This window comes from Myiozetetes cayanensis, unplaced genomic scaffold, assembly GCF_022539395.1.
Source record: "Myiozetetes cayanensis isolate MyiCay16 unplaced genomic scaffold, myiCay2020 scf5-8, whole genome shotgun sequence".
Classification (NCBI taxonomy): domain Eukaryota; kingdom Metazoa; phylum Chordata; class Aves; order Passeriformes; family Tyrannidae; genus Myiozetetes; species Myiozetetes cayanensis.
Window position 1 is genome coordinate 4,749,746 of NW_026087742.1, and position 69,360 is coordinate 4,819,105.

At 42.3% G+C, this 69,360-nt stretch overlaps 4 protein-coding genes and 1 long non-coding RNA gene across 6 annotated transcripts; 4 read left to right on the forward strand and 1 right to left on the reverse strand.

Moving 5' to 3' along the window:
• The first annotated feature begins 293 nt into the window (after positions 1-293).
• LOC126649321 (Golgi pH regulator) lies at positions 294-17,423 on the forward strand. Its single transcript, XM_050333360.1, has 14 exons — positions 294-356; positions 3,516-3,575; positions 3,816-3,919; positions 5,408-5,514; positions 6,320-6,421; positions 9,153-9,273; positions 9,522-9,602; positions 12,736-12,845; positions 14,282-14,370; positions 14,764-14,856; positions 15,127-15,222; positions 15,795-15,884; positions 16,538-16,603; positions 16,767-17,423. Exons 1-14 carry the CDS (start codon positions 315-317, stop codon positions 16,971-16,973), a joined length of 1,368 nt encoding a protein of 455 aa, XP_050189317.1. The 5' UTR covers positions 294-314; the 3' UTR covers positions 16,974-17,423.
• Positions 17,424-17,914: 491 nt separating this feature from the next.
• PDZK1 (PDZ domain containing 1) lies at positions 17,915-28,469 on the reverse strand. The gene is made up of 9 exons (XM_050333359.1): positions 27,477-28,469; positions 24,908-25,119; positions 24,359-24,596; positions 23,297-23,433; positions 21,868-22,063; positions 21,411-21,607; positions 20,718-20,912; positions 19,675-19,974; positions 17,915-18,693 (listed from the first exon to the last, which is right to left on the reverse strand). Exons 2-9 carry the CDS (start codon positions 25,115-25,117, stop codon positions 18,616-18,618), a joined length of 1,551 nt encoding a protein of 516 aa, XP_050189316.1. The 5' UTR covers positions 25,118-25,119; positions 27,477-28,469; the 3' UTR covers positions 17,915-18,615.
• Positions 28,470-38,391: 9,922 nt separating this feature from the next.
• On the forward strand, positions 38,392-41,633 carry CD160 (CD160 molecule). Its single transcript, XM_050333357.1, has 5 exons — positions 38,392-38,442; positions 38,559-38,657; positions 39,341-39,685; positions 40,812-40,919; positions 41,566-41,633. Exons 2-5 carry the CDS (start codon positions 38,567-38,569, stop codon positions 41,577-41,579), a joined length of 558 nt encoding a protein of 185 aa, XP_050189314.1. The 5' UTR covers positions 38,392-38,442; positions 38,559-38,566; the 3' UTR covers positions 41,580-41,633.
• A 3,165-nt stretch (positions 41,634-44,798) lies between these two features.
• Positions 44,799-47,202, forward strand: LOC126649609 (uncharacterized). The gene is made up of 3 exons (XR_007631086.1): positions 44,799-45,193; positions 46,273-46,398; positions 47,163-47,202. It is a non-coding gene; the product is annotated as an uncharacterized LOC126649609 (long non-coding RNA).
• A 1,504-nt stretch (positions 47,203-48,706) lies between these two features.
• Positions 48,707-58,397, forward strand: LOC126649607 (cell surface glycoprotein CD200 receptor 1-A-like). 2 transcript variants are annotated; one of them, XM_050333917.1, is made up of 7 exons: positions 48,707-48,781; positions 50,516-50,597; positions 51,344-51,652; positions 52,544-52,792; positions 54,052-54,147; positions 55,715-55,761; positions 57,003-58,397. In XM_050333917.1, exons 2-7 carry the CDS (start codon positions 50,537-50,539, stop codon positions 57,099-57,101), a joined length of 861 nt encoding a protein of 286 aa, XP_050189874.1. In that variant the 5' UTR covers positions 48,707-48,781; positions 50,516-50,536; the 3' UTR covers positions 57,102-58,397. The 2 variants fall into 2 exon arrangements, with proteins under 2 accessions (XP_050189874.1, XP_050189875.1); XM_050333918.1 differs by lacking the exon at positions 55,715-55,761 and having other exon boundaries at positions 57,003-57,106.
• The last annotated feature ends 10,963 nt before the right edge of the window (positions 58,398-69,360 follow it).

Genomic DNA, 69,360 nt, shown 5'->3' on the forward strand with positions numbered 1-69,360 from the left:
TGTCCCTCCTCTGGACTCGCTCCAACAGCTCCACCTCCATCCCCGGGACACCTCCTTCCGTGCCCCGGGCTGGCAGGGGGTGGCACTGGCAGCGCTGAGTCCTGGGAAGGAGCAGGGAAGGAGCAGGGCTCAGGCTCCTCCATCCCTCTCTCCAGGATCGCTCCCGTTTCCTCTCCGGCCGTGTCCCCTCACTCCGGGGGGGGGGCGGAGCTTTCCGAGCCCGGCCCCGCCCCTTTGCCCTGGCCCCGCCCCCGGGCAGGGCCCTCGCACGCCTGCGCACGGCGCGCGCTGCCGGGAGCGGGGCGGGCGCCGCCATGAGCTTCCTCATCGACTCCAGCATCATGTTCACCTCGCAGGTAACGCCCGCCGGCCCCGCCGCTGCTCCGCGGGGCGGCCGCCCCGGCCGGCGGAAGGGCGAGGGGACGGGAGGGCTCCGCCTCGCCCCGGGGCTCCCGCGTCGCCCGCCGCCCCTCCGGCAGCGCGACGGCGCGAGGGGCGGCGCCTGCGGGTGCGCATGCGCAGCGCCCGGCGCGCGAGAGCCCGCTGTTGCTCGCAGCGGGTGTCGCGATGTCGCTGTGTCGCGATATGGACCCCTGCGCTCCTGCGGCCGCCAGGTCAGGGCTTCGGTGCATAAAAATAGAAGTTCAGCCGATAAAGGTTGTTGTAATGGAGCTTTTTTTGCTTGAGCGGAGTTTTTTCTGCGATACCGCTCCACTTCTTGAGCCTGAGTGTAGCTTTGATGCTGTTAGCGATGCACCCAGTGCAGACATTTTCTTGTTTTTTGTTGTTTGGTTTTTTTTTTTTTAATTTGAATTCCGAGTTCTGACTTAACTAATTAGCTTTTCTTTCATTTCCTCTGGTGGCTTTTCATTTCCTCATCACTACATACCCTTCATATCAATACACACTTCTTTCTGTGTGTTTAAATTTTCTTAATTGGATCAGGCAGGGGAGTTCCTCTTGCTGTTCTCTCTTTAGGGCTTGCTTTGTTTCTGGTGTTCCTTCAGAAGGTTGGATGTAGGCAGTTGGGCCAGGTGATTGTTGTAGGTCCCTTCCAATTGAAAGTCTATTCCATCCCATCCCATTCCATTCTTCTGTTCCAGGTTTACCCCTGAGGAATCTGTTTGTTTACAGGTTTGGAAGACTTTTCCTTATCTGCTTCCAGGCATTTAAAGCTGTTCTGTCCTAAGTGCCTCCTTCTCCGTTGATCCATCTGTGATTCAACACTTCATTCATTTTTCTCTTTCTGCTGCCATCTTTCCATGAATCCTTGTTTTACCCCAGCTGAACTCACATAGGAACCCTATAAAGCTTTTCATCCTGCCTTTATCATTATGAAGTGGGTTATGGTCTTGGCACCCTTAAAACTGTCCTGTTGTTTTGTGTGAGGATGTAATACCTTCTTTTTCCTGAGCCTCCTCTGGTAGGAATTTGTCTCGCCAGTGTTTGGTAAGGTGAGTTTAAGTGGATCACAGAGGGATCTGATGAGCTTCTGAGCTGGTTGGTGTGAAATTTTTGTTCTGTGGTGAGGAGGGATGAGCTGAGCAAAGAGAACCTTTCCCATCTCAGCAGCAGCTGGTTGGCTTCTACAGGCTTTAATGCACAACCTTAATTCCTGACAGTTTTCAGGACAGGTTTTGGTTGTTTCTTAGAAGTGCAATGTCCTCCTTCTTGGTAATGCTTTGATTTTTACTCATAACTTGCTTTTCCACAGCTTTGATACTGTTAACAATTCACCCAGAACAAAAACTTTCCCCCTAATTTTTTTTTCCATTTGAATTCTGAGATCTAACTTATCTAACAGCTTTTCTTTAATTTCTGATGGCAGCTTCTCATCTTCTCATCATCTTCAATAGTATCAAGTCAGGTGTTTAAATCACTGTTAAATTGTTAAATGCTGAGTTTATATGTCACTTGCATCTGATTAGATTGTGAACAGTTACAATAATGTCTTTCTGTGCTTTTGTACAGTCCCTAACACAAGGGAAATCCAATCTTCTTCTGTAATTTTCTCTGTTATTATTGTACTTATCTCCTCATCTTTTTCTTTTACTCATTTCTTTTTAAAGAGTTCGATTCTGCCTTTTCCCTCCTTCCCAGTGTAAAATGTGCAATTACTTTATCTAAATCTCATTTGCTTATCGTGCTTCTTTAACTTATGACCTGCAAATAGGAGGCTTATGGAATATCTTTCTTTTTTACAAGCAGCTGTGTTAAAGTCTGAAGTCCTCCTCCAACAAGTCTTGCCAGCTGTTGCCAATCATTAGACCTCATTCCTATTTCAGTTTTTCTTTCAAGGCACCTGTGTTTGATCTTCCTTTCCCAGCATTCCAGGTGTTCCTTGTCTGTAAATCACGTTAGTCTGTTACCCTTGCCCCTGTGGTAACTCCTGATGTGCAGGGGAATAATCCACAGCCATTTCTTTGGTTTTGTCTTTGAAAGTTTCCCATCTCCCCCAGAATGCTCTGGCCTTTTCCATGTGGTCTGGGAAGATGCACTGAACTTATTCCATGACGTCTGGCGTATTCTGCTCTGTGCCTTGGTCAGAGCTACTTCTGTAAAAACATACTGAATATCTTCTGAATTCTCTTTTTGCTTGGGTTCTTTTAAATCATTGCACTCACTTTTTCAGTATTATGAGGAGTAGATGGGGCTACCCACAGGAGGCCTGACAGCACAGTCCCCTTTTGCTCTCTGCAGCTGCATAATTGCAGTTTTGGCCACCTTGCTCGGTATGTTTTTATTTCATTTAAGTCATCTGCAAAATACCTGTGATGTTAAGTTGGTCTCTTCAGGCATGTACTGAAACTTAAAGCAAATTTTGTAAAGTGCTCTGACAGCCACTGAAATGCAAAGTGTTGCTGGTTCACCTGCTTCACCTGCCTCATCCGCCTCATCCATGTGGCTTTCTGCAGCTCCAGGCTGTGGTTTGAGGCATTCAGAGCTGCCTTTTCCCTCTCTTAGAGATGCTTGTAACACTTTTCACTCACATTAAGTCACTGAAGGACAGCTTTGCTGTAAAGACCCCTCCAGAAAAATCAAATGCACTCCTGGTCTTAAGGAAACAGCAGATATCTTTATAGAATGTACTCATCTCTAGAAGATGTGTGTGTGTTGGACATTCAGGTGTTTGCTTTGCCTCTATTACTGTGTTTCCTATAAAAAAAAATTATGGGCTTTAATTCTGTAGATTAGAAGAGTGAAACAAGAATCAGCAGTGCAAGGGATTCTGGCAGGCCAGGAACTAAGGAATTCTGAGAATTTAGGAATACAGAACTGGGTTGTGTTGACTGGATCCTCCATAAGGCCATAGCCTTCTGTATCTGCTACACTTGGATATGTATATAAGGGTAAATGTATAATAACCTTTCTTCCTTGGTACCCTGGCAAGTTTCAGTCTTTTGTGGCTCTTGGGTACTTTGGCCCAGCTCTTTTCCTTCCCTTTGTTTGGTGTACAATCAGCAGGGAAGGGGCTTTGTGTTCTGCAGGTGTTCAATGCTTCCTCTCTTCTGCAGGTGCTGTTCTTTGGATTTGGGTGGCTGTTCTTCATGCGTAAGCTCTTCAAGGATTACGAGGTGAGAAGGAGCCTTTCATTACAAGTCTGTATCTTAAAAATTACTCCCAGTTATAGACATGCTTTTAAAATTGCATTTAGTCTTATTCATCTCTTTAATAGACGAATAAAAGGAAGGGTGCAAGAGGCCTGGTTGTGGGCCATCATACCTTGTGATTTGTGTTTGCTACCTGAGGGATATCAGGAAGCCATTCCAGGAATGTAAATGCCTGATGTCTCTGGATTGTTTTCTGCGTTGCAGGTTCGACAGTATGTGGTCCAGGTGATCTTCTCTGTGACTTTTGCCTTCTCTTGTACCATGTTTGAGCTCATCATCTTTGAGATTTTGGGAGTGCTGAACAGCAGGTGAGTCTGGGAGCCCTGTCAGGGACTAGCCTACCTTGTGTTCTACACCATCTTCGGTCTAACTTCTGAACTAATGGATGAGTCTTGGATTGGGGAAAACACGTGAGAGAACTGTCAACAACTCAGCAAAGGTTCTGTGCAGCAACATTTGTTTATTTTGCAGAACATGAGACTAGAATTTTCTATGCAATCTCTATTAGCGTGGTCTAGATCCTTAGTGCAAGGCTTTAGTCTTTGACCTTCTCCATTTGTGAAGTTAAAAGGAACGATTTCTTTCATGGGAGTGTTGTGAAGCTTGAGATCATTGCTGAAGAGCACTTTTCAGATGTTAAGGACCATAGAAACTTTAAGCAGTAGTTTTTCTGTGGTGGTCAGAGCAGGGAATAAGATGTGAAGCTGATTGTGGCATGGAAGCAAGGTCTGTAACAACAGAGGATTCGTGAATCAAAGGTGCATCCTCCCTGGACCATAGGGTGAGGACTGCTGTGTTAAAGGGGATGTTAAAGACTGTCTGCTTTGGAAGTCAGTGGGAAAGAGGAGATAGAGCAGTCACATGTAGAGGCTAAGTTGGTTTTCTACTTATTCTGTCTCATCATACTAGTATAAGAGAGCAGTCAAAGGAGTTGAAAGGCAAGAAATACAGAGCTGATGGAAGGTAATGTTAGTTCTGACTGTGTGTTGTTAGTATGCAGACCTTGCAGCCACAGAGATCACTTAGGAGAATGTTTTTGTAAACTTCAGTAAAGGCATAGATGGAAATGCTTGCCTCTGAATTAGTTAGAAAAAAAGTGACAAAGATCCTCATAATTTTTTCTTCCCTGAGGCACAAAGACGATATGAGTTAATATTGGGAATGGGACATTTATTTGTCTATTCAAATGAAGTGAAAAGTTGATTCAACCAAAATGAATCTGATCTGCATTTGACCAATCTCATTTGATCAAAATGATCAATACTCTTTAAAATTCTTGCTGTGTAAAGTGTTGCAGATGAGACAACTCACTCTGAAGTGAAACATGTTGAATTATCAACGTTAAATATTTTTAATCTTTTCAATATTTAGCCTTGTTTTGACTCAGCTGTTCATTAGAAAATTAATGACTGCTTATACTTAGTTCTGATTTACTGCTCAACTAGATGAGCAGTCTGTCACATGAATCGTGCTGCAACCAGCATTAGTCACCATAGAAAATACAATAGTTGATAAAGTAGCCCAGTGTGTTTTTCTGGATAGTTGTTAATTTTGAAATACACGTTCCTGGGCTCTGTATTTAAAAATAAAACCAAACAAAAAACCAAGACAAACATCCCCCTCTCCCCAACCCTAAAAAAACCCCAAAAAACCAAAAATCCAGAATATTCTACATGCTAGGCCAATATTATTCAATGTATGATGTAGTTGAAAAGGATTGCTTTGACATGTGATTTCCCTTGACAGATGTGTTGTATTATGATATCATGCTAATCAGTATTTTGGCTTTGTTTCAGCTCTCGATATTTTCACTGGAAGCTGAACCTGTGTGTCATTTTGCTCATCCTGGTCTTCATGGTGCCCTTCTACATTGGTTATTTTGTTGTGAGCAATATCAGATTGTGTGAGTATTTGGTTTATGGCAGTGGAACTGAGAACTTGGGACTATGGATACAAGAGAGAAATAACTTTTCTGGGACAGAGAGATATGTTGGGCACTATCCTTATGCTCCCTCCTTCTTCTGGCTTTCTTCTGCTTGTATAACTTCTCTTTGGAACTTTATGCTTTAGCATGAACTGTTTGATTGATTGAACAGTCGGGAAATGCTTTACGTGACCCCAACAAATGTTGCTTTTCTTCATGGGTTTCAACAAAGTTAGGCACTTTAGCATTACTGGAATTTGTTCCTTTGCAATTTTAAGCTTGCAGCCAGACTCTGGAACCCTTTGCAAGGCTGTGTTGTTCTGCCGGGGGGCAAAAGAAATGAGGCAGAGAAGCTCAATAAATCACTCTTGAGGCAGAAAAGCTCAATAAATTACTTATTCTTTTTTTTTTTTTTTTTTTTGGCTTCTACTGTCTGGATGAGGCTTCTTCCATGCACTAATGGACGCTTAACCCTTGAGCTGTTGATAATCATCACTCTTTTGCGTTAAGCTTAGGCATGGAGGGTGGTATTAAGTGTATTAAATGTGTAGTTTTGCCATGAAGATGAAATATTTCAGTTTCATGTTCAGGGTCACACGGTGTCAGAAAGACTGTGGGAAGTGAAGGAGTGCACACCATGAGCTGTAGCTCTGTCAGTTCACACCTACTTTGCCCACCTGTGCTCAAAGTAGCCTTTAGATCAGTGTGGCAATTATGCAAGCTAGAAAAAGCCCTAAAGGGAAAATCTCTTTTAAATAACGCTTTTTTTCCCCTTCTCCATTAGTGCACAGACAGAAACTCCTTTTTGCATGTGTTGTGTGGTTGACATTCATGTATTTCTTCTGGAAGTTGGGGGATCCGTTTCCTATCCTCAGCCCAAAACACGGTGAGTTCCATTTTCTTGCTGATTCCTTCTCTCCTGCAAATAGGCTTTGTTATCTCTTTTATCTTGGAGCTATAATTATCTCATCTCTACAGCTGGGGCTGTAGAAAGTAGTTCTTGAAACTGAGGGTCTGCTCTGCTTTGAAATCTGCAGTCTGAAGTTTGTCAGACTGACAGAAATGGGTGGATACACCTGGATAATTTGCATGAGTTTTCTTTCAATACCACAGGAAAACCTGAGGGAAGTGAGTGAGTCCTTACTGAACCTAGACTATGAAAGGACACGTTTTGAGGACACAAAAATCTCCACAGAAAGTTGATCGCAATTTTATTCACTTACTTTTTTTATTGTGGACACCAAAGCTAGTTTATTTAAGAAGTGAATCATCAACCAACCCTTCACCTGACTTTTTTTCAGTCAGATTATTGTTTCTTGTGACTGAAATCAGATCAGTTTAGCATGGGTGCCTGTCCAGTTGACAAAACATGTCAGGGAGCCGAAACACCAGACTGTGGCCAGCAATAGGCCTGACAGTGAGTGCTGGCTTTGGTACAGATCCATGCACTGCCTGAGCTCAGGGGCAGTGCAGTTGCCTGGTGTTAGAGGGTGAGTTGGTGAGTCCTGCTGGGTGCCAGAGTTATTTATGTGCAGAATTAGCTTGGGCATATTTGTGTTGCAGTTATGGAACCAACACAGTGGGTCCAGCAGAGCTTGTTCACGTGTGCCTGGCTGTGCTGAATCCTCGAGGCACCCATGTGTGCTGAAGCATTGTAACACTGTGGAACCACACTATTTGTTACCTGTGTTTCCTGGGTAACTTATATTGCCCTTAAAGCCTGCGAAAAAATTGTTTGTGTATTTTTCTCAACGGGTGAAATTTGCTCAGTTTCACTCAAATTGGTGAATTCTGTCTGCATACATAATGGTCAGCTTAGTCTTTCTGTTCTCTAGGAAGCTACTTCGTTCTTTACAAATCTGTAAGAGAAAAACTGAGGGACAGCAGTTGCTGTAGGTGCTGCTCACCCTTTCATCTGTGATCCTAAAACTTTTCCGAGAGGAAGTGTATATCTGTGTTTTGTAATTGTCTCATTTGCCTCAGAAATACAGCAGGTAGTGTACAGGGCAGATCCCTCTGCCCAGTGTTCCATTGCCAAGGAAAATGTGTATCCACTGTGAGCTGCAGAAGGCCTTTGAGTGTGGCAGAATGGGATAACCCAATGGGAGCTTAGCCACGGGGTTCAGGTAATCCTCTTCAAGTCACTGAAAAGGCTCTGGGAGGCTGCCCAACACCTGAAGATTTGCAGGACTGGCACTGGGGTGTTTTCCGTTTTTAACTTCCACTTTCTGGGATGATAACACAACAGTTGTACAGTGCCTTACCCTCCCAGATGTAGACATAAGGTTAGAGCAAAGGATTCTACGAGCAAAGGATTCCCTGCTTCACTGCTGTGGTGCTGCTGTCCCACCTGTACAGACAGGGCTGCTGCAGGGTTTCATCCTGCCTTTGGGAGCTTGTGGTAGAAGGAAGGTTATGCTTAATTACATTACTAGCATTCTGATAAAGCTCTTACCTTTATCTGAATTGATAAAACATTCATTTTATCTGGCCTGATCACAAGAGGCCTGCTGTGAGCGTTGTGGGGAAGCATTGCTCTAACCAGTGGAATGTCATGTCGTTTTGAAGGCACCTCTCTTTTAAGTGCTGTGGTCTGACAGTGTGTGGGGCAAAAGGCCAGTGTATTGTAGCACATTCTGTAGCTCGTGTAAATCTCTATGCAGCTGCACATGACTGTGTGTCTCGGTTTCCCTTTGTGAAGTCTTTTTGCCTTGTTTTCATCATTTATTCCACTTCTCTGAAGCATGAAATGTGGCTTGGCGCTTGGCCATCTCAGCTTTGCAATCGTATAAGCTCCAAATGTGCTGTGTGCGGCAGCTGCTCTGTAACTACCTCCCTAAAAAGTGACTGCTGTTTACTAGGACGTGGCACTGTATCTCGGGAAGACAGGTTGAGATCTGTGTTTAAGAGTAAATGCAACTTCAGTGCTTGGCGTTGGTTACAGCACAGGCTTGATGTTCATGCTGAATTATATGTTTTAGAGTCCACTTGGTGCTCAGCAGGAATACTTTGTTGGTGTTCACCTCAACAAGGTGTGTGTGTGTGTCAACCAGATGAATACTGAACAGCCAGGAGCAGCTTAAGCTTCCTGTACTGTCATACCTCCACTGTCCTATAAGCACAACTTGAATCTGATGTGGAAGGGTCACTTCTAGTGACAATTCACAGAATAGGGATTCCTCTCTGTCTCCAGACATTTTTAGGCCGATTTGCCAGGACCAACTGGTTTGGTAACTCCAATCCTGATAATTGCAGAAGTGTCTGTGGAGGATGTCTCCCCTCTAGTGTCTGGTGCATGATCCATGTTCCCACCTCTTCAAAGGGCAATCATAATGTCATATTAATTTGGAACCAAAATTTTGACTGTTACTCCTCTTGATATGTCTGTCTTAAGTTTCTTCATAGCCAGAATTTCCCATACCATGTTTCTAAGCATGGTAACATGATTCCTGAGAGAGACTTTCTTTCTTTTCATAGTCCCTGTCTGTCCTTACTGTGGTTATTGCAGGGGGAAGGCAGTCATTAATTAAGGAGCTCTGTGCTGTGTTAGGAAGGCACCAAGTGTGGAGCAGAGTGAGGAGAGCAAGGTTACTAATGCCACGTTTTCCCTCTCTCAGGAATCCTGTCTATAGAACAGCTCATCAGCCGCGTTGGTGTGATTGGGGTGACACTCATGGCTCTGCTGTCAGGATTTGGGGCTGTCAACTGTCCATACACTTACATGTCCTACTTTCTCAGGTAACTACAGCCTTGTGAAATATTTGTCCAGCTTTTCGAGATTATTCTTCTGCTTTTCCTGTGTCATTGTTTCAAATTCCTTTGTTACTTTTTTTCTGAATCTATCTGTTGCCATGTCTAAGTGCTAGAACCGTTTCCATTGCTGAAGGATATTCTGCTCTTACAGGCTTCTCTGTTCTCTGTTTCATGGGCATGTGCACATCTCTGAAATGGGATAGCAGGCCTTATTGGGTGTCTTCATTTTGCAGGAATGTGACAGATGCAGATATTCTGGCTCTGGAGCGACGACTCCTTCAGACTATGGACATGATTGTTAGCAAGAAAAAAAGGTGAGAAGGCAGCAGTAGCATGAAATTATTTATTTAAAGGATTTTCAGTCAGTATGGTACAAGATGGTTCTTGAAATCACCAAAATTATTAGTTCTGTCAGGGCTGTGTGTTCCAGTGAAACAGGTGACTGAATTGGGATGAACTGTGTGGTGTTTTGTTCTGGCCTGATACATGACTCTGTTTTTTTCCCAGACATATGCACAAAATAGTGTCCTTTGTGAGTGCAGTGGCACAGATTAGGCTTCCAAGACAATTTGTAACTCTGGTGGCAGCATAACTAGTCTGTAGGGTGGGCAGCTTTCTGCTGAGTCAGAACCCCGAGGCCATCGCAGCTGGCTCTTATGGTGGTGTCAGGACAGAAATGGCCCATACATATGGGGCACTTTTGTGCTGCGTGGATCTGGTGGTTCTGGTCAAAGCTGAAGCAGGGCAGTGAGCTGCTGTGGACACAGCTGTATTCTAGCAAATGGCAAGGTTTACATTAGTTAAGTTTTACAGAATTGCAAAATATTGCTAATGTGAATATAGTGTAGTACATAAGTGTTCCATCAGAACTCTGTCTGTGCTGGTTTGGCATATTCCAGGTACCCCAAGCTAAAAAGCTGCTTTGGAAACAGTGCCATTTCATTTACACTGAAAAGGTTTTTGTCTGCCATTACAAATTACGTGTTGGATGCCTTACTAATCGTGCAGAATAAATACAATTGCTATAGTCAATTCAAAGGTTTGACTGTCTGACACTGAATTCTCACAGCAGTCCTCCATAACTTTACTTTTGATACCCTGTTGTTTTAATGGAACCTTTTAACATAAGCAGGGGAGCTTTTAGGCAGTCTAACCTTGCTGAATTTATCACCAGCATGTTTATCTGCTAAACAGTATTAGCAGCTGAAAGTGTAGTTAAAGCATAACCTTCTTCTTCCCCTTGGAAAATGTTAAGTGGTGAACAACTGTTAACTCTGTATTTGTGCTCATGTGTGAGGTAAGCAGTGAGAGAATTTAATTACTCAGATTTAATTGATTAAATTGACTGGAAGCATACTAAAATACCAGCTTTGGAGTTAAAAGATGTTGTGTAGTGCTGCTTCTGACTCTGTGCTCTTTTGTTTTGTGTTTTTGGACCTCTGGTCCAGGGAGAGTGATGTTGGGGTAGAAGTAAGGATGTCTGGGACTTTTCACTTTCTTACTTTTCTATGGCCATGAAATCTTCTGGATATAGCAATTTTCTAACCATTATGAAGAGCTGTGTTAACATGTATTAATCACTTGGGAATTACACTGAAGTTCATGTCTATGTGTTCAAAAACACCCATACAAACCCCCCCAAAACTATGTAGTCTCAGAAATGTGCAAGAAGTAGCAGAAGCTTGAGTTCTGTAGATTTTGTTCTCTTTTTGCTTTAACAGAGAGCAGTGGCTTGCATAATTGGACTATTTGTTCATATAAAGCTGAATTTGAAAAGTTAACCATGTACCAGTCCAAAGGCAGTGCAAATCATTTGCAGAACAAGTGGGAATAGCAGTATTTTACAGTGTAGGGTAAATGCTACAGTACCATAAACTGGCAGTTACTTGCTGGCCACCTTCTCAGTGCCACTGATAAGTCAGAACTTACCAGTGCACTCAGGAGTTGTAAGGCAATAGAACATAAAGCTTTTTTGATCTTTTTGCTGATCTTGGCATTATGGAAACTCACCTCTAGGTTTGCCAGGTTCTTTATACTCATCCTTGCAGGTATGATATAACTTGGCCTCAGGTTAGAATTGCCTGGATTCTGTGACACTACTGCTTCATTGGGCTTCATGTTAGAGTCAGATCAGCTGGTCTGACGTAGATGTATCACAAATCTACACGGACAAAGTGTGTGGGTTTTATCTGTGGATCCTTTCTGTGAGGTCTCCAGGACTCCTGACTGCTGAGTGGGTACAGAAATCCCTGTCACCTCTCAAAAGAAAAGGTTTTCCTTTGCATATCTATAGCCTTGTGCTTCACCTTGGCATTGCTGCATTTTTGCTGCAGTGCTGTGGATCATGTGGGATGGAACATGTGACTCGGGTTCTGGGAAGAAAGCAAGGATTAAAAATGCATTCCTTACATTTGGCAACCTTCAGGATGAATAGGATTGTTCTGAGATCTCTGTTACTTGTGGTCTGTGGCCGTGTGTGCTTTTATGTGTGTTGAGTTGGGTGCCCCAAAGGTGTTTCTTCTGCTGGATGTGAAAGAGAAATGATGAAACAATTTTTTTGTGTATTTTTTTTTTTTATTACACTGCTTCTCAACCTTGAAGCTCAGCACCAAATGTAGCAACACTGGCTGCAGCTACAGGCAAGGGCCTAAATGCTGTTGAATCATGGATCACCTTGACAATCCTTTGAATAGTTTTCAGCTTAGGAGTGGATGGATAGCTGGCTCGCAAATTTCAATGGGAAGAAATGCAAGGGAAGGAGACCAGAAGCCAGCACTGCTCTTGGGGGTTACGCTGTGGTGCACAGGGGAGTGTGGGGGACGATGGGCAGCTGTACTGGTGGGATGAGGTTCAGGAGTCATGTTCAGATCGCCTTTAGTTCAGTCCAGTAGTGGATTTGTGTATTTCTGCTTTGTAACAGCTTGTCATGCAGCCCACTAGTGAGTGACAGCATATCAGGGAGTGCTGTGCATACCATCCAGTGCTCACAGGTCCATGGAGAAGGTGGATGTGCAGTGATAAAGAAGAGGTGTCCAAAGGGAGAGAGGAACATGAGAGGACTTCCAATTCCTGCAGATAACACAGTCATGTGTTTGAGGAAAGGAAAGAAACCAATCATATGACTGAGAAATCCACTTGAATTCTTATTTTTAACTGGGTTTAAATCCCCTTAAGGATTGAAACAGGATCCTGAATGGAAGACTTGGGAAGCATCTTGTTGAATCTTGCTTGATTAGATCTGGGCTCAACTCCAGAGCTAATCAGGATAATTTTATGTGGCAAGATTGGTGCTTAGGGGGGGAAAGAAAAAGAAGGCATCTGTTTGCAGTGAATTTAGTTCAGCACTGTCTTTTAAGAAACTGGTGAATTTCTTTTTTCTTTTTTCCTTGTTTTTATTTTTCATAAATATGCTTTATTCCTAAGGACTTGTGTTTTCTGTTCTTTCAGGATAGCAGTGGCTCACAGGACAATGTTCCAGAGAGGAGAAGTGCATAACAAACCCACTGGTTTCTGGGGAATGATAAAAAGTGTTACAACATCTGTTCCAGGCAGTGAAAGTATCCTTCATCTGCGTGCTGGCACCTGCCTTGGGAGGCGAATCCAGCTTGCTTTGTTTTGAAAGGTAGAAGGTTAGTTGGGACAGTCACAAAACATTTGTGTTTCAACACATTTCAAACCTGATGTCTCCTGGAGAGTTTGTTTTGTAGCACTGACCTTTTGGACAGGGCTTCTTGGACACAGTTGTGTGTTTCTGCCCTGCCCCATAAATGTGCTGCTGCATGACCATGACTGAGGTGTACAGCAGATCAGAGGACAGATGTGTACACTTACAGAATCATGGAATGGCCTGGATTGGAAGGAACCTTAAAGATCATCCAGTTTCAAACCCCCTAGTGGAAGGTGTCACCTTCCACTAGGGGGTTTGAAACTGGATGATCTTTAAGGGACACCTTCCACTAGCCCAGGTTGCTCAGAACCCCACCCAACCTGGCCCTGAGCACTTCCAGGGGCAGCCACAACTTCTCTGGGCAACCTGTTCCAGTGCCTCACCACCCTCACAGGGAAGAATTTCTACCTAATATGCAATTTTAACCTGCCCTCTTTCAGTTTGAAGCCATTCCACCTTGTCCTGTCACTACATGCCCTTGTCAAAAGTCCCTCTCCAGCTCTCTTGGAGCCCCTTTAGGTACTGAAAGGCTGCTATAAGGTCTCCCAGGAGCTTTCCATTTTCAATGCTGAATAGCCCCAACTTTCTCAGCCTGTCTTTCTGGGAGGGTGCTCCAGCTCTCTGATCATCTTTGTGGTGTCACATTGCAGCCATCTGCCCCATCTCATCACTGATGTGAGAGTCAGCTTTCTCTTCTGCTGGGTCCTGTGCTGGATAGGAACGAAAATGGAAGTTGTTCTACCCAGGAGAAGGGGTTAAAAAGAGAAAGGGGAGTAGGCAAGGGGCTGTATTTCTCTAACTTAGTTACCAGTGATTTCTGTCAGACCACTTGAAGTGTGCAGTTTGCATATTTAAGACTGAGGATTCTTCTTCCTCTTCTTTCCCACTAGCTGTTAAAGTCAGAATTTGTCTGCTTTGTAGTAACCACAAATGTCTTGGGGCAGTTATTCAGCAGTTTTGTTTATGAAGCTGATGTGAGTGTGACATATTGTGAGATGCACTTCAGTGACAAGGGACACTGAGCAGCAGCCTTTGAGAGCTCTGGTTCTATTCCCCAGGCAGGGAAATAAAAAGTTTGGTGTGTGACTGCCTAAATACTGTGTACTGCCCACCTGCTTAAACTGGAGTAGTGTGCAGTATGTACATCCTTGGGATTTCTTTGGGTGCAGTGTTAACAGGGAACATGAAGACTGAATCAAAAAGCTGATCTGGATCAAAAAAGTGATCAAACCTTTAGATGTGGCCCTTGGTCTGAAGGTGGAGAATGTTCTGTTTTTAAATAAGAATATGTGATGTGTTCTAGCCTTGACTATGCTGGTTTGCCAGATCTGTCCCTTATCCAGCAAGAAGTGGATGCCCTGGAAGAATTGAGTCGGCAGCTTTTTCTGGAAACTGCTGACTTGCATGCAACAAAGGTACACAGCAAATAACTGCCCAGATGGGTGTTGGGAGGTCAGAGGAGTTTGAAAAAGAATGTGTGCTACTGAAATTGAAATCTGTTCAATGGGTAAATGTTGAAATGTTGTAATGCAGTGGAGTGAGGATATGTTCCCTTAGCTTTGGATCTAGAGGACAGTTCCCTTCCAGTTCTGATACATCCTGGAGTCTACCCCATGTCCCTAGCAGCCATTCATTCAGAAGCTTCCAAATTAGCACTTACGAGTTCAGAAACATTTGAATTAGAAGGTGTAGAAGTTAGGAGCTGTGTTTGCTACTATCGGTGCTCCATTAGAATTTTATGTTTTGGGTGATTGTGAAAGTGATATATTTTTTTGTGTTCTATTCCCTCCCTCCTTTTGTGTTTCCAGGAGAGAATAGAGTATTCCAAAACTTTCCAGGGAAAATACTTTAACTTTCTGGGTTATTTTTTCTCCATCTATTGTGTCTGGAAAATCTTCATGGTATGTAAACGTTTTATTGCATTTTTTGTGGACTTATGTCATACCCTGCATAGCTTGTGCAATACGTGCAGTTCTTTAAGTAATGCTCTTAGTTTCCTTAAAACTGGGGTTCTGGAAATTCTGAAAGAAACTGACCCTTGGCTGAAATAAAGCTCTGGATCTGTCTTTTTGTACAACCTAAGTGATACAACCTAAGCCATGACTGTGTCTCACTGTGACAGAGATGCTTTTGTCTTTTTGTTTGAAGGTAAATGCATCTCTCTCTCACAGGCAACCATCAATATCGTATTTGACCGTGTGGGGAAGACTGATCCAGTCACAAGAGGAATTGAGATCACTGTAAATTACCTGGGAATCCAGTTTGATGTGAGTCTTTACTAATTCTGACAGCCTTTTCAGCAGTTCATATCTTATCTAAATAAAATCATGTTACTGATAGGGAGAAGGTGGTGGACCCTGAGAATGTGTCTTTGGCTTTTGACTTATTGAGGAGGAAGGGAAAATGCACTATGAACGTTTCTTTCACACTGACTTTATGCTGAGATGGTGATGTGGTCTTGCCAGAGAGGCATTGATTAGCTTTTTTTTTGTTTTGGGGAAATGGAATCACTTTAGACAACTTGCTTAGATTAATACATTCAGCTAGAGAGTAATTTGGATTGCTTATGCAAACAGGTGTTCTGTCATTTACACTTCTTAAATATCTCCCTGTGAAAATGGGGTTTTTTGAGATTGGTGTAAACTAAATCTGTTCTTCTTGTGTGTTTGAAGTAAACAGTTGCTAATACATTTGTGAAAATGTCTGTTATATAAAGCTGTCTGCAGTGGATATCTGTACATTAGGAAATACAAAGACCCTGAAGAACTGGCAACAATACAATGTGGTATAAATGGGGTTAGCTCCAAAGTGTTAACTCTATTCTTTTTTTATGATACAGGTCAAATTCTGGTCTCAGCACATTTCCTTTATTCTTGTTGGAATAATCATTGTTACCTCTATTAGAGGGTTGTTAATCACACTTACAAAGGTAAGAACCAGGACTTTTAAGGGGGGTTAGACCTGGAAATCCATTATCAGATCTTTATCTGTAGATGGGCAAATACTGTTTAGACTTTGAATATACATTTATATTTAAATATCTGAATATAAGTACTTGCAGAAGGAGGAAGGTAGGAAAAATACCTTTTGCAGTAAATTTCCCCACTCAGTCTCAGTTATGGCTGTCAGGAAAAGATGCAGATGTTAAATAAGATGTTAAATATAAACAAGGGTTCAAAATGCTGCTGTAACCAAGGCTTATCAGTAAGTTTGATGAGATGGTGATTAAAATAATTTGGATTTCTTAATTTGAGCTGCTGGTAGGACTGGAAGGGCATTAACTCAAGAAACATGTGACTCAATGTCTTGACCTGGCCTTGGGTACCTAAGCTTAAACTTCTCTATTTGTGGTATTGTTTTACCACATGACACAACTGGCTTTGGTAGATTCATGTTTGAGACTTAACATTGCAGGTTTATGAAAGTAGGATACAGGTAGCCCTCTAGAATGTTATGTGTTTAATTGTTTGGGTTTTTTTCTAGTGTAAACACATTGAATGGTATTGCCTTTCATGCTGTCCTAAGGCACATCAGATTTATCTGACTGCTTATTTCCAGTGTTGTGATTTTTTTTTTTCCTAGTTCTTCTATGCCATTTCCAGCAGCAAGTCCTCCAATGTTATTGTCCTGCTTTTAGCACAGATAATGGTGAGTATGCAGAGCCCTGGGCAGACCCGTGTGCATTTATGCATTTATACACGTGTGCATATACATATCCTAAGGTCTTTGTGTGCTGACCCCTGTTAGCCACATGGCCTGTTGTGAAGCAGTAACTGCTTTCCCCGTGTGAATTGGCTGTGTTAATTTGCAGGGTATGTACTTTGTGTCATCGGTGCTCCTGATCCGGATGAGCATGCCCCCGGAGTATCGCATTATCATCACAGAAGTCCTGGGAGAGCTCCAGTTCAACTTCTACCATCGTTGGTTTGATGTCATATTCCTAGTTAGTGCCCTGTCCAGTATCCTCTTTCTCTATTTAGCACACAAACAAGCCCCAGAAAAGCACATGGCCCTCTGAGTCACAACTGCAGTCATGCACTGCCCTCCGTCCTTTCGACTGCACTGCTGCAACTCCTGTGGACTGCACAACGTGAAGAGAGCCAGGACTCTTTTGTGTGTTCAGCAGCATAACTGGCTCTTTGAACTTTCCCACATGTCACCATCAAGCTCTGTGGCTCGTTTTGTTAAGGTGCTAGAGCTGGAAGGGAAGAGGGTGCACGTATTGAACAGGAGACAGTTCATTGCAAAACAATAAGGGTGCTCCTTGGTGCACCACTGCCCAGGGACATCAGAACTTACATGATAGGTTGTCTGAGGGAACACCTCTTAATGTTGGAACAACATCTTCGTAGAAGGCACCAAGGAAATGTGATTTTGAAAATCAGTTCATGATTGGGATTCAGAGGATGGAAATCCTGGAACTGAATGTTTGAGTCTGTGGAATTAAATAAGCTTTTGTAATATCTCACGCAAGCATCACTGTTGTTTTTTGTCAGTCTCAAAGATTTGGCTGGATGTCAGCTAGAAAGTGGTTAGCATTTACTGCCTGGCAGAAGTGGGGAGAATTTCACTCCATTTCTGTCTGGAGTGTGTGCTAGTGTGTACTGTTAGTACCTGCTGGAGTCCTTAGGAGCTGGAGGTCAGCTTTCTCTTGCTGAGTCTCAACTTTCTTTCCTCTCTCTGCATAAATGTAACCGAGGCTCTGGATTCCTCTTTGCTGCAGTTCAGTGTGAAGTCAAAGACCACAGCCATGTCTTAATTATGTTGTATGCTACAGATTTGATTCATGTGACTTAAATGTGTAGGTTCCCACAGCCACTCTCCCGGGCTTTGTTTGTTTTGTAATTGTTCTGGGACATAAATCATAGGGGGTTAAGAGTAAGATCTGGAGAGGGGAAAAAATAACCACTCTAACCAGTTTATTTCTGTATTGTCTTTGGTGTACAGCAAGGAGGCAGAGTATAACAGCAGCAGTATTACAGAGCCATTTGTGTCACATCAAGGTCAAAGTGGCTTTGACTTGGGGTTAGACAAACCTGCATGACTGAATTATGTTATGCTATTCTAACCACCATGATCCACAGCAGAGGAGAGAGAAGGGTGCTTAACTATCTCGAGTTACGAATCACAAAGTGAGCTTAGTGTTTGAAAGGGATTTCTGCAATGTTAGCAGGAAGAAGCACCAAAATGCCTGGAGTACATCAGCTTGTTCCACTTCACAGCAGTTGTATTACTGGGAGTACAGCAGAGTTGACACTGGGATGGAGCTGATGGACTTGGATTAGGGGGAGAGCTGCCTCCCCTGGGAGTTGGGGAGAAATCAGTTGCTCTATATTAAGAGCTTACCTTTAAAAGGCTGAGATACTTACAAATCTATAAAATGTTTATGTCTTCTACTGCAGTCCTTAATTATATCCTTGTAGTTATTTAAGCCTTTTCATCAGTAAGTGAGTAACTGCCCACTTTACAGGACAGAAAGCCAATGAGGTACAATTGCAGGGTGTTAAAGGGATGCAAGTTACACTGAAGTGTTTATTTCAGAAAGAGATTGCAGTCCTTTGCAGGCACGGCACTCCTTGGAATAAGCAAGTTCTGGGAGGTGTAGTAGCAAAAAATTACTGAAGAAAGATTTAGGTGGTTTCTTTTTTGTTGTTGTCTCCTCACAACTTTGTGTCATCATTGTTGTAACTGGCAGCTCTTGTGGAGGCATCTGATTGTGAAGAGGAGGATGAGTCTGCCTGCAGAGGAGTAACAAATGTGTTCTGATTATTTTCAGTTTGTAAACATGGTTCATAGTCTGCAGTGCTATGAAGGACTACTCTGTTTTCATTTGCACTAGTCACATACTTGTTTAGATGGCAGAATGAACCAACAAATATAATTTTTGTTGTTGAAGGGCTTTTTTTGGTTAAGTACATTTAGAGAGAAATTTGGAGGATTCCTGTTGTTGAATTCCTGTGTCTGCTGAATTTGAACACAAAAGTGGCGCTAACTTCAGATCTGCAAAATGCAGCTTGGGAACTAAGAAATTCTTGGAAGAACATACAGCTGGACATATGCAAACAGGGCTAATGAAAAATGAATGGATAACAGTACTACTCTTATTCTTCCTTGGTTGTCCCTGCTGCATGATCAGAAAACAAGCATTTAAATATTTAAGACTGACCACAGAGAGAGTTAAAAGTCGCTGTTTGGAGAAGAAACACCTTCCTCCTTTTCTGACTTCTGTCATGCTTCAGATTCTTTCTAATGGCATGAAATGAGTAAAACAATTGCAGATCAGCACGTTCCCTAGAAAATGTCATCATAACCTATCAGTTGCTGTTATTTCTCCAAAATGATCCATTTTTAAATATTTCACCTGATTTTCACAAAAGTTGTTTATGTTTTTGGTGTATTTAAGCACTTCTTCCTGCACTTCCACAATTGTATTGCCTGTTTCCCATCCTCATTAAGGATTACTGTTTTTGGATTATCTTGTTCCATACAATTGTATGTGCATTTTTTTGGTGTAATTTAGTCTTCCATTAAAGAATACTGTATTATGTGTGGGGAAAGGAAGAGTTGTTTATGATAATTAGCAGTTTCTCCTTTAACAACTTGCAAAAGTCCAGGCTCAAGTTAAAATTCCTAGCTCAAGAAAATACACTACCTGAAAAGAGTTGTTTTCCTATCCCCTATGTGATCTCTCAGCATCTGCTTAATGCAGTATCACTCACCCTTTCCCTTGGTTCGGGTGAGTTTCTCTCTGGCTCTGGCAGGTGGTTTTCTGTGTAAGCAGGAGGTTCAGGAGTGTCATGGGCTGGATCTGCCATCGAGGCTGTGATGGGAATGTTCTGGCCTTGGAAGTACCTGTAAGCATCTTTGCTGCACACCAGCAGTGTTAGTCTGTCACCACCGTTTTGGATTCTTACCACCACTTTGTCGTAGGATTCACCGATCACGTTTACTCCATTCACTTCCACCAAGAAGTCGTCGTTTTGTACACCTGCCCTGTCAGCTGGCCCGTCGTTCCGTACCTGCAGAGGCAAGTTCAAAGCATAAAACTTGGAAAGATGCATTAACAACTGATGCATTAACAACTACACTGCTGTGTTACTGTTTTCCTTACAGGGTGGTAAAATAAGCATGGGGAAGGGGAGATCCGTGGGGCAGGAATGAATTGGGAGGGGCAGTGGGCCTAGACATAATAAACATGGAGTCCTTGGTTTGAGATATAGGATGCATCTTGATTTTGGTGGACTTAAATTGTAGAAATGTGGCGTGGTAGAACCATGAAGACAAGTAGAAAAACAGTTTTCCTACTATTTGCAGGTCTCTGTCCAATAACTTTGAAGTTTACTAAGGAATCTGTGAAATGTAGTAATGAGTGGAACCCCTCAAGAAAGCTGAAGTCATACATGTAATTTGAAGCTGCAGAATTTTGACTTTCACCAGCTGTGGAATTTAGGGGTGGGGGGGCAGGGGGGGGGAAGGTGTCTCTCCTATAATTAAGATGTTCTGCAGTCAGAAATACTAATTTTAGTGTGCTTGCCTCATGAATAAAAGCAAAAATTATGCAAAAGCTGTATTCCCCTTCCCTCTGGATGTCTAGAATGAGGAATCTTCTGGTACTTGAATTTTTCATCTTAGACCAACAATGTCACTGTGACTTAAAGAGTATAGCTCTGGAGAAGAGACACTTGTGGCTTTTCTTGTATTTATTTGCAGAATGGAAGGGAGGAAGCTGTCTGACAGGCTACTCAAGCTTCTTCATTAGTACCTCACTGATGAACAGTCCAGGCTTGTTCTTGATCATGTTTAAACTGAAACCAAATCCACCAGGCCCTTTCACCATCTTGCAGATTCTTGGCTTGTGGTTCACTTTCTGCTCAGTGTGCAACTCCACTCTTTCTTCCACTTTAGCTGGAGTTGAATCCTGTGCTTTGTAGTAGTATGAGAAGGGGGAAATTTGAGCCTGAAAAAAGAGACAAATTAAACATAAAAACTTTTGTTGTGAAATCTGTTTCAGGCTCTCATGCTCTACATGCTGTGTTTGAAACTTTGTTAATGACTCAGACTTGAGCTGTGCTGAAGGACTCTCCTTTATTAATTTCTGGCAGAATGGGAAGCTACAGTGTTGATGGTCTATGTGGGAAGGGAATTTTGTTACTCATTCATAAATATATAGCCATATAACTCTGAATTTGCTGTCTTAGCAGCAACCTACCCTTTCTTGTGGTGTGTTTGAGTTTAGAATTGTCCCAATAGTGTCTATACAAATCGAGGAGGCCAAAAATTTGGATATTTAGACTTTCTGTATAATGCAACGAGAGTTGCTGAAATATGGTGTATCTTAGAGATTTCCTGCAAGTTGAAGAAGTGTCTGTCAGAGCAGGTTGGCTGTTTCATTGCTGCATATGTCTCTTCATGATGATAAATTAACAATTCCTAGCAGGAGTTTGCTTTTTCTTACCAGTTTATACATGGCATCAGTGTCCTTATCCACGACCAGCAGTGTGGTTTTGGCCTCAGACTGCTTGATTTTTCCCACTACGCTTTCATGGTCCAGACCATCCACTTGCTCTCCGTTGACGGCCACTAAGATGTCATTGTCCTTGAGACCCGCCGTGGCCGCCGGGCTCCCGGAATTTACATCCTTGATTATGTGATCTGAGAGCACAAGGGAAGAAAGATTGATGTGAAGGCGTAGCTTGGTGAGTTTAAAGGCATTAAAATGAATGGCAAAGGCAAACTGTCAGAAGGGCACTTCAGGTTGAGACCAATTCCCTGGTGTAGCTCCGTGCAACGTGTCTGTAGAGGATCTCTGCTGGGCAACCGGTTGGAAGCCAAAGAAAACGAAGCCCGCAAACCCTGTACAGGAAGGAGCTGTATATCAAACGTCACGGTCTGTGGGTTAACTTGGTTCTTACCACCAGTATTTTGTTCCATCCGTAGATAAAATCCGTAACCGCTGTTCCCTTTCTGGATCTCAATGAGCCGTGGTCTGAGGGGAAGCAATCCTAGGCTGGCGCTCTCCTTGCTCAGTACCTTCTTCTGGCTTGTGAAATAACGGTCTGTTTCTTCATTTGAAAGTAGAAACATAACATGATTTTCAGACTTCTTTACCTGTGATGGTACATGTACAGTCTCAGACATCACCCCTTCAACAGCATGTGGGAATTGTAGATACTTTGGTGCTCTGACACATAGTGTGTGTGGGTGCTGCTGATGAATGAGCTGTAAGGTGTAGGCCATGCTACTGTAAATTGCTTCCCCCCCCCCTCCCTTCAGTCAGAAATTTGGGCCATGACAAGATCCTGGGCATGTAATATATGAGGAAATTTACTTATTTCATACTGTGTTCGTGACCTATAGGGACTCATAGAAGGCTCACCCAGTGAGCCTCAGGAGATAGTACTTGACTTATCCAGATGTGAAACTCTGCAATATACACTTATCATAACATCTATACCACTATTTTAGATTACAGTGACAAGAGTCAAGTTTCTGTCACTTTTGGTCCTCTTCTGTCTCCTTTGCTGATTCTGAGGTTTGGAATTTTTTTTTACACATATATATATATAAAATTTAAATTTTTTTTGTCTGTTCAACCACTCCAAGTCCATCCTTCTCCTAATCCTTTCTACTCTAATGGTTGCCCTTTTTACTCATCTGAACCAAAGTCAGTCTGCTGCTGATGTTGCAGTAGCTCAACAAAACTTGGGTGTTGCACAGTTCCATAATGAGTTGCATGCACTGAATGATGCTGGAATGCCAGAATATGTACTGCCTGTCTCTTGGCTCTCTGAAATCTCTTCAGCTCCAGCTGTGTTTTGGCAGTGCCAGTAGTGGAAAGCTGGAAGCTTCATTAGCAACATTCTGTGCAGCTGAGGCCGGTTAGTGAAAGCTATTGCACAGTAATTTTCATTAGTTTTGGACTTCTTGACAGGAGAAAGGAACTACTGTCTAAAATTATGACTTTTTCCCTGTTCCATGCTGACTGTATCATCAGAGAGTTTCTCTCTTCCTGCCCTGAAAAACACATTGCCCTCTTGCCTTTAGGAGCATTTCCAGGACTTCTAGGAACAGAGCATGATTTATTTAATAGGGTTCCTGGCAGCAGAGTGGTTCTGTTATTTGAAATTCTTTGGCCTGTCTTGATGGCAGTATTCACTGAGAGGCAGTTTGAGAGGCTGCTTGATAACAGAGCCAAAGCCAGAGCTGCGCTGCTGCATTGATGGTACAGGAACAGCAGCTCCCCAGATTTACTGTGAAGCGTTCAAATGGGCCAGACCTGCCTCCTCAGTAACCCTGATAGGTTGCTGTGAAAGTAGGCCAGAACAGAAGATGAATCAATACCTTTTCCACCACTTCCTCGTGTGTGTAATTTTCCACGTTTTCCCCATTGATTTCAATCAGGCGATCGTTATTTTGGACACCAGCCTTTGCAGCTGCTCCTTGTGGTGAAAGCTCTACTATGAACAACCCCTTCTGTCCTAAAATAGATGAAAACTCATTACACAGGGTAAGTCACTGCAATATGCCTGAATTTAATGGTTAAGGAAACTCAGCACTGATGTCTTCAGAGACTCCTGGTCTCTGCTTACACACAGATCACAGTGGCACCACAAACCTTCCACACAGACACACCTCTGTCCCTTATTCTGTCTTGGAAAAATCACTTCCATGGGAGGGAGGGAGGGAGACATTTGTTCACTATCTGCAGCTCAAACAGTTGTTTGTTTTCCTACCAAGACTGCAGGTGGGCTGATACCTGAAAGGGATTTGATTCCTACCCCCACCAAAGTCCTTCATAATTTTGGAGAGAGGAACTGCTTTTAGGTCTTTCAGATAGATAGCATTCCAAAATGTGCTCTTTAAAGTGATGCTTTTCAGAGGGCTTCGCTATTCTGTTGACTGGCCTTGGAAGAAAGGCTTATGTGGAAGAGGTTCAAAATCCTTTTTTTCTTAATGAAATAACTTCCAAATCAGGAAAAGTGTTTCTTGCAGCTGCCTAGAACCTTGTGTGCTGATTCCTGAGGTGATTTGAAGGAATGGAACAGGGTTTAACATAGCATGTTGAATATGTATCTTCTATTTGAACAGGGACTGCAAACTTGGTTTCCTTAAGTGGGCTTAAATAACAAGCAGAAAATAAATTATTATTTCTCTCTCTCTTTTTTTTCATCTTTTCTCCACCTCATAAGAAACATGGTCCTCAGAAAACCTTTTGCCAAAACCTTTCACTGCATATACTGTACAGAGATGGATCTGAACTCATCCTGCTCTTCCTTGCATTCTTTCTGGTAGTAAGAACAGTCTGTGTGTCCCTATTAGCCCTCCTGTGTTAACTGTGTTTACCTCTGTCCCTGCTGCCAAATCTCTCTCTCTCTCTCCCATCTATTCTCCTAAGGCTCTCACCTTCTGTGGTTTTCAGGGAGAAGCCATAGTCTTTCTCCTCCTTCACGAGGTAGCAGAGCCGGGGTTGTGGAACTGCAGTGGCCATGGATGGTGGGGACTGCTCCTCCTGCTGTCCTGTTGATGCCTTTTGAGCCAGCTCTTCCAGGTTCACTCCCTCCTTTTGTGCCTTGTGATAGGATGTGTCATCCAGAACAAGAAGTACAATGGAATTCCCACTGTTTTTGATTAACTCCACCACCTGTAGTGGACAAAGGGAAATGGCAAGCAGGCACTAGAGTGGTTGAGCTAAAAACTCTCCCCAGGAAGGACTGCACTGTCTATTGTTTTTATTGTCTTATCCCCCTGCTTTTGCACTGTGGTGAACTCCAGAGACATTTCATGGCCGTGGTGAGTTATGAACGATGCAGGGGGATCCTCAGAGCAGTTCACCCAGCTCTTGGATTTCCTACCCAAAGGAGGCATAAAAACTGGAAGAGAAAGCTTCATGTAAGTGGCTGTGGGCCTGGGTAATGGGGGTAGTGTGGGGTAGTGTGGATCCCAGGGGTGTACCTGTGCGTGTTCCTCCTTGTCTACAAACACACCATTAACCCTGAGGACTCTGTCTCCATCCTTCAAGCCAGCCTTTTCGGCTGGGCTGTTCTGCTCCACGTTGCGGATGATGTGCCCTGCCGTGTCTTTCTCGATGCGCAAGTAGAATCCGTAGGTCTTTTGGGGCTTTTTGGTCACTTTGCATTCTCGGGGCTGGTGGACAGAAGTCATCTCTGCCAGGCGTGGCGGAAAAGATATGTGTAAGTAAAAACAGTAAGCTTGCATATATATTCCTTCTAAATGTGTTTTGAGAGACTTTGCTTCAGAATTCTTGGGGTTTTGTTTCCCAAGAAATCCAGATGTGCAAAGTTAAAGTTAGTTAACAAGGCTAGGGAGAAGAAACCTCCCTTTTCCCCTCTCCCTCTTCTTTTCTTGTCTCCCTATATCAAATGAAGTTAAACAAGATGCAGAATTGAAAAACATGAAGTCTGCCTGTGAAAACATAGTAAAAATTGAGGTGAGGATTTAGTACCTGAATTAAGTGTTCCAAATACCAGACCACTGTAGGAAATTTATGTGGCAAAACAGAATTTCACAGACTTTCAGACTGGTCAGGGTTTGGAAGGGAGTCCTGGAGGATGCGTGGTCTGACCTCCCAGGTCAAGCAGGGCCACCTAAAGCCAGTTCCCAGGTCAAAGTCCAGACAACTTTGAATATCTCCCAAGGAGGGAGGCTCCGCTACCTCTTTGGGCAACCTATGCCAGTGCTCAGTCACTCTCATAGTTCAAGTAGTGTCCTTACATTCATTCCTATGTTGCAATTTGTGCCCATTGCCTCTTGTCCTGGGTACCACTGAAAAAATCCCAGCTCCATAATCTTTGCACCCTTCTTCAGGTATTTTTATGCATTAGTAATTTCCCCTGAGCCATCGCTTCTCCAGGCTGAACAGGCCCAGCTCTCTTTTGTAAGTCTGCAAGGATTGAGACTCCACTCTACAGCTTCTCCAGGCAACCCCTGCAGATGGATGAGCAGGTGGGATCAAGGAAGGGCCTCCTTGTCTTAACCAGGCTTTCCTGTTCTTAGTTATGCCAGCTAAACAAAATCAAATTTCAAGAAAAGGCCTTGTAAGTGGAGTGCTACTGCTGATGAGTGCAGGGTTTGCATCAGAGGGTGGATGTACTGATTTTTGTGATACCTGATGACCCTCATAACTTTACATGAGGAATGGAGTGGCTCTGTGACAGGCAAAAAATAATAAAATAAATCTGTATCTAGACCATGCACAGCTGGCTGCCCACAAGCAGCTGGCTGGCCAGAAGGCAGCACTGCTGGACAGCACCCAAGTGCCTGAGTTGGACATGAGTCAGTGGTGAACCTTTGAAGATCATCTTTGCACTGAGTGGTGTCAGAATGTAACCAGCAGGTCAGTGGAAGGGACTGTTCCCCTCTCTTTGGCACCTGGGAGGCCACGTGTGGGTACTGTCTCTAGTTTTGGTCTCCCAAGTAACTGACATACTGGAATTAGTCCTGAGGGGGAATTAGGTTTTGGAGCACAAAATGTTTAAGGAGACTGAGACAGCCGAGCTTGTTCAGTCTTGGGAAGAGAAAGTAAAGGGAAGATCTTATTGACCTCCTCCAACCACCCAACTGGATTGAGTAGAGAACACAGCCAAACTCTTCTGGGAAGTTAACAGTGGTGGGATGAGAAGCAGCAGACACAGGCTGCAGCAAGAGAAATTCCAATTAGACAGCCATAAGGGCAGCCTTTCCTCCTGGGGCCTGTCAGGACTACTAGAACAGGTGCCCGCAGAGGGAGGCTGTGAAATCTTTGTCCTTGGAGATGCCTGGATTGGACCCTGAGCAGCCTGATCTAAGGTGCCCCTGTTTTCTATGTGGCTTCAGACCAGACAACCTGCAAAAGTCCCTTCCCACCTAAAATCTTGCATGGTTTTATGTTGTAGTGAAACTCTGTTGTGGGTGAAACCTGTCATGCAGGAATACCTCGTGCTAAAGGTAAACAACAGGTGTGACCAGGGACACCTCCAAAAGGAGTTGTCTTAGGAACTCCTGCCAAAGATCCATGAGGACAGGAGAATGAGACAAATGAAGACAACTTCTTCCAGTTGGAAAGTCCAGGTAATAAGCAAAGTTGGTTTGTATTCTACTGGAAAGACTTTTTTTCTGCCTCTCTTTACTGACAGAAGTCAGTTTTTTAGATGTGCTGGCAGTCAAATGGTTCTGTGATAGAAACTCCATAAAGGGATGAACTGCCCTATTATTTGGACATTATTTGGGACACATCAGATTGTATTGATTGCAAGTACAATTCAAAGCAGTTTTTCTTGACAAATACTGAGAATTTGTACTAATTCCTGAAATTAACATGCAAACCCAGTGCTACACAAAGCTGAAGAAACAGCTTGGCTTTTATGGGAAAGATTATTTCTCCTTATTTAGAAAGGGAGGGAAAGTTATGGTGCACTGCATACTACTCCCTTTAATCCATGAAGGCTTTACATGCAAAGTTATTTGGATTGTAAGAAGGAGTTTTCTAAGGGAAGAGGGATTTAGGTAAAAAGAAATTTCTTACCTGTATATCTATGTAGAGTAGCCTTCCCAGGGGTTCTCTTTTAGTGTTTCTCCTGTGGCTGTACCTATAAGTAAGGCTGGACTTTGATTGGGCAAAGGTTGATTTAAAAGATTATTCATTTAACCAAGTTTCACTGAATGTGTTCAACACCTTGATAGGCTGTCTTGTCCTTGTTGGGCAGAAGTGCTAGTCACATGCATTTCTCAGCAGCTTTGCATTTTGTTCTGCTGATATTACAGTCAAAAACTCAGTCAAGAGGTCACCTGAGGCAAGCCTGACCTTTGCTCTGGGCAAAAGCCTTCTCCAGCTATGAGAAATGTCTTAAAGGTTTGGGTTGTGCTGGATTGACCTAGGCCAGCAGCATCTGACTGCAGATTAGGGCGTTACTGGATGAAATCTGCATACCTCACGTTGGGTACCAGAAAAAGGACTGTGGTGGGTTAACCTTGGCCAGCAGCCAGATGCCCACTGAGCCACTTACACCCCCCTCCTCTACAGGACATGGGGAGAAAACAGGACAAAAATGCATGAAGAATTCAAGATAAGGGCCATAACTGGGAGAGTTACAATGAAAAAATGGTCCTGTGATTGAGGGGTGGGCCCCTTACACTGCAACCAAGTGACCCATGTGAGTAAAGTCTCCTTGGAGCAGAGGGAGGGAGCTGTCTGGGATATCAGTATGGTGAGGCCTGGCAGACTGACTGTTCTAGACCACACTCTGAACCTGCCAAGGCAAGTGCTATGTGTTTACCGTAGTGGAAGCATCTATTGGGTGGCTGGAGACATACCCTGTAAACCATTCCATTGCTTCTAATGCCATCCTGAGCCTTGAAAGTCAAGTCCTGCATTGTGGTATTGAGCCTGTGCTCCTGGGCCAAGAAACACGGCACTGATTTGGTGTTTCACATATCCTCTCACCCCCAAGCCTTAGGAAAGATTGTGTGATACTGTTGTATGGCTGTTATAGGCTCAGAGCATAGGACACTGGGGAATGGATGCAGTGAAACTTAGGTTTTTGGTACCAGAAGTTTCACTGACTGCCCTGGTTCTGCCCAAACCAGGCCTCTACACACCGTGGGTGGAGGTGAGGTCCCCACAGTACAGGGAAGTGACTGGGAAAGGCAGTGTGGGTTGCTCTACCCTGGGGAAAAGGAAAGTGCATTTGTGGGACTGCTTTTGCTCAGGGACCCAGGTGCCCTCGCTGAGTAGTGCAGGAGAAAGAGGAAATCTGCTGTGTACCTCAAGGAGGTTTACCCCTGGGGCAAGATAATCCATTTTTTGACTTGTATGGTACAGGAAGTAATACAGCAGGAATCATGAACCCCACCAGGAACATGAGAATGCAACGCTGATCCACCCCGAGTGGTCTTGGTGCTCAGCAATCCAAATTGCTGATTCTCCTGTACTGAGTGATCTCCTTGACAGATAGGACCAAAGTCACCAACTGTTCTTATGGAACTTTGGGGGAGGGGGAGCCTGGAATGGGGGAATAATATCTGATATATATGCATATGTCAAGGGACAATGTATAGTGTTCATAGAGGATGCATAAACCTGACTTGGTTATAAAGATATTTTAAGTATGTAGTGTAAGTTGTATGTGTTGGTAAGAAGGAATATCAGGAAAGAGGTAAAATGAGAAGGTTTGAGTAGGGTGTAGAAATTCAATAATGTACAAATGGGACAGAGGATACTTTGATATATCAGATCATGCTGAGGTCACACATGATGTGAATGGCGTGGAATAAGGGGTTGAGATTGTACTGGGTCTGGCTGGGATGGACTTAACTTTCTTCAGGGCAGACTTCATGGTTTTTCCCCATCCTGCAGGAAAGGAGTAAAAGGGTGAGTGGCTGTTTTTTGGGGTCACAAGGTCACAAGTCTGTCACAAGGTCATATCTTATCCACTATCCATAAGCACATGCAGGATTTGCTTATAGACATGGACTGACCTGACGGTGTTTCTAATGCAAGGGTAAGCCTCCAAATCTGAGATCCCAGACCACCAAGACAATTAATGAATTGACCCATGAGAAGTTCTTCTTAAAAAATTTAATTCCATTTAAAAAAGCTTTTAAACTACTTATTTCTCTCATTAACTTGCTGTGGAATTGGATTATTAGAAATAACACCTGTGTCTTTCTTGGCTGTCTGCTCCAACTGTGTAATTCAAAGGAGAGGTAATAGAAATAAGAATAACCTAAATGTGTTGCTACAGAACAGTCATTGATGTTACAAAAGCTTTACTGTAATCCACTTACTCTAAGTGGATTTGCAAGCCCGTTGTGACTCGGAGTTGTTCCTCTTTGTATAACACACAAAAAACCCCTAAGTGAGCCACCATGTTGTAAGCACCACAGAATCATAAAATAGAATCACAGAGTGGTTTGGGTTGGAAGAGACTTCAAAGATCATTTAGTTCCAACCCCTCTGCCGTGGGCAGGGACGTCATGAAGTCAGACCTTGCCCTGTCCTCAGCTTGTAATCTTTCAGACAAGTGAGATAAAGACTGGATAAGGAGGGACATCACAGTGCTTGATGATTTTGCAGCCAAGCACAGTGCAGATGGGAACTCAATACAAGGATCTCTGGTCAGCAATCAGGGAAATAACACAGCATTTGAATCAAGATATATTTTTTTCATTGTAGTGCCACTGCAATAGTCACTTGAGGTGATCCCGGGCCCCGGCAAGATTTTTCAAGAATAAGATGCGACACAAATGTAAAATGCTAGTGAAACATACAAACATTTTGTGCTTCTAGAAGGGAAAGTATGGTCATATTCCAAATGGGAAGGAGGCGGAGGCTGTGCAGCAGTTTAAAAAGGCTTTGAAAAGAAAGCTGAGGGAGACAGGTCTAGCGGTCAACAGACTACTTAAACTTGTGGTATGGTGAATTAGGGCATGTTAGTAAACACAAATTTTGAGGGGAAAGTTCTTTGAAGCGAGGCTGGAGGCTTGTCCTAGGGCTATGACAGGAGGCTGAAGGGGACGCTCCGTGCAAGGAGGATGTATCTCCAAGACCCTGCACGTCTTAGGGCTGATTTTTGCACCTCTGGGGCTGAGATGTAAGTTGTATGGAAGGTGTACTAATGCATCCAATGCTAACAAGACCTGGAGGCCAAAAGCTGAAAAATTTTCCTATCCTTCCACCAGTAGAATGAAAATTATTTGAGAATCTATCAGAGTAAAGGCAGCTTGCAATATTTCCTCTTCTGTTCCTTGAGCCTTTTGGAGGAGTGTTCTCAAGCATAATCATACAGCTGCAAAAATGAGTCACCTAACTTAGAAAAAAAAAAACAGAAATAAAAAAGAGAAGATATTTTACTCTTTAACAATTGTAATTGTAAAAAGTAATAAAACCTGAAAAAACCTCTCAATTCCCAGTATTCTTATATTGCAGGAGTTGGTCATGGTGACTAATTTCTGTCAGCACAGGGAGTAGACTTCAGGGGTCCTGGTTTCTCTAAAGTGTATCCCTTTTCATCTATAGGCTGGTTGTAGTAATATATGGACCTTTGTTCCTTTTGTCATTGCATTCTTCAGTGGGTTAACATTTATGAAATATTTTCTGAAATTCTTTTTCCAAAGCTTTCCCGATTTTTAGTTAGTTAGAAAAATTTCTGTGAAACTCACCTGTGTTAAAAAAAAAATGGTCAGAAACAAGCATTTTCTAGTAGCTGTAAATGTTCACATGGTTTCCTCAGCATGCTGGGTGAATGGAGGGAAGCACCTGTGTTTTTAACTTTGGTACTGGCTAAAATTCAGTAAATTCACGGGTCCTAGCCTCCTTTTCCCAGAGCAAGCCACTGAGCCACACCTGGCACGGCTGGTCGTGTTCCAGGGCATAGTTTCTGGAAGTCCTATTTACCAAATTGTTACTCTTTACCAGGAAGTCTGTGGCTCAGGTCAGCTCCTGGCCCTGTTCTGAACACAGACATGAGAAGAATGTGTGCCCAGTGGTGCCAGGATTATGGCACTCATGAAACTTGCTTATTCACATCTGAAAAGTTTATACAGCTTCAAGTCTCAGGTTTGTTATTTTGGTTTGGTTTTTTTTTTTCTTCTTCTTAAAAGAGGGGAAAAAATGTAGCTAGCCTATGGATCACTTCTTTTGCTTGTTTTAAATAGTAGTTTTTAAAAAAATTGTTACTCGCCAAGGTGGTGTTGAGAAATGCTAAAGAAACTGATTTCATGGCCATTCCACTGGGTGAGAGGAGTAGAAAACAGCTGTTAATGACAGACTGGTGAAATGGATCTTTAATATTTTTAAAACAAGTTTAAAGATACAAAGTTCAGTCGACTAAACGGTGCCTTTTGTTATTAACACAATTGTACAAGGAGTCCAACCCTAAAACTGAGTGAATATAGTTCATATATTTGGTTCTGCAAGTGGAGCGCTCAAATAATCTGTGACGCTGCCAGCATTGTTCTACTGACAAAAGGTTTATGTGGCTATTTTGGTGTGAAAACGTTCCTTCTTTATGATGGCAACTAACTTTCTTGCCTGGGAGCACGCACATCGCTTCAAAGTTGATGTAAGGAGGGTTTCTAAGTAGTTCTTGTTTGCCTGTATTGCTTACTGTGCACTTGCTGACCACAACCTCGCTGCTCTTGCAGCGCCCGTTTCTGGCCCCGTCCAAGGGGGCAGCAGCCTCTTCAGATAAACCTTTCCTTCCATAGCCAAGGCTGACAGGGACTGGGAATCAGAGCCTTGGATTGTTTTAATGTCTCCTTCAGTGAAGTAGTGTGAAAGCATGTTTTCTTTGTTCTTGTATTTAAGCTGTTCAAGATCAGTATACAGCCCTTTCCCTTTGCCCCTTCTTTTGCAAGTGATGGTTTTTCCACTCTGGCTTGGCAAGTGTTGTATAAAGCACCATGTGATTTGGTAATAGGAATACTTGGTTCACTGAAATCCTCCTTAATCATGAGGCAAAGTCCATTTGAGCTACCAAATGAATATTCATCAGTCATCCTGCACAAAGCCAAGTGGTAATTAATTCTTTCTCTTCTGGTGACCACATGCTCCTGACATGGTAGAGAGAGAGAAAAAAAATTGCAGGGAAGCAAACAGGAATGACTTGGCAATCCTGCTGGTTTGAAGGCTTCCAGAGGAAAGGCAGAATAACCCTCCTTCTTGCATTTTGGGCTTAGGTCTTCCTGAAAAAATGGGGGAGGAAAAGAAATAATTTGCTGTCCCCGTGTTTGCAGCAAAGAAAGGTATTCTGTCCCCTGGACCTGTCAGTAAGGAATTATAATGGCAGTCCTCTTGCCTCAGGCTTTGCTCTTTGTGCTTTGAATATTGAATTGTCTTCCCTAACGACCTTTTTACTGGAGAACACAAACTATAAACAATGCTTTCTTCTTTAACTACTCAACAAATATTCCGTACTGATCATGAATTTGGGCTTTTAGGTGCAGAATTTTTTACTGAGGTAGCTATGAGGTGTTCTGTGCAGCTTCTTTTGCTGCCACATCAGGCTGAAATTGGTGTTGAAGCAAGAATTCAAAGGTCTTAAAAATGAGGAATTATGTGAAATAAGAAGCCTTTTTGGTGGAGCTATGTGCTTGTTAATAGTATTTGGCTGTAGCCACATGTGTATATGCACATGCATGCACAGCAATCAGGCTCTCTGCAGGACTGTTTGGATAACTGCAGCTGATGTTGGTTTGATTAATGCTTTTCAAATGGCAATGCCTTTGGAATTCTTGCCTTCCCTCTGGCACTGGTAACATGTGGAAAGACTTTTCATTCCAGCTCATCCTGTTGGGCATTTTCTGGATGTGTTTCAGTTCTGCCGTTCAATTGCTCTATCCTTCAGTACTCTTGGGACATGCAAGATGCTGAGACATAAAAAATAATATCATAAATCCACAAGTCTGGCTTTTTCCATCCAGCACATGGAGCTTTCTTTTTTACTAGGGCATGTACCCTTATAAAACTGTTTTTTATTCTTGACCTATGAAAGAACAGAGTGAGTTACTTACATCTTGGTTTCATGTGCATTTCTTGCCCTCTGGAGATAGATTTCTGAATTTGACAGTAGACCGTGTTCCTTTTCTTTTAAGCTTTTGAAATGTATAAATAATAACTACTATGTGTACTTCACTATTTTTCTCAAGGAGTAGGATGAAAAGATGCTTATACAATCACCAGGGAAAGCATACACTCTTCCTCAAAAAAGTACAGCCCAGTGAGACAGGAAGTATCCAGCCCTAAGGCAGCAGCAGCATCAAGCGTGAATCTCTTTCTCTTCCCACCTTCCATTCCTCTTCCTGCTGCCTGTCCCATCTCATCCCACCCTCCCAAGTCTGTAATCCATCCAGGAAATGATTTTAATTTCTGAATTAACCTCTATATTACTGTTTTTTGATTTTACTTTGTCAATGAAGACACTATTCTGAAAATTTTCCTTACCCTCAGGTGAGGCTGAACAGGTGTTTGGAGGGGCAAGGAGCACTATCCTCAGCTAATTAGGACCAAAATTTTACTTCAAATTTCTTATTGGGTGCATCCGCTCTTGCTGCAAGAGGGATTTAAATTGGAATAACATTCATTTACCTTTCTATCTGAGGTCAGTGAACACAACAGAAAGTCTGAATGTAGCCTTGAAGGCAAAGAGAAGTCCAAACTTCCCACAGAAATTTCCATCTTCTTGGTCAATGCATATTTCCTTTTGTATTGGAGAAACTATTGTGTTCTGCTCTGATGAGGCTTATGTGATGCTTATGGAACTTTTAATAGAAACAGGAGGGTGGATAACACCTGGTCTTGTCACTTTGTGGCTTTGAAAATCTCATTATCTCTTATCACAAAAAGGAAATGGCTACTGCTATGTTCGGCACTGCAGAAATGCAGAATGCAGCCCTTTTCCTGTGTAACTACTGAAAACTAGTATTAGAAGCTTTGGGAGGGGTATAAATCTAGACCCTATTTTAACCCAAGATTACTTTGGTATGAGAAAAAAAAAAAAGTGTAAAATTAAATTATTTTAATATAGTGTAAAAGCCAGTAGAGTGTGTGTGGGCTTATATTTAGTCTTCTAAAATTCCCTCAAACAAGGAACAGATCCTACCAGGAAACCACACGTAAGCACTAAGGACAGGATAAATCTCCATAAAATGCATACCTGGAAATAAGGCTGATTTGCTTGTAAGAGTAAAACTGGTTTTGGTGACAGCAGACCCTGATTTAACTGGAAGGTGACACAAACTTTATAGAAAATATGCACCTACATCTTAGCTTATTGCCTGTCTTGAAAATCATCCTGATCGCTCTGACATGGCTACACCTGGGCCTAAAAAACCTAAATGATCATCAAATCCTGAAGTGGATCCACAGCTGGAATGAGCAGGAATAAAGACCAGAGAAGGGAAAAGAAAAATCCTGTTATCCATAGAGATAGCTGAAGTTACATTAAGCTGCTTCCTTGGGCGGGTCACCCAGCAGAACAATTTGAAGATCTGTTTGACTGGGAGAGCCAGCATAAGCCTGACTGGAACTTATGTGTGTGGCAGTAAATTCCACAGTGGATGAGTCCATAGAACTGGATCCCAAGAAGTCAAGCAGTAAGCAATTTATCCTACTCTCTTGGGATTTTTTTTTTGTTGTTTTGCCTTTGCAGGGGGGAGTTACACTGTTATCTCTTGTTTTTCACTTGTCTGTGCACATGAGAGATTCCCAACAGAATTCTTTAATCATTTCCTAAACTTAAACCACATTTTCTCACTGAGTCAGATTCTCTCATGTTAATGGTTGTATTTTAAGCTGCTGCTATGAGATTTAACTATCATACCTCCTTTAAAGCCCATTGTGTCCTTTCGGAGAAGAGAATGACAGAATATGATCCCTCTGTAATTATGTTTAGTGACAGTAAGGTGTAAGGGAAAAGTAGCTGGTGGACACTTAAAGGGCATTTATATTAAGTAAGGAAGTGAAATTTGAAGGATATTGTCATTGTCTTAAATTCTTCCAGGGTTAACTTAGTGAGTGGCAATAATTTATTCCATTAGTGTAAAGGGTTTTGATCACTTGACTATGTTAGTTTGTTGATTCCCTCTAATACTGTGAAGTTACACATTTTATTAGCTTAGACAACAGTGGAGTGTTGATTTCTCAAGGTCTGCTTTCTTTGCTTTTGTGTTATTTGATTGACAGTATTAATTTTGTTATATATATTAAAAAAAAAAAAGTACATCTTTTCACTAAGTGGTACCTGGACGTGTTTTCTTTACAGTTACAGAATACACATATCTTGAGGTACAAAATTTGCAAGTTCTTTGATCATCATAAATATATAGATATGTGGGATGCTGATAGTCCAAAACAGTCCCAGGATGTAGGTTTTATTTTGGGTATGTGTTTTTCCCATGATGCCTTTTTTGTTTGTTTGTTTGTTTGTTTGTTAAGCAAAGTAGGATAAAAATATCAGGATTTCAATGGCTCAATTTTATCACTTTTTAAATATTTTGATTTAATATTAACACACACCAGAACTAAAAACATAATTTTTTTCCTTTTTCATGAGGAAGGTAGGTTCTTAAAGCAGGAAATACATAGAATACAGGACACTGGAGAATATACTGTGTGATCTTGTAATCTCTGTTTTTCCTAGATGTGATTGCCTTGTAATACTGTAATGAAAATTTAACTGTTGTACTGAATCTGATGGATTTACTAAAGCTGAGCCACCTGAGGAGATCTCGCTTGCCCTAAAACAAATGGGCACCTATTTAGATTTATTCAGCAAGAGGGACTTTGCTACTTGCTTTTATTTTTTTTTCCTTTTGTATGGTTGAAATAGGGGATTTTTTCCTGTTTCAAGCCCTATTTTAAGTAACACAGTGGGTGTGCTGGGGGTGCTCCACTGCATCCTCAGTGTTCTTCTGTGTCACTTGTCTCCAGTGCCTGTTGAGAAGGTACATGCAGCTCACAGTGCTGGCTTCAAGCCTCCCTAGGCCTTTCTCAAATAAAAAGGCTTTTCACTGCCCTGTTTTGGAGGAAGAAACCTCAGAGACACGTCCAGTCTCGTTTGCTTGTGAATGTTTATCCATAGGCTTCCCTGTGGAGGCTGAGTAACAAGGATTACACTCCACTGACAGGCCCAGTGCTCTATGGCCTTCAAAGAACATGTTGCTCTGCAGGAGAAGTGATTGCTTTGGCATTGGCATGAGAAAGTGGAAGGAGAGGAGAAAAAAAAAATTAATCTTGCTCTCTGAATTGTGCATACTCTGTGAATAGCTGGTATTTGTGTCTGAGCTCTCAAGCCAGCACCTTTCCCAGATGCAGTGTCTTCTTAAGGAAGTTTGGAAGCAGCTCTGGAAACTAATGTCTTTTCTCACACAGAGTGTGTACATTTTCCCTAAATATGTCTGGGACACTGAACCTTTTGTTAATAGTAAGGATTTTGACTGCTTCAGTGAGCTACAGAGACTGAACTGGCAGCATCGATTATTCCCCTGGGCACCTCTGAAGCTGTTGAAAGAGCCACTGAACTCAGGCTTGTTGTCTGCACTCTGAAAATGAAACCTCTTCTGAGTCTGTGAAGTGTCTGAAAATTACTGGGTCATCAGGAGAGGAAATGTTAGCTGAGCTAATACTGCCTTAGTAAAAGCCAATAGAATCTCCTGGTCCTGGGTAGCTGAGCCATACCTGAAAGTTTCACACCAGAAAGGGTATGTGGGCTCTTCTAGAACTCCACTGTAGAGGTGAAAGATTAGAATGAGTGAAGAATATGTATTGTAGTTAAAATAACACAGAAACCAACCATACATTCAACTTCATGCAAGCACAGCCCACACAGGAATTTCTGCAAAGTAGAGAAAACTACTGAGAAATGCTTGGTTGTCATTTTCACCACCACCCCCCTCTCCATTTCAGTGTCCTCCCCTGCCAAAAATAAGATCAGATCATACCCAAAAGAACTGATTTAGCTCACACAAGTACACAAGGACACAAGCACGTAGGTTACAAGCACTGGGCAATTTGGAACAAGCAGAAGTCCTGCCCAGGCTAAACTGAGAGGGAAAAAATCAATCACCAAGGAAACAATTTTTGTGGTTGTTTTTTGGTTTGTTTTTGTTTTGTTTCTTTTTTTTAAAATTTTTATTTTTAGTTACTTTCTGAATCTCAGAATCCCTCAAGGCACCTACCCTTTTGGAAAATGGAGGCCCAGCAAACCCCTCTCGCTTTTCTCCTTCCCAGCAGTGTGCCATGTTCCACTTGCTGTCCTGGCACTTAGAGATGTCTCTAAAAGACAGCTTTATTTTACTAGGAAAAAAGGAAAATTTATATTTTTGGAGGAAAAAAATAATCTCTCCTGCCTCTAATGCTAGTCTGAAACAGGAGGATGTTGTGGTAAGCATTAGTTTTTTTCTTTCAGATTTTCTCTATTTTTTTCCTGATGCTCACACCAGAATTCTTCTACTTAGAGTACAAATTAAGAAAGTAATAAGAATTGATTTTTTTTTTATATCAATGAAAAAGAGATGCCAGTAGCCTGTTGTACATCCATTTTACTGTCCTGAGACAGTTTTCTGGGAGTCAGGCTCTTTGCCTGTGCTAGCCAGATAATTTGATACAGGTGCCCTCTTGAGGAGGAGAAACAATTACTAAGGGATTTTGCTAGCTTTTAGGAATTTGTTGACAGTTGTTCAATTCACTGTACACTGCAGCAGTAACTAACTGTGTGATTGTGCCCAAGTCCTAACCTTCAGTTGTGTTAGCTGCTGCCTTCTGAGCCTCAAGTAGCTTGTTGCTGCAACTCTTGAGTTTACTCACAGTGTGTGGGTGTTCTGGTTTGTGACATCTATTGTCTTGTTGTTTATTTATTTTTTTTTTCCTTTTTTGGTTTTCTTTTAAGGACCTCTGTGCTTTCCTGTGCGTGTCTTGTTTAACTGCAGTGGGTTACTCTGCCATTTACAAGATCATCACCTCAGGGGAAGGTCTGTGCCTGTTTCACTGCTCTGTAAGTGCTAGGGCAGGTTTGCAGCACCAGGATAAGCGATAGTGGCTCTCCTCAGCTCTGTGACAAGAACTCACAGGTAATGGCTTCTGGTTTTTTCCTTCTCTTTCCATTTTTAGTGCAGAAGATGACTCTGATCCCAAGCTTCCTCGCTAGGGTGGGAGGCGGCAGTCCCGTCCTGGCGTTCCGAATGGCAGCTCTGGCAATGCTGGTGTCAGGTAAGGAGGAGCCCTGGCAAGGAAAAGCACACTGCTGGCATTTTTTTAGTCCAGTTTAGGAGTTACTTGGTGTGGCCAAGAGATGCTGCCTGGATTATGGGAAATAAAGAACATCTACTGCAATAAGCTTTCACTGAGCTGCGCTCTGCATGATGAGTTTCAGTCTTTTGTTTTCTCTGTGGTAATTTTTGACTAGGGAGCTGGGAGGTGAAACCTGACCCCCAAAAAGCAGTATTTTGAGCCAATCAGTGTTTTTAGATTTTCTTTCTGTGGAACAGTTCAATACCTGATGAAAGCACAAACCTTCAAGTTGAAGAGGTAAAAACAGCAGCCCACCCAAATATCACCTCTCCCCTGATGCTTTCACTTCCTTTTTTGAAGACAGGATGCTCTTCTCGTCTTCCATTTCTATGAAATTAGTGAAGATTATAGAGAATGTTCTGTTTCATAATGCCTTTTCTGCAAGATCCATGATAAGAAACAGATTTTTTCTTCCTTTCTTGCAAGGGAATTATTATTGTTTTCATTGTGGTGCTTGTTATCCTGGCTGCTCTGAGCACACCTGAAGCATAAGAGAGCTCTTGTTTTCATCGTGCAGAAACAAGTGGACAAATATGGGGCGGAGGAGGAGTTGGCCTGGCACAAAGGTCAGTTCAGCTAATGTCTGCTCTCTCTCACCACAGAACACAGCACACTGGAAATCATTTATGCACCTACCACAGAATACCTGGAAGAAGGCAAGAGCCTGAATTTGAACTGCCTCATCAGGCACCAACAGAATGAATCGTCACAGCTCGAGGCTCACTGGTATAAAAGGGCAAATAAGCAAAACGAGACTGGGTTTGGGGAGGAGATGGAAAGCTTGCACCTCTCCCAAAACTCAGACCCCACGGCGAAAGTCATGTCCTCACTGCTGCTGCAAATTCAGAAAGTCAACCAGTCAGACAGTGGCCGCTACCAGTGCAGGGCCAAGATAAAGAACACTGTCCTGAATGCTGTGGGACACTTCATCAGGGTGAATGTAACAGGTAAGCTCTGTGTGTCCAGGAGCTTGTCTGCAGAGGGAGTCGGGAGGTGACATGCTTGTGTCTCCAGCGAAATTTCTGCGTGATAAAAACTGTGTTCATGAAGATGTATCCTCTCCTCCCAGGGCGTGAAACTAGAATTGATCGCTGCCACACTGTGACATGTGGAATAAGCTTCAGGCTCCTCTGTCTCTTCATCTGTGCATGCTAAATGCAAGGCTGACACGTGAAAAATGCTGGGGATTTGTATTAGATTGGCTGTGGCTCTCTCTGAGTTAATGGAAATAGTTTCCCATGAGATTCCCACTCTGAGCACCGTTACCAGAGCTGAAAGGAATTGGGTGGAAAAAGCAGGGCGGGAAAATGTACGTTAGTCTCGGGTTAGGTGCAGATCTGCCACTGTTCACCTGGCATCTGTTCTGGGTTTATAGCCACAGCTGCATTCACAGGCAGCAAAGATATTTTCTCTAAAATGGAGATCTACACATTTCCTTAAATGGAGACTTTTGTGTACGTAAACAGCCTGGCCTTATTGCCTCCTGAATTCACTGTAGCGTACGTAGACCTCAGGGAGGATTGGTGCTTAGGGGACCTAAAATACAGCAGCCACTACTGTGAATTACTCTGTTCTCACTGAGGTGAATTTCATTCTCTTGCTTCACTGCTTAGAATAGAAAAAATACTGTGCAGAAAGACTGGGAAGGCTGAAACAAACAGTGACAGCGCCTCTGTGAAATCATTTTTATGTGGGTCTTAACTGGTCCTATGGCATGGTGTCCTCCACTTGTGCCAAGTAACTTCAGCTCCAAGCCTCCAGAAGATGGAAATATCTATTTTGCCTCATTAGCCAAGGTGGTGAGCTTTGTAGGTTGGTTCTGATCTGGGGTAGTTTGGGAAACCAATTCATATTCCTTCCAAGCTGTTCCCCAGCTTTGTTAAAATGTAGGGATTACAATTGTCCTGCATCTTCTTTTTCTACGAAATATTTCGACTAAAAAATAAAATAAAAATTACGCCTTCGGTCCCCGTTTTGGCAGCAATTTTTATGTCAGGAAAGATGCAGCTCTGCAGACTTTTCTTTGCATGTTGGTCATCATTATATCAGATGTGAACATTGTCAATTCCACAGAGAGGACAGAGGTTGACCTGGAAGAGAACAAAGCTCTGAGGGTGGATTCTGGGCTGGAGGAGATGTGGACTGTGGTTATGATATCCTGGATAATTGTGTGTGTCAAAGGTAAGAGTGTTTATATTTTTTTTTTCTTAAAATAGATTTTATGATTGATTTTATACAATTACAAGTCACTTGGGTGAATTTCTGGCATGGTCCTTATATTTAATGACACCCCTTTCCCCTTGTAATAACCCCATAGAGGTTAACAGGGTAAAACTCCCCAGGCAGGAAGGTGAAGTGATCCCAACTAACTTGCACTAGCGTTAGGTTTGAGGGATTCTGCAGAAGGTGCAGCTGAGCTGGATTCCAGCCAACACCCACAGAAGTCAGCTGGCTCAGTGTCCTGTTCTTAGTCGTGCCAAAACAGAGAGCACTGAATGAGGCCAGGAGCATTGTTTTATGGACTTCAGGTGCCTCCTGTATGGCCTTAGGGGAACGTGGAGTTGTGTACTAATTTGACATCAGGTACCTTGCAAATTAAATACCAAGCCTCTGAGCAGGAAGTTGATTTAGATGTGTGAAAATCTTCCTCCTTGGCCAGATGATGCCTCAATAGAAAATCTGAGATGTGATCTTCCACTGGTAACTTTTTGAATAAGCTTGTGCTTGATTAATTGGATTGGTCAATTAATATAATTTAGTTTTGCTCCTGAACACCAGTAAATTATTTTCCTTCTTTATGTGTATGTCTTTTTTTTCCCCACCCAAGGACTCATAATGTGAAGACCCTGTGAAGTCTGAGCTGCTTTGCTTAAACAACCTACTGTTCCTGAGATGCTGTAAGAGTAACTTCATTTTATTGCACATGATTTGTCTGGGATTCATGTGGTGTTTCATGGACACTTCAGAGTTCTGGGGGACTTATTTCTGGACTTCCTCATACTGGTTCATTGGGATTATTCCTTTTACCTATTAAACCCATCTACCTCCTAGAGAGAGAAGATAATTTCTTCATGATTTTTCTAGTCATAAAATTGAAATTTTCTGACATCAATGCCAGTTCCTCCAGGTTTTGCCTTCGTTGAGGCAAGAGATTTCTCATCACTGTGCTCTTTGAAATGAAGATTTGGTTTCTTTCCAGCTGTACTTTCCAGGACCTGCCTCCCATGCAGGGAGGTTTTCCTTTCTTCTACAGCTCTCTATGGAAAGAAGGATTTCCTGTGTTCCTCTCTCCTCTGAAACATCTCCTCGCATCTTTCTGGTCCATCCTCTGTGCTCTTCAGTTTGCTCTGAGAAAGATGCAAATATTCTCATTTGTATGAGCTTAAGGAGGGGGAGCAGGAACGAAGTCAGTGTCAAACTCACTGTTCTGAAAACAGAAACCAAAATCAGTTGTGATGTTTTACCCTAACTCTGGGATGTTTTGAAAGGTTATTTTGTCTACAACCTTTTAACAGTGCTGTGTCCCTCTCCTCTTTTCCAAGTATTTATATAAAATTTGCCTTTTGTCAAAGGGCTTCTCTCTCAGGGCTTAAAATTTGGTACCAAATGACAAAGGGGAGATTGTGACATCTGTATCTGTTTCGGTGGTGATTAAAGCTTGTCTGATGAGCACTTCTGATGTCTGCCATGTTTTTCATACTTGGACATATTTGTAACATTTTTGAATGTCAAAGCAGACACATATCTTTTAAACAAATAAATCAAGTGAAGGTTTCTCTCCTTGCCACTTTGCGAGGTGTCTGCTCAGTTCTGCAGAGCTGCGATGGCTGCTGCTGCTGCTGCATGAGCTTTTCCATCAAAGCCAGCCTGATTTTGGATTCTTGTTGGAATAATTGTGTGTGTCACATCTGACAGAAGCAGCTGCTTAAAAGGGCATCTGTAACAAGCCGTTAGGATTTCTTGCTAGCTGGGGGAAGGGGGACCTGGAGGGGCTCAGGAAGAGCATTCTCTGATCCAATGTTTTGGGCTCCAATGAGCCAATTCAGACTGCAGATATTTTTAGCACTATTCTTCAGCAGGCAGCATGCTGCACAATTGCACACCAACACGATGCTTTTGCTGTAGGTTGGTGTAGCTATGTTTCCACCTCCTGGCAACTGTAAGGAATAGCTGAGGAGAGACCAAGGAGAGAGAGAATTTCTGGTTTTGCAAGGCACTAGAATATGAAGCAGGAATTTTAAAGAGGCACTTCTCTTGAGCTCAAAGACATTTTTAACTCTTCAGAGTTCTTTATTCTATGCTGTGGATAAGCACAGAAGCTGTCTCCAAATAGCTTGCTTTGCAACTACACGTGAAAATGAGGGCTTAGGCTGAGAGGTTGTAAATACAAGGTGCTTGCAGCAGGTCTGTAAGTAATAAAACACCAGAGAGACATTTTAAATTGAGAGAGGGAGAATCAGTGTGTATATCCATGGTAACTGGGGACATGAACACAGCTAATGAAATTCCAGCTCAAAATACCCTTATATTCTATCCATTAAGGACAGCTGTTGTCACAGAGGTACATGCACTTACAGAGGACACACGGTCAAGACTAGGCATTCTCTGAGGTAAGTGCCCTTCAGTAATAAGAAAATGCTAATTTTCTGTCAGGAATGAGTGTTTTAGGTTGCTGAAAAAAATCACCAGCAAAGGAATCAGCCAAAGCAGATTTAATATTAAAGTGAAAACGTGACAAAATTCATTGGCAAAGCTCATTTTACTACTTACTAGATGGTTAAAGCCACAAAGAGAAAAATTGTAGTGAAATGCAAAATCAATCAATCTAAAACTAAAATCAACAACAAATTATCTACATCGAGGTAGGGGATGGAAAAATCTGATTTTCCCAAATAAAAATCTCTTTCACAAGTCAGGATGTACTCTCCCTGTCTTCGACAACAGTGCAGCCAGAGCTGGGTTTTCTCTCAGGACCTACTCAGTAACCTATAGTGCTCATTTCCTCCTCTTTGCCAGGCCAGTGCCATCTGCCTATTTCACAGGAAAAAACAAAAGTTCTTTTGGTAATCATCTCAGAACTGCATTGTGTGAACAGGAAAAAGGCATTTGAGGAGATTATGAAATACGTATTTCTAGAACCTATAAAGAAATGCAGACTGCTCGTCCAAAGCTTCCAGATCAAAATGCCTTTTTCAGTGAAAATGGATTTTCAAGCTGACTGTCCAGCTGTGCATTCAGCCAGGATCCCTTACGGGCAGAACAAGATCCCTGTGCCCTTGTTGACTGCATCAAAGTTTAGAGAAGTTTTGTAGTATGTGTACGTAGCCCTGGTTGAGTAGAGGTGGTGGACTTTGAATGAGCTTGTCCTCTCCGTTGCTCAGTTGCAGGTACTCATTGTCCACAGCTTGTTTTCTATTACGTGAGGAAAAATTTACCCTTTTGCCTTGCTTGGGAGAAGGGCCTTGTTGGAAGCCTGTGTAGTTCTAAGGTGCCTCTGGTGCATGCCTGTGAAAGCATTTTTAAAATCCTTTAGCCAGAGTCTCTTTGTGATCACAGAAGTCATAAACTAGCTCTGGCAATAAAGCACGTGGGAAATGATATGTCATCGATGACGCAGCCCCGCCAGCTGAGCATCCCTGCATACCTTTGTCACTTAAATGCAGCAGCTCTTAAAGGGTGTGTGTGGTGTTGTACCTAGATATTGATTTTTTTAAAACACACATACAGGTAGCAACATGCACACATAGATGTGGCCACAGCACAGACCCTTTCAGCAAATTAAGACATTTTATGTGTATTTTAGGTGGATCCTCAGCTGTGCATGGACATAGCTGTATGTACATAGCCTGTACAGGCCTGAGGCCGGGGGTTGGGAAGAAGACTGTGGTCTGTGGCATGAATATATGAGGCCAAGTCCTTGTAGAGGGGAGTGAGAGGCTTCCTGTGTCCCCTCCTGACACTTCTGCACACTCTGTGCTAGTTGACCTTTTTTTTTTTTTTTTTTTTTTTTTAAATCTTATTTCCCTTTCTCTCATTTGTTTTGTAGTGCCGTGCCTCAACTTTTCACACAGCACCTTTGGACATTGAATAAGGAGCCTGAAGTCCTGGTGTGCATGTTCTCCCAGCCTGGAGAAGCTCTGGCACCCCATCCTCAGGGGCTTCCCCGCTGGGCTCTATTTTAAGCCACGCTGGGGAGGTGAGATAATGAAGATCTTTTATCAGCAAACCCACAGTGCCATGGCAGTATTAACTTTCGTAGGAGATGACCTGACTTCAAGTTGTGTTTTCCACCTGCAGACCACTGGTCTGTAACAAGTGGGGGCAGTTTGGGCAGCACAAACCTGAACAAGGATGTGTCATAGGACTTCCCCCAGCAACTGCACTCCTCTGCATCATACTCCCTTGCATCGAGAATAAAATCTTCCAGAAGTACTGGTAACCAGGAGAGAAATGAGGTGAGAAGTTTCACTGGAAACCACTGTGGAGAATATTTCTAACCCACTGGCTGACATAGAGCTGTAAATTTTAACTGGCTCATGAGAAAGGGAGCTTGTGACAGCAGAGGAGCCTGTATGGGGAGGAAGGAAACAGGTAAAGCACAGGCATCCCCTTGTGTTTGTTACACTGCACCAAAAGAGTGTAGGTGGTGCTAAATGGCATCCTGACTCTGGTGTCATGACTTCAGTTTGCATTTGAGAGGTGGGATGTGTCATTTTTTCCTTTCTGTTTCAGGTATGCTTTGTTACACAACCAATTTGTCCCACTAGCCAAAAAAAAAAAAAAAAAAAATCACAGAAATGGAAGCCACCGAAAGAAAACTATTGATACCTTGTCCTTTTCCATATGGTAACAGTATGTATTTCATATTTGGAAGTGTTGATCTAGGTGTGCTATAAACACAAGAGACAAGATTTTCCCTTCCTTAAAAAAAAATTGAAAAAAATCATCTCCTGTGTGATGACTCTGGAGCAGTAGGCCTACAAGGGGTAGGAATTAAAGTAGTTAAGGTCACAAACATCTACGTGGTAGATAGATTTGGTTGCTGGAGTATTGGGGTAGGGTGAGAAGCCCCTGAGGTGAATGTGTCACGAGTGGTAAGGGGGTTCTCTAGGCCAGAAGCAGAAGTTGCTGAGCATGGCTGTGCTGGCCCAGTGACTGTGTGATTAGGGGAAAATCAGCTACAGTTAAAAAAGGAGTACTTTATCTTCATCTTTGAAATCTATAATCTCTGGAAAAAAATCTCTGAAATCTATCTCTGCAATATAATTGTCTCTGGATATTTTAACCTGGAAGTGTCAGGTTTTAAAGGTTTCATTATTCTCAGGCTTTCCCCCATCTGTTGGCTGACACTGGTGAGTGCCACACGTAGTTTATACCTGGGAAAGTCCAGCTGTTTAGGTACAAGAACTAGTTTTTTTTTCCTCATATAATGGAAAAGATAAAGCAAATGTCTTCTCTCTTTCTGAAAGGAGGAGAACAGGCTACCAGGGGGTGGTGTTCTCATTCATCCTCTGCTCCTACTCCCCATTTCCAGGACTGGGCTACAGTGCTTTCTGAGGGAGCTGGCTGCAAGACAGCTACAGATGTGAGGTGTACACCTTGGCTTATGGAATAACTTCATGGGACTAAGCTACTTTATAGACGGGCTGGTGTTAAAAAGGTAAATATCTCCGAGAGGAGATGCCCATCCGCTTTCTTGAATTACAGCTATGAAAGATAAGGGGAAAAAAAGCAGGACAAAATGCTCATCTTCTGTACAGCAAATACTTTTTCCCCTGGGAAAAAACTCACATTTTGTAATGTTAATATTGGTATTATTCTAAATATATTGATGAATGCAGTAGACAGACACCACAAACCTCTGCCTTGTTGTGGAGGAAATTTCAAACCTATTTTCCTTCAGGTATATGATACCAAAACACTGTAATTTTACAGTTGTTTTGTAGAACTTGTTCATAATTGAAGCTGACACAAATGTGTGCAACTGCCTCCTCTTCCTGCCATCCCTCCCAGCCTTTCCTTGCCCAAAGACACAGGTCTTACAGAGAACAGACTTCTGAGGCTGGGTCTTTTCTACCCTTTAAAATGTGCTTCCACTGCAAAACAGAACCATATTTTGCTAATTATTTGGAATGGCTATGTGACATATATGACCTGTACGTGACATACATGCGTTAGAAAGTTGTGGTGATGACCAATGCACTGATTGATAGCTGATCTTTTCCTCTTTTGTACTGTGTTAACGTGTATTTTAATCGTGTTGGACTTAGCTTTTATTTGTATTTTGTTTTAAGTTGTTGCCTTGCATAGCTCAAGGCTTGTAGCTCATGTTTGATGTGTAAGAACAGGCAGCTGAGCTCGTGATTTGTTCTTCATGTCAGAAAGTTTGTTTCTCTCAATTTAACTGTGCCACATCCTCTTCAGGGGAGCGTACAACTCAGTTCTTTTGGAAGGCGTGGAGGCTATGTCTGTCCGTGAGACAAATCAGCTGCATGTCAAGATCTCAGAAGCAACAACGAGAAGAAATCAATGAACCATACAGCTGAAAACAGGGACTACCTGGGAGGGATGGTCCTAAACTGAGGTAGTTCTCACTTCTTTGAGGTCATGTCCAGGTCCTAGTGAGGACAGAGAGGGAGGGGAGCTGCAGATACATCTCTGCAATTCCCTGCCGTACAGGAGCTGCCTTGTAAGCAGTCACTGGGACCAGCATCCACGTGGGACCAGCATCCACACTGGACCAGCATCCATGTGAGACCGGCTGCGTGTGCCAGTGTCTCTCTACTCATCCCCAGAGCAGTGAGGCTCAGCAGCCCGGAGCACACTGGCACTGCTGTCCATCTCCCTCGCTCCCGGGGCTGGAGGGCTCCCCTCCAGGCTGATAACTGGGCAACTCTCCTCCAGCCCCAGCACTCATTGGGATGAATCCGAGCGTGAGCGGTGCCGTTCCCCAGCTGGAAGGCTGAGGCCAATGGAAGAGTGATGCACATATTGCGTGGTCTTGTGCCAACCGCCGCCACCGAGGCTGAGTAAAACTTTTAATTTATTTTAATGCAGTTGTTGAGGCATTTTAATTCCGTCAAAGGGAACAACACAAGGCAAGCTTCAAATATTCGTTCGCTGCTTTTAAATGAATTTGATTCAGCTGTGCTTGGTTTTTCTTTTCTGGGTTTTACTCTGAGACTTCCTTCTCGCTCTCAGGCACAAGTATTCAAGGACTGTGAACCTTAAAAACTGCAGACTAAATTCTGCATTTCACACATGAATATTTGAACGGAGTAATGTACTCTGTTCTTTCTTTAAGGTCCCATTTTTAATCATTAAAGCCTGTTCTTTTGAGCAAATAAACCTCATATATATGAGACTTGTATGCATTTAAAAAAAAGATAGTTCTCTGGGACAAGTTCCAATATGACAATATACTGTTATGAATATTTATAGATCTATCAAAATTGGTGAATACTGAATTTCCTGATAAACATTGTGGAGGCTTTGGGTTTTTTGTTACTTTTCTTTTGAAAGAGACTGAGAAATTATTTGCAAATTGGGTCAAACTCAGTACATAATTCTGGGCAGAGCATATACTTTTTTATTTTTTTTGGTTAAAAAAATTCAACTTTCAAAGTTTCAAACTTCTTTGATTGAAAGCAACTTTTGCAGGAATAATGTATCCAAAATGCAAAAAAAAAATTAAAGAAAAAAATCCCCAAACTTCTGACAGCATTGAATAAAATGAAACAAAATACAATATTTCCTTATTGGAAAAGATTTTATGTGAATGAAAATTAAATTTGAGATTTTTTGAATGTGAGAGTTACACTGTCTATTGTACATTAGTAGCAGAATATGGATCAATGTGGCTGTATTGGTGTTTTTTTCCAGGTTGTAACGTAAGCTTTTCATCCAGTTGTATCACTCTGCCATTAGAATTGTGAACAAAACAATTCTTTGAGGAAAACAATTCTATTGAGAGTGGTGAGTCGCTGGAACAGGTTTCCCAGAGAAGTTGTGGATGCCCCATCCCTGGAAGTGTTGAAGGCCAGGTTGGTTGGAGCTCTTACTAACCTGGTCCAGTGGAAGGTGTCCCCGCCCACAGCGGGGGATTGGAACTAAATGATCTTTAAGGTCCCTTCCAACCCACACCATTCTGTGATTCTATGATTCTGTGTCTAAATGTACATACATACTGCACTGTGTTTAAGGAAATACTACCTTCCCTTGCATTTAGCTCACGGCTGTGGCAGCCTTTGTTCTTCCTGTGCCACAAGTGTGGCAGTGTTGTGGTTTTTCTTGTGTGCACCAGCCATCCTCATTTGATATGTTTCACATTTAAAATGAAATTGTTAATATAATTGAAGCTGGCTACTTCTATAGCAGTTGACACCAGATGAGGATTTAGGTCTCTGTGCACAGCGAACCTTGGCTGCCTTTCCTTTCTCTCAGCACATGCTGAGAAGCATCCCTGTGTTTGGATACAGGTGTAAACACTGTGTGAGCTAAATAACCCAGAAGGAAAGTCCTGTTGTGACACATGGGACATTTCTGAATCAGCCACTGCACAAAGATATTTGCTTGTCTGGTGCATATTGGGTTTTGACTTGGGGAGGAAAACAACATATCAGTATTTCCCTTGGGATGGAAACACAATTTTCCAATAATCTCTAGCTGTGGGTGACTGATTCAGAAAGTAAAATATTAAAGAGATACAAAAGGCAGCATGAAGGGGAGAATGACAAAAGGTCTACCAAGAAGACAATTAGAGTGAATGCAGAGGCGAGTGATGGAAAATGAGACAGCCTTATGGGCAGGCTGCAGGGAGCCCCAGGACAAAAATGCAGCCACTGATTTCTGACAGTAACATCAGGAAACTGCAGTCAGGCTGTGGGAACAGGCACACACTCCCATGCCTGGGCTTTATCCCCCAACTGGCGGGGAATACATATGTATGTTGTTCAGTACAGAGTAGTGCAACTTTGCTGTGCCAGACTGAGGTCATTTACGTATGATGTCTGACCACAGGAAAATATCAGTGATGTTCTTAGCCAAATCTGCGTTCAAGAAATAGCTGAATGAGTTTACATCAAAACACTCCGCTGAGAACCATATATATTTTGGTTGGAAAGCTTTTGGATAGCATAGAGTTCTGCTTTCTTGTGCGAACCAGAAAAAAAAATGTTGGGATGACAACATTGTCTCAGTCTTACCAAAGAATCAGTGCCCTTTTGCCAAAAAGGAGCTAGAAATTTGAGATACGGTTTGTTGAAAGGTATGTGTAGTTGTAGAACAGCACGAGTTACTGGATGCCTCTTTAGTTCACCGTGTCTATGAAAGCAGGAAACAAACTCACATGGTTTTGATCTCTTGCAATAGGAGGGTTACTCTTTTTATTCTACTGCAGAAGTAGAGTTAACTGTCAAGAAATTAAAAGCATGCAAGGGTCAGGAATAATTTCTTTGGTCAGCAGTTGATGAACTCTAGATCTTGAGTGGTATCAGAGATCTTGGATTTTAAAAAAAATTGTTTGTAAACAGTACTGGGTGACTTGTTTATGTTTTGTTGTTGTCTTTGTTTTGGGTTTTGTTTGGTTTTTTGTTTGTTTGCTTTTAACTCCCTTTTTGCCTTACTTTCTTCAGTAAAAGAAGGATATTTGACAAGGCATTTCATTTAGAACTTCTGTTTTCAAAGAAAAGGGACGTTTTACTACATGTACTCTTTGAAGAGATTTACACAACAATTTGTGGCTACCGTGTCATTCTCTTTGCCTTCACTTTCTGCAGTGCTGAATCCTTTTGCTAAAGATGGCTCAGAAATGGGCAGTCCTGGCTGTGCTCCTTTTCTTGCCAATCAATCTGGTTGAAGGTAAGTCAGAAAGATCCAAGTGGTCTGCATTTCTAACTTGCAAGTACACCAAAACTTCATAGTTCACCAGAGCAAATTTTGCTTATTGTTTAATGTCAATGCAAAGAGTGATGTCACCTCAGCTGGTAAAATAATCGTGTGCCTTGCAGAGTGGCACAGGATGATGCATCTGATAGGAATCCAACACAAACCATCTGAAGACACATCTGCTGTTCAACTGGGACAATAGCAGGAGAGCTATGACTGCTGGTAGAAAAGAGATCTATGTGTGCCCCTTACTAATCTACTGCACCAAGTGATCTTGGGTTTTAACTCTGTCACAGGCATACATTCCACAGCTGTCCCCAGTTTTACTTGCACTTTAAGAAAGGCACCTAATTCAGCAACACAATGAATTTTAAAAAAAAAAAGGTAGTTTCCTTTCCCCCAAGAGTGAATTTTGTCCCCCTCATCAGTTTCTCAAAACCTATGTTAGTGATAGAAATTTGTCACCTAAAATAAGATGGAGGACTTGCAGCTCATTTGCATTCATCACATACCTGTCCACAGCAAAAAGATACCATCTCCACCAGACTTCAGGAAGCCAGACCTGGAAACTGAATACTGTGCCTGCACAGAGCAGTTTGTCCCCAAGGCTGCCAGTACAGTGAGGAAGTAGAAATTTTTAAGTGTGATGAAGCCAAGAGTTTCCTGTGCTTTGATGGTGGTGCAGCATCTTTTTTAAGTCTTTTTTATTTCTTATGTAGCTTCCAACATGGTGAGTGTGAAGGTTGGTCATGAGGCTGTGCTGAGCTGCCCTTACATCTTCAAGGAGCCTTTGCTGATGGTGACATGGAAGAAGAAATGCAGCAGTTGCTGTGTGTTGGCCTACAGAAGTGATCACAGTGAGACAGGGAAGATAAACTGCAGTGAGAGGATCATATGGAAATATTCACCTGACAGTGACCCTGCCCTTCGCATTTACCCTGTGAACCTCGGTGATGAGGGAAATTACAGCTGTGAAATTATCAACAGTGAAGGGAATTTTTATTTTTCCTCTTCTCTGACTGTGATAGGTAAGACTGCATCATTAGAATAAAAATTATTTTAAAAGTCTATTTTCAACACAGACAGGAAAGAAAGAATATTAGGAAATATAATGAATACAATAAAACATCTTTTTTCAGATGGTCAGGTAAACTATCCCTAGGTTTCCATAAATTAGGAAAAAACAACATTGGCGAAGATTTTGTGTGCTGGACATATTAGTTAAGCCTTCTGAATATAACTAAAAATTATGGGAAATAAATTTTGGAGCTCTATAATTGCTACTATTAATTTTAGTCACTTGATTTTGGTTTTTTTTTTGGTTGGTTGGAGGTTTTTTATTATTTTGGTTTGGTTTTGGGTTTGTTTTTATTTTGTTCTTCCCTGCAGAGTCTTACCTTTCTGATACAGGCTTAAGGGGGTGTGTGAGCCTTTCCCTGTTCTGTCAAATGCAGAATATGAGTTGTTGGACTTCAAGCAGAACAGTTTTGCTCAATTCCTCTTTTATTTCCCTGCTATCAAATTTTTGATTCTACATATCCAATCTCCTAAATGTTTCACCTGGAGCTTCAGCAAGCTGCATTTTCTTCAGAATGTGCACTGCTCTACTTTTAAATCTCGATTTAATCCACCCCTCTGTGTTATCTCATCACCTGTTAGTCTGTAATCACCTTTTCGAAAATGGGAGGAAGGAGTATTTTAGATGCAGCCAGGTAGTTTTTGAGGTATTAACCTTGAACTTTTTTCCTCTAAAGATAGCTGGTGCTAATATTTCAAATTATTTTAAAATCTCATGAATTGGTCATGCAAACAAAAAAACACCACTTGCTTTTCAGTTTCAGTTGGTGATTTTATACCAAACTAGAAATAATGGTTGTGGCTTTTTTTTTTTTTTAAATTAACATTTATTTCTTCTGTAGTCCCTCCTAGAGCGACTCTGAGCTATGACGAGGGCAGGGGGGCTGTCTGTCAGGCGTCTGGGGGAAAGCCAGCTGCTGACATCTCCTGGATCCCTGCAAGTAATCCCAGCACTGAGGAAGAAATCCATCACCCCAATGGAACAGTGACCAGGGTGAGCTACACAGGCTGGGGCAACAGCACCCTACCCACTGCCACCTGCCTGGTTACCCACCCAGCCACAAACCAGACTCTGTCCATAGACCTGACAAGTAAGTACCCTTATAAATGCCCTTCATCCTGCTCTTGGGCTTCTCTGTGCTCCTCTGTGCAGCAGTTCCCATGGAAAGAAGGTCAGGGCTCTGTGGTTTGCTTAGTGCAGTTATAAGCCAAAGTCCTAGTGCACGCTGGTAGAGAAATTAATAGTTTTGAGTTAGTTGAACCCAAACGTTTTGTGGCCCTGTATGGAGAAGCTTTCAGTGCGTGTTTCTTTCTATCCCTATTCTGTTTTACAAGAATTCCTCATTCTGTTTCTAGAGGGTAGACCTTGGCTGGCTGCCAGGTGTCCACCAAGCTCTTTGATTTTTCCCCCTTCTCAACAAAACAGGGAAAAAAATGCCATGGGAAGCTCATGGGTCAAGATAAAGACAGGAAGAGATCACTCACCAATTACTGTCATAGGCAAAACAGACTTGAGAGAAATTAATTTAATTTATGGATAATCAGATCAGAGTAGAATAGTGAGAAACAAGAACAAATCTAAAAAAACCCTTCCTCGCAACTCTCCCCTTCTTTTCAACTTCATTTCCAAATTCTTTGTCTCCTCCCCCTGAGTTTTATAGGGGAATGTGGGCTGTGGTCAGTTCTTAACACTTCATCTCTGCTGCTCCTTGCTCCTCAGGCTTTTTCCCTGCTCCAGTGTGGAGCTCCCACAGCAGACAGTCCATGAACTACTCCAACAGGAGTCCTTCCTGTGGGCTGGAGTTCTTCACAAACTGAAGCTGAATTTTGTCCAGCTTCCCACAGTAGTGATAGAACATTGATAGAATGTTCCTTCTGAGGACCAGAGGTAGTAAAGGGTAAAATTCAGCTTCTTCAGCTGGCTGTCTTGGAGCTATTAGAAGTCTCTATTGCAGGAGGATTTGTAAGAACAGCCAAATAAGCGCTCACATCATGAAAACACCTCAGTAGAGGCACAAAGGACAGAAGTCAGCATAGACAAATCATTAATAGCAGCATTTGGCAGGGATGGCTGGCCAGTTCTGTTGCTGCAGGGATAATAATAGTTGAAGAAAAGGAGACCTTGAAGGCAGATGAGTTGAAAATGAAAATGTATTTGTACACACAAATGACTGGGTGTGTGGGGCAGCTTCCTGTTGCTGGTTGGCATCCAGACAGATCATCTGTTTCTCTCTGCTCCTTTGAGCTGTGGAGGCAGAGGATTAGCCTTTTCCTCTGGTTAAGGTGGGTAGTGTAGTGAGTGGATACTGATGCCTAGCTCTGTAACTTGCTTGTGTTTCTCATCCCTCAGATGCTTCCCCCAGCCTTCCCTATCTCCTGATAGGAGGATCTGCCAGTGTTGCTGCTGTCACTGGTGTGACTTTATGCTTGATTTGCAGGTGCAGAGGTAAGTCTTTGATGAATCTGAAGTGTATTACAATTCCATTGCTGACCATGTGCAGGTACAAGGACTTGTGCTTTATCACATGAGAATGGGGTGGGAACTTTAAAACAAATTAGGAGCTGTGTAAGAGCCATAGGTATTACGATATTGATGTGTTACATATATGTCAGAGAGTCATCCAGGATGAAAAGAGTTCATTCTGAGAGTAGGGTGTTTTGAGTTTTTAAAATTATCTTGATCTACATTCACTGGCATAAAATTCTATAAGTAAGAATGGCAGTTCACAAACTAGTCAAATGACTAGACACAAAGAAGTTCTCTTTACATCAGCAAGTGTAAGAATAGGCCAAGTATAGCTAGGTGAGTATCTTTCAGATTATTGCCCCTGCATAGGGCATGTTACATAGTTGATTTATTTCATGAACCAGGGCTGAGCAAATATGGTGAAAGAGGTTTGACAAGAGAGGACAATGAGTGAAGGTGTGCACTAAAAGAGAAAAGAAGGGAAGGTGAGGAAAACAAAGACAGGAGAAGAAAACAGAGGGGCAATTTTCATCAACAGTGGCAGCACTGACCAGTGCTTGCAGCACTTGGATGGGAGCCTGTCCCTGCCACAGGGTGATGTGTGTGTTGTGTGTGTCTTTGGAGCAGGTGAGGGGAGGGAAAAGCATGGTCAGATGGGTTCCTTGGCCCAGTGTGTCTCTGCAGAGCTGACGAAAAGTGCACTTAACAGAGTCACGTCAGTCATGTCTCCCAGTGCTGTCTTCAACTACAGCTAAGTACTGTGCTGCCCCTCACTCACTCCTCTCCACCCTGCCGTGGTGGAGAGGAGAATCAGAAGAGAAAAAGTAAACAAACCTCATAGATTGAGATAAGAACAGTTTAATAATTGAAACAAAATCAAATACAACTGTACTACTAATAATACTAATGATGATACTAATTATAATCATAGCAATATTAATAAAAGTTGTGGTGAAAATGAGAAAGAGAGAAGGAAAAGAAAGTCTGAGAGAAACATGTATGCTGTAGTCTCACCATCCACTGATGGATGCCCAGTCCGTCCCTGAGCAGTGATTGGTGGCTCCTGGCAAACTCTGCCCGGTTTATGTACTGAGCATGACTTTCAGGGGTGTGAAATGTTCCTTTGGCCAGCTCAGGTCATCTGTTCTGGCCATGCTCCCTCCCAGCTTGTTGTGACCTTCCTTGCTGGCAGTGCCTGGGAAGCTGAAAAGTCCTTGACTTAGGGTAAGCACTACTTAGTAACAACTAAAACATCAGTGTGTTATCAACATATTTCTCATATGGCACTGTACCAGCTACTAAAAAGAAAATGAACTCTATTCCAGTAGGAACCAGGACACTCAGAGTGACCAGAAGTTTCTATGAAGGGAAAAATGAAACAATAGTGTATTCAAGAGCAGGACAAAAACCCAAAACCGTAACCTATGAGTATATTCTGGAGAAAGTCTTTCAACAGCTGAGGACAGCTAGAGGAGAACTCCTGATATAACAACCTGTGTACCTTGCACCATCAAACCATTTTAATATCCTGACATCCTGCTTTCAGCTTTCCGGTCACACCAGTTGGCACAGGGGCCAGCAGAACCATCTGCAGTAAGTGGGCTTCTGCTGTGTGCTTTGCTGGTTTTGGTGCATTCTTCACTAAAATGTGTAATTTAATTGCAGTGTGTCTACTCTGACAAAACTCCTATTTATGTCTATGTGCACTTGGAGGGGGGAATGAGGAACACTGCATCTGGGAGGATGGCTGTTGCTTGGATGACCCTGTCTTCTTGTATAATCAGGGTATCTGAGTGATTGTTTAAGCACTAGGTGTAGTGCATTTCCTTCCTATAGATTACATTTACCGTGCTGAATGTCAACTGTCCCAAAACTTAATGTTTTCATATTTCTGCTTCACAGAGTAATCTTAACTCTGATGTTTTGCTTAAGAATGTGTTTGCTCTTGATGGCAGAAACCTGCTTGACTAAAGATCAGATGAAAACAGACATGTTTAACAATGAGGGAAAAGAGTCCACTTTGTTTTGCTGTATTAGAGACAAACACAGTTATGAAACTTTTACTTTTTGAAGTTGCAGTTCCAATACCCAGGAGCTAGGAAACAGCAGGGATAAATTTGCCACCGCAAATTTTACTTCCTCTCTAATTCCAGTATGTCATGATACATATTTGACAGAATATGCTGCCCTTTCCTCTGGGCTTCTGCCTCACTTAATGCACATTGAAAGAGCAATTATTTCATATTTTGTTTTCTGCTCACAGTTTAATGAATGGTCTTGTGCCTTGTTTGTTGCAAACGAGTCAGACTGCTCTGAAGTTGGAATTAATTTCCTGATAAGCTCTTCTGTGGCATTCAGGACAATTTGACTGACGGGAGTGGGAGCTGCAGAAATCAAAGTCAAAGGCTTACAGTAATTTTAGTTGCCTAAATTGGATTGCTTTGTGGTCTGCCTGTTTGTTGGTTGGTTTGGTTTGTTGTTTGGGGTGTTGTGGGTTTTTTTGCCAGAAAAGCTGGCATTGCTCATTATCATCTATTTTGCTGAAGATATCAACATTTCAAAATTTGTTTTCGATCACATTAAGAAATTTTCAAAGCCTGTCCTGTTTAGGCTTTGTGCAGGCTGTTCTTGCATCTCTCTGCCAGCTCAGGTTTCACCCTTTGTTCCCTACCCTTTTGCTTAGAGAGTTCAGAGAAGTAACTTCTTTTGCAAAAATGATGTTACCTACCAGGTTTCTTCTGCTCTTTTTTTTGTTTGTTTGTTTGGACTCTATAGGAATGATGATTCCACAAAATCCTACAGCATAATGTAATGGTACATGTTCTTCTTTCTAGGAATTGCAGACTAGGAACTCCAAGTCCACACCCTCCCATGTCTTAGCAGAGGCTACCTACGAGAATTACATCCCAGGATCTATATATATGAACCAATAAGAGTGCAGGCACAAGCAGTCTGATACCAGCTCAGCTACTAATGAGACTCAGTTACCTGAACTTCTACTGCAACCAATAAACCTCAGACCTGACCCACAAAGGAAAGCCTTTGTCTTTCCTGATGGTGGGGGAGGAAAAGCCACTTTGGCACATTGTTTTTCTCAATATATCAGTACAGGTCTTGAAACAGATGAAACTTTTAAAGACTGACGGGGGAAAACACCTACCTGAATTTTGTTTGAAAATGGACTCCGAGGTATGTACTACCTTCCCTCAAAACAATAACTGGTGTATTTCTGTGCCAGAGAAACAGACTGCTGGTGAAAATATAGCACTTTTAATCCATTTTAGCAACTGGATTGTCTTTGCAATTTTGTGTTGGAAACCAGAAAGTGACACGGGGGACCCCAAAATATTGAAGGTCAAAGAAACACGTCCAGAAGAGTCACAGAAATAAGAGAGTTTATGATTTGGTTTGGGGGGATTTTTTTTTTTTTCCCCTGGGTAGATAGTTGCATGTGGCAAAAAAAACCAAAACAATTTGAAACTCTACTGGATATGGAAATGAGAAATAACAGTGGACAATTTTTGAAGATTCTTTTTAAAGTAAATGTGCAAATATTTAAATACTTACCTACAGGATTTCCGTGGCTATTTGGGTAAATCTTTGTTGACCAGTTTCCGAGAAGCTGAGAGCACACCACGGTTTTACGGAGAACAAGAGTGTTAAGCTGGGTAAAATGCAGGTGGTGTGCATGTTTAAAACAAAGAAAAAAAGCCCCAATCCTAACCACACCATTTATTTCTTCTCATCCTCGTGTCCCCAAGGTGAAAAAAATCACACAGACCAGTTGTTTATTTCAAGTTTCTTTGGTCAGATTTGTCAAACCTTCCAAACACTAATGCTGCAGAAACTGTACTCAGATGAGTGTTTTGAATGGCCTTTGCTTGCTCACTGCCTCAGGAAGTCATCTCTGCTCCATCAGTGTCCTCAGGCTGTCCTGCTGCAGCTTCTCAGAAAATTAGCTTACAGCATTGTAGTCAGACTTCGATTATAACCAGTTTACTGCCAACAAAAAGCTCAAGTTATCAACCCAGAGCTCAGGCAAACCCACATGTTGAATGCATTAAAAGATCTTAGCTGCCTAATTATTGTATCTTCCCTCTGCAATAAAATTGGCCCTCATCCTTTTCAAGCTTGTTGTGTGTGATTAATAAAACTTATTAGGCCAAAGAGAATAATGTGGCTAGTGGGGGTGGTTTTACGAAAGGCTGGGACATGAACAATGCTTCTAGGCAGAGAGTAGTAATTGAACAAGCTCACTTAATTTTCTGCTCACCTTTTGTGTGTGTTACAATAGGAGCACAAGTGGCAGGAAGGTTCAGACACAGAGTTGGCTTCTTTTTCAGCTGTCTGCAATTCACTGCAGCTGCTGACCACAGGAGTATGTATTACAGCCAGGCTGCCAACAGGTGATAGCAATTCTAGTGGGCCTGTCAGCCCTGCTGAAAGTCTTTGGAAGGAGGAAGAGAGGATTAGCTGAGCAGGGGCCCATGTATATACTCGGAAAGGAAGGCCTTGGTGCTTGGGATAAGACAGAGATTTGGGAGTTGAATGATTTTGTACAGAAGCAGAGAGGGGAAAATGGGAGAGACTGGCAAAAGGGACTGACAGAGAGAACAAGACCAAGAGAGCAAGCACGCTGTTGGGTCATTGCAGCTTCATACTTAGAAGTGTGACTGACTACTATTTCCATTCTCGCTGCCTGTCAGTGGGTACCTTCACTGTTGGTGGTGACTGGTGAAGGACAGGTTTTTGTCACACGGTGAGCTCTCATCGTGGGCTTTGGTGGTTTCCTCTCTGCCTGCCAGCACCAGAGCAGTGATGTCCTGCTTCTCGGTCTGATGAGCTGCACACCACAGGACTGAAGGTTGTGCCACACACACTTCAGGAGGATGAGAGAAGGGAAGGAAAGACCCTGCAGTGCCCCAGTGGCTCATCAGGGCTTTAACTCCTTCTCTGTCAGAGAGGCTTGAGCTGGGTTTGCAGCTACATCTGCTTCTGCCAGCTCTCTCTCTCCTTCCCAGGAGCAGGACTGCTGGATCAGGGCAGCAGGGTGGCTGCTGCAGCCCCACCTGCACTGCCTGAGAGCTGCCCACAGGCACTGGTGGCTGCCAGCTCCTGCCCCAGATGGGTTCTCCCACACTGGTTGCTGGGAAAGTGCCTTTTCCCCACCTGGATATAATTTTGCAGCTCATCTGTTGAGTCTATCATTAAAGTATTTTCTGTCATGCTGCCTTTTGTATAGGATAGGAATCTTGGTGTAACCCAAAGAACAGTTCAAATTTTGTGAGTATATCTACTGTGCTTTTTTTCCCCCCTTAATTGCAAGAACACTTTTAGTGACCCCATACTGTTTTTATTTGCACTAAAAAACAAATTTAGCAAGGCAAGTTTTTTAGTCTGCAAACTCCTCCACATTCTTCTGTGGCCTTGTCAAAATGTCCAGAAAAATGCTGACTGTTTGTTGAATAATCATTGTGAGAGTCACTAAAAGGCAATGGGAATTGGACTGAGTTATTTGCACATTGTCACAAAAAAAAAAAAAAAATTAAAAAAAAGGCTGGGAGCATGACACTGCTGTTTCAGATTGACTATTTAGTGAAATGCACAGTTGACTGAATGTCACTTGAGCTTTTTAGCACCAGATGTGATTATAGATGAAAATGCTCCTGTTTATTGTGTGGATTTTCACTCACAATGTTCATAGGGTAGTCTTTGTAATAATGATGATGTCTGCTTTCCAATTAATCTAGCAACAATTTATCTTCTGGAAATAGCAGGTGTTGTGATGCCACTGAACAGTTCTTTATTCCCTTCACTGAATATGGAAAAAAATAGGTGACAAATAGTTATGTGTAGAGCCTCATAAATTGGAATGTAACTTCAGAATATGAACAATATTTGTTTAAAATTCCAAATTTCATCACCAGGGCTGAAATGAAGAAAGTAAATAATTTTACTGCAGACTTTGGAAATGGGGCAAATATCCAGAGGGTATTTACCAGTTCAGTGAAAAGCTCTGTTTCCTAAGTTGGAAATTGCAGCTGTAATTCTTGGTCTAGCCTTCTTGACACCAATTTGTCATAGCTCTTCTTCTTTGATGAGAAAATAATGCTTTCCATGGTTCTTCTCTAATAGCTGTAACACCTGTGATATCTTTGTGACTTGCTCTTTCTGACTTTGTGAAATCTTTGATGTCAGTGATAACTTTCCTCAGCTGCTTGACTTGGTATCCACAATCTGTATGTCCCTGTCATGTGCTGGAGGAAGTGAAGAGCTCATGATTTAACCCAAATTGTCTCCCCAAATCTCTCATGCACTAGTTTTCTCAGTTTATCGATTTTTATCTTCTCCAAGTATCTTATTATCCAGTTCTCTTTCCTTCTCTTTTTGGCATCAAATGTAATAATATTCTTCATTCAGTTGCCTTATTTTATTGGTTTTGGGTGGGGTTTTTCTGTGTGTGTATAACTTCTCCTTAGAAACATATTTACTCCAGGCCTCCTTAATTTTTTTTTTTTCAACACATAATGGAAAATTAATCACTCTTTGCTATAAGCCTTTTCTGTGCTTCACAAATCTAAGCTCACCTACAAAATCCAAATGGAAATTATGCAGCATTTTATTTGTTGTTGGTTGACATCTGTCTTACAGAATCAAGGAATTGTCAAGGTTGAAAAAGACTTCTAAGACTATCAGGTCCAACCATTAACCCACCACTAGTATGTTCACCACTGAACCGTGCCCCCAAGTGCTACATTTACAAGTTTTATGAACATATTCAGGGATGGTGATTCCACCACTTCCCTGGGGAGCCTATTCCAATGCTTGACTGCCCTCTCAGTGAAGAAATTTGTTCTGAGTATCTAATGTAAAATTCCCATGGTGCAACTTGGGAGCCATTGCCTCTTGGTGCTGTGGATATGGGAGAAGAATATTGTGAGGGACTTTAATGCCTTACAGACAAGATTCACAATCTCAGGAGTTATCAACTGAAGTAGCAACTCCTCTGAGAAGTCAGTGGCCCTTGGCTGGAACAATGACTTCTGAAGTAAGAGTGTATTGCTCCTTGTGAAGTGCTCTGTCAGTGCTGCACAGAGGGGCACACTCCTCTGCTCTGTTCCATGGCATGTGCTGCAGGATAGGATTAGCAATCAGTGTCTGCAGATTTAGGGTTGTGCAGTACCTTCCACGTCACAGTCAGGTTATTTCCTTGTAACTGAGCTTCTCTTTCCATATGTTTTAAGCCACAAAAATGTACAGACGCTCCTCTTCCTTGCTTTAGCTGAGTGTGTCTCAGTAGTGCCTCAGCTGAGCAGGAATTCCACATTACTTTTGAGAAGACGTCAGGACAGGAAGATACTCGGACTTCAAAAATATTTACAACTTTTACCTATTACTGAAACTTTTAGAAAGAAAAAAAGCTTGAAAGAATGAGAAAGTATATTGGACTTACATGGGAAATTTTGGTAGTGGGAGGGCTGCAGTGGTGGCTTCTGTGAGAAGGACAGCGCCCTCTGGAAAGGACCCAGGCTGGAGCAGTCCATGAGGAATTGCAGCCTGTGAAAAGGCCCCACATTGGAGCAGTTTGTGAAGGACTGTATCCCATGGACAGGAACTCCCTGGAGCAGGAGGACAGAGAGAAGAATGAGCAGCAGAGATGAAGTGTTATGAACTGACTCCCATTCCCCATCCCCCTGAACTGCTGGGGGCGGGGGCTTATAGGTAAATCTGTAAAGAACAGGGACTGGGAACAAGGTTGTTTTTAATTTTGTTTTTATTGTTCGCGATCCTACTCTGTTATCAATTGGTAATAAATTATTTTGGTAATTGGTAATAAATATTGGTAATAAACCATTTTCCCTCGTCAAGTCTGCTTTACCCATTCCATGAACTGGTGGGCGGTCACGCTGTTGTTGTCTTGACCTGTGAGCTTTTCCATCCCATTTTCTCCCCCTGTGCTGCTGAGGAGGGGCAGTGAGAGAGTGTCTGGCTGGGCAGGTGGCTGCCAGCCAAGGTCAGTGCACCACACAAGGCTTAGTCACTAGCAGAGCTGTAATAGGAAAGAGGATGCTGTAAACATCAGATTCTAAACTATTAAGGCATTTTATGCTGATGTTACATCTCTGGGTCTTCTGGCTTTAATCTTATCTCTGCGTACTGAGCTCAGAAAATTTCATTTCCACTCATTCTGTTCTCTCAGCTGTCAATAAGTACTGCTGAGCAAACAAAGGTAAGTGCTTTTTGGATTGATTTTTGTATCACTTCTGCCACAGTCCAACAGAGTTTATGTTGTCATAGCATAATGTTTGTATCTAGTTGTGCTTATATTTTAGATTTCCATGTGTACATCTGAAAAAGAAACCACGGACAACCACCCTGAAATCCTTTTTGTGTTGGATTTATGATCTCTGAAGAACATAACCCCCTCTCCTGTGCAAAACAAGAGGCCACATGCAGAACAACATAAATGTCTTGTTGTACTCATTTCATCTCTTGTGTGAGATGAGTGTTGTGTGGAATAAACAGATGAGTGAGCCAACTGCTGAAAAGCTCTGGCCTGGCTCTTTGCCTTTTTCTTCAACTTGCTTGAAATATTCAAATCAGGAAGATTAAAATTGAACACCACCAGTCAATGTATTGTTAGGGCTGCCTCCTTAATCAGGCAAGTTAGTGCCTGCAAAGCTATGATACTTTCAGAAGCTCTGCCTGCTCCCAGGTCTGAATATCTACCAGCTGCACTTAGTATCACATTCTTTATCATTGTCACTCTTGTGTAATCAACAGTGGCTGCCAATTTCATGGTGCTACAGATAGCAAAAATAAAAATGTACACATACCCACAAACATCTTGGATGCGTGTGTACATTGTTCTGTGTGTGTGTGAAGCTGTGAAAAAGTTATGTGGGTTTTTTCCTTGAGAAATTAATTTCTTAATAATTTTCCATCAACAGATCATCTCATTATATATAAATGTTGTGAAAGACCTTATAAGATAGATAGACACATGAAGGATAAAACGAAAAGTTGCTGTGGTAACCATAACCTGAAATAAATCTTTCTTTTGTGCACTCAGAATCCCAGTCTTTGTCTTCTATTAGAATATTGTTTGCATATCATTTCTCCCTTTTAGAAAGAATCTGAATTGCTGATACACAAATGGAAATCCCATCATGACTGTGACTGTAAAGTGCACCTCAGACTAATGGAATTTTTTTTTTCCTTTCCTGTATTTTAAGCCTCTCCCTTGTCTTGGTATCAGTCTGCTGTAAGGCAGAAAAACATGTAATCCCTGGTGGTCAGTGCTGCCCATCTAAGACCAGCTGCAGCAGTTTGGAACTGACGATCTTACTGCTTTCATGGAGCTAATTTTGGTGTAGGAAGCAGCTTGGGGTAGGGCACAGAGGAGAGAATGAGAAAGACTAAAGAAGATGCTAAGGCACGGGGGAATGTTTTTCTAAACACAAAACATTCTTTAGCTCTCAGCTGCAGCTGTCATCATCCCTCTGTAGCACATTCTTAGAAAAACACATTTCAAACGGGGGCTGTCAAATGAGCAAAAACCGACTTGAGCTCTGCGTGTAGCAACCGCTTTGATACCGAGGGGCTGGATCCCCCCAAAGCATCCGTGTTCTATCCCTGGGACCCCTCTGTAGCTGTTGTTTTCTGGAGTCATCTGTTGGCAGGCGCATTCACACCGTGTTAGCCCGGGTCAGGAATGTGCTTTTGAAAAGAAACTCCCCCATGGTCCCTGCTCGCTGTGCTGGGTTCGTATTGCCAAGCAGCCTCGGAGCACACAGCGAACACCGCATCTTTTCTTGGGGAGCTGAGGCAGAATATTCACCCCAGGGGTTCACCTCATGCCCTTCAGCTGCTAATGGGCGTTCAGTTCGTAGGATTACACTGGAGCTACCCTAAAATAAAATCCCCCCCAACCCATGCTGTGCTCTGTCAAATCACTCCTGCTGAGCTACACAGCTGATGAGATAAACTTAGCTTTTGTTAAACAAGCTCTTCCTGCAGTGTGATTTTTTTTTTTAAATCTCTTTTATATGCAAGAAATAACTTGAGCATCAGCTCCAAGAAGGCACTGAAAAATGCCAATTTGCAGTGCTCAAGTATTAAAGATGTCTCTTAATGATTACACAAAGGATGTGCATGGAAAAGATTGGGCCAAATACTGAGTGTGCTCCTGTTACATGATTCTTGGTCTAGCAAAAATCATTAGAGACTGATTCTTCTGGTGACCTGCTGAAACTGGATTGCTTGGCAAGAAAATATAGGAACTGTGGTTACATGAAGGCATTATTAATGGCTAAGCCTCATGTTTTCTTCACAAATGCTGAAGTATCACAAGGAAGGATGTAAGATCAATCTGCACAATTATTTGCAAATACATGAGTCCCATTTCACTTATTCAGTAATTTTATATATATATATATATATAAAAAGCTGGCACAGAATTTCTACTGTTATTGCACAACAGCTTGCATTTAAAAAGCCACTGTGCTTAAGTGCAAATTGAGAATTAGCATATCTGGAAGGAAAAAAAACAGAGGAGGAGGCGTGCGTCAGAAAAAAGTCAAAAAGCCAAATGCTTGGAATACATCTACTAGATGCAATGTCATGATCAGTCCCAGACCTGGAGTTCACCCTCAGCAAACATTTTAGATACAGACACTACCTGACGGGCAGGCAATTTTTTTCCCTTTCCTGTTCTGTTGCCATTAATGCAGAGCTCAGCCCGGTAGAATTTGATCGAATTTGCTCTGAACCAGCACTTGTATGGCTCTTGTGTTGCATTGTGCCCTACCCCTGGCCATGGTAGGGGAGTTGGAACTAGATGATCTTCAAGGTCCCCTTCCAACCCAAACCATTCTGTGATTTTATGATTTGAATAAGGAGCTGGCTGTGAAAAAAGCTATCCATTGTGAAACATATGAAACATTGTGGAACTCATCTTTCTTTTAGGAACACAGAAGCGACATCCTGGCAATGGCTTGAGAATGTTTTAACTTTCTGTAATATTTTACAGGATGATTCAGAATGGCAATATGAGACAAGAACATTTTTATTTTGAAAATGAAGATTAGGTGATTATTTATAAGCTTCGTCTCAAATTATTTAAGAAGGCTTATGGACTCATTTGAATCATCTCTTAATAACCACTTAATAACCTGCCCCCCATAATGACTTCAATATCCGTTAACCATTTTTTTGTGTGTGTTTTGTAATCACTAAAACTATCTGCAGCGATGAGTTATGTGAAAAAATACTTATGCTGGTGGTTGTAACCCAGATTTTTTGTGATTTACATATGGGTCTCCAGAAGAAACTAAATGACCTGAAATGAAAACACGGAAATGAAAAGGCAAATAGGGTGGTTTGGGAGTTCTGCTGCTGAAGAAAACAATCAGCAAGTAGCAAGGGAAGCAGAAGCAGCAAAGATGAGCAAAGCACCTCAGTCCAAAAGAGAGGCAAAAGTCAAAGGACTAGTAGCTCAAGGCTTCAAGGGGGGAAAAGAAAGCAACGTAGAGAATTATTAAATCCTAAAGGAAAAAACAAAATAGCAAGCATGTCAGGCTAGTTAGACAGCCAGGGAATACTAGGTCATTTGTTGAGGCTGCCAATGCCATCGTTGTCAACAGAGCTGGTGGCAGAGGGCACCCCAAAGCACAGAGATCTGTCCCAGGGAGATATGGGAAGCAATGCTGCCCCTTCTGCCTGCCTCTCCTTGGCCCCTGAATGCCTTATCACGGTCATGAGAACAGTAGTTCTCAGCCTAACAGCTCAAAAAGATCCCTTTATGTGTGTTAGCTGACAACTAATTGATTTACACTTCACAGTTACATGTGTGTTACTCTCTTTGCCTGGCTACAGGTGCCCAAACAAACTGACCCAAAGGAGAAGCTGTAACTTGGGCATGTGCCCCGGATAAAGGACAGTAGGGAGAAGACCTCAGCTGCCCCCAAAAAGACACACAGAGGAATGTGAACAATGCTGGCTGAGGAAAAATTGGTTAGGTTGTACTAGTGAGTGGGAGGATCATGGACTGCATTCCTGAGGAAGGACTTGGGACAGGGTGTTGAGGCTGGAAAAGATCCTGAAGGTCACAGGAAGGACCAGCAGAGGATTTTTCTCTGTTAAGACAAGTGTCAGCGCCTGAAGTGATTCAAAAATAACTGTGAAAGTGATATTCAAGAAAGACTATGTTCAGGTGAATCTGGTGAAATACTTTCAGTCTCTGAAAGGAAATGTCAAAGGCAGAGAAGTTACTGCAGATCAGTACAGTCAGTATAAGGATTGTGGTTAGAAGGAAAAGCCATGCAAAGGGGACTCATCTGAGGGTGGACAGTGCTGAAGACAGAGCTTCTTGGGATCACATTTATCAAGCTTATGACATTTAAACTAAGAAATGAGTAATTTGGTTTGGGAGAGTAGTGAAATCCTTACAGCTATTTTTAGAACAAAAGGAGGAGGTCAAAAAGGGAGCAATACTGCTGCCAGCTGTAGCCAAGTGGGCAATATCAGGAGTCAAATTACTTACTCTGATCTGGCTTGAAAGTGTGTGATCAGTAGGAGACAGCAGACACGCCCATGTGTTCATACCAAGCAAGTGAATTGCAGGTGATATGCAGAGCATGAAACAGGATATGACATTGACTGCACTGAGGTGGAAGTGTTTATTACATGACAAGAGCAATCATGTTGGAAATGCACAGCACAGAAATGATGGAATAACAATTTAAAGGTACTGGAGGAGTAGAAACATATTTTAGAGGCGTTAAGAAAAAAATGTGATAATGTGGATAACGCAGATTAGTTTCGATCAAAATTATTCCAGGGAAAGATGTCAAAGGAGGCCCTTCTGGGACAGTCTGGGGAGTTGAATTTAGATATGAATAAAGAATTACTGAATGCTGTTAGAGAGAGAAATACTCCAGAGGTTTGTGTCACAGGAAATGTTCTTAGTCATTGAGACCGAACACCATTAGCAATCATACACCACGGGTGTGACAACAGAAGATCTGTTTAACTCTACTGTCAATGAACCAGAGGGGGATATGACTTAAAATTTTGTTTCTGTGACTAACATTAAAATCTTGGAGGGGATAGTTGCAGAACAAAGCACTGAGTGAGCAAATGAGGCTGATTTACTTGATATGTGACCTGGGACATGGGTCTGTGACAGGTATTGTTAGTTTGAAAAGGGAAAATCATGCACAGCTGGAGGGAACTAAATGAAGAATGGACCAAGAAGCTCAAGGTTTAATTTTAAATGAAGATGGGAATTTCTTTATGTTAAAACAAAGGAAACAACAGCCCTGACAGTTCTGCAATTAAGGGTAGATTATCTTGAAATGAACATTAGGAACACAGGAAGACCCTCAAAGGATGGGGAAAGATGGTTGCCCTGCAAAAAGACCTGCCTTAAGGATCAAGGAGCTCAGGGAGAAAATGGGAATTGCCAACAGCTGGGCAATTGCACAGGTGGCCTTGCAAAATACCTTTAAATGCTGAGCAGTGAGGCTTCTAGGGTTAGTGTGAGCAGAGTAGCTGTGGTGAGAACAGTGCCCCGCTCTGAAACCCTCATCACATCCCTGTAGTTTGGGAGAGCTGGGGAATTCTGTGGGGCTGGTGTTTGGAGACATGAATGCTCTGTAAGTAGAAAAGGTGTGTGTGTAAGAATCACAACAGATAAAGAAATGTTGGGGTGTGTGTTTTTTGTTTGTTTGTTTTCTTTTTAACATTGGGAGACGTTTGGTCCAAATTTGCTTTCAATACCTGGCAAGGGGGGCCAGGACAGGCTTGTGTGTTGGCCCAGGCACCCCCATGGGCTGAGGTCTCTGTCTGAAGCAGAAGAGGGTTGGTCTAACCAGTGAAAAGATTAGAGTCAAGAAAGCCTTTTAGTGCAAAGTCCTAGGAAATTTTAATTATCAATCTTATCACTAGCTAAAATAAATTCATATCAAAGGTGCTTGGGCAGAGATGGAAACTAATGAATCTGTCTTGATGCAAGGTAGACATTCAAGAGGAGTCCCATAGATTTGTGTTGTTTTTTGTTTGGTTTTGGTGTGATGATATGGTAAGAGTCAACTGTCATGGAAGTGGCTCTGCTTGACCCACGTTTGTGCTGTCACTCAGAAGAATGTCTGGTTTATTCTTAGTTTTTTTTTTGTTTTGGTTTGGGGTTTTTTGTGGGTTTTTGTTGTTGTTGGTTTTTTTTGTTTGTTTTCTTTTGGTTTTTTTTGTGTTTTTTGTTGTTGTTTGTTTGTTTGTTTTGTTGGTTTTTTTTTTTAATCCCCATTTGCTTGGGGAGGACTCTTTAGCTTTTTGGAGGCAAGGTAATATCTGTATTTCTGCACTTCACTGGTTTATGCTCAGAAAATCTCTGGGTGCTTAGCTTTGCTCTCTTGACTTTTCTCACTTGCAAATGTGCAAATGGAAAAAACCCCACAAATTTGTGGGCAGTAACTCTACAAATAGAAGGTATGGATCAGATTCTGGCTGCCTTGTGGTCTGTGAAGCCTCTCTGGGTACAGCAGTGGGCCACCTGTGAAGGAGTGGGTTGTACTGATGTGAGGGAAGATCATGATGATGGGTTTAGAGCAAGGAAATTATGACAGTGTGTGGTACACAGTATGAAAGGAGGGAAAAGAAATACACCTCTAAAAGACCACGAGGAAAGGGTAGCAGAGATGTCAGTCTTTGGCTGGATTAGTAAAGGATTATTTTGTATCTGCATTTTGGGTAACTTAGCAATGCTTTCAATGGGTATACAGCCAGACCAGTAAATGCATTGCTGAGGGAAGTGGCAACTCATAATGCCTCTGCCTGGCAACAAGGACCAGAGTCATCTGGGGCATATTCATGCTGACCTGCTCTGTGTTGTTTCCACAGCATGATGCCAAGCAAATGGCAAGCTGTACTAATTAGTCAGCAGGGGATTTTCTTGTATAAAAATGGCCCTCCAAAGGCTCAGAAGTGACCATAGCTTAATGACAGCAGCCTATATAGCAAGAAATGTTTTGTATTTGAGTGGAAGTCCTAAGGCAGTATAGGCCTGCCAGCTGCCCTGGCTGTATGTGTGGGCTGGCCTTTCTCTGCCTGCAGTGACCTGTGGGCCAGCTTGTTTCTGCATTGTCCTTCTGCAGTTGCAGGCAGAGGGAACACCAGCTCAGTTGAACAGAGAGA

Coding starts and splice junctions, on each gene's coding strand:
- LOC126649607 (XM_050333917.1), top strand. CDS start 50,537: ATGGCTCAGAAATGGGCAGTCCTGGCTGTGCTCCTTTTCTTGCCAATC. Junction 51,653..52,543: donor CTCTTCTCTGACTGTGATAG/GTAAGACTGCAT, acceptor TTTCTTCTGTAG/TCCCTCCTAGAGCGACTCTG. Junction 55,762..57,002: donor GGCCAGCAGAACCATCTGCA/GTAAGTGGGCTT, acceptor TCTTCTTTCTAG/GAATTGCAGACTAGGAACTC.
- PDZK1 (XM_050333359.1), bottom strand. CDS start 25,117: ATGACTTCTGTCCACCAGCCCCGAGAATGCAAAGTGACCAAAAAGCCC. Junction 23,434..24,358: donor CTCCCTGAAAACCACAGAAG/GTGAGAGCCTTA, acceptor CATCTATTTTAG/GACAGAAGGGGTTGTTCATA. Junction 21,608..21,867: donor GATGGAACAAAATACTGGTG/GTAAGAACCAAG, acceptor TTGTGCTCTCAG/ATCACATAATCAAGGATGTA.
- LOC126649321 (XM_050333360.1), top strand. CDS start 315: ATGAGCTTCCTCATCGACTCCAGCATCATGTTCACCTCGCAG. Junction 9,274..9,521: donor TACATGTCCTACTTTCTCAG/GTAACTACAGCC, acceptor TTCATTTTGCAG/GAATGTGACAGATGCAGATA. Junction 12,846..14,281: donor ATCTGTTCCAGGCAGTGAAA/GTATCCTTCATC, acceptor CTGGTTTGCCAG/ATCTGTCCCTTATCCAGCAA.
- CD160 (XM_050333357.1), top strand. CDS start 38,567: ATGACTCTGATCCCAAGCTTCCTCGCTAGGGTGGGAGGCGGCAGTCCC. Junction 38,658..39,340: donor TCTGGCAATGCTGGTGTCAG/GTAAGGAGGAGC, acceptor CTCTCACCACAG/AACACAGCACACTGGAAATC. Junction 39,686..40,811: donor CATCAGGGTGAATGTAACAG/GTAAGCTCTGTG, acceptor TCAATTCCACAG/AGAGGACAGAGGTTGACCTG.